Source organism: Thunnus thynnus, chromosome 13, assembly GCF_963924715.1.
Source record: "Thunnus thynnus chromosome 13, fThuThy2.1, whole genome shotgun sequence".
Taxonomy (NCBI): Eukaryota; Metazoa; Chordata; class Actinopteri; order Scombriformes; family Scombridae; genus Thunnus; species Thunnus thynnus.
Window position 1 is genome coordinate 17,313,456 of NC_089529.1, and position 71,767 is coordinate 17,385,222.

The window sequence follows — 71,767 nt, forward strand, 5'->3', positions numbered from 1 at the left end:
ACTTTCAGTGGTTCCCAACCATTTTTGCATGTGACCCCTTAATACAAAGCAGAATAACAACATTTTTTGAACCAGAATTTATATTTTTCTTCTTTCCTACCCCCGAAATCATCGATATCATCTATCATCAATCCATCTTGTGACACCTTGTGGGGTTCCAGAACCACAGGTTGGGAACCACTGCTTTATTTTTACTTATTAGCTTTTTGTGCACTGAATAGTTTTGTAAGATCGTGGTGTTTTTTTTTTTCTTCTAATAATGGATATGAAAAACATGACATCATAAAATACAAATGTCATGAACATGTGTTTGGAATGTTTTGGTTTTTTTAAACATATATAAAGAATAAAAAAAGAAGCTTAGTGATAAAACCCACTGTAGTCTCCAGTCTTGCATAAATAAATCATGTGAGGAGAGAATAAAAGAGATGGAATGAGTGACATTTTCACTTGTAGTGTATAATGCCACCTAGTTCTGTTGACTGTTACTGCATTTATCCATTCCCTTATCTGTATATAATAGCAAACTGCTGCTGCTAATCACAAGCCCACATATAAATACACACACGCACAGCTGCAGAGTGGGCTGTTTCCTGTACACAGTTCTCAGTGTGTCGACGTTACTGTTCCATCTGCACAGGCATTTCCTGTACGACCTTGAAATCAGGCCCTCACCCACCGCCATACACACCCTGTTTCCCCACATGCACTGTGCATTCTGAAGAAAAGACATCCTTTTTTTTTGTTTTGCGTAACATACACACAAACATTCTCATAACACCCGATTTTGTTCACTGACAAATAAAATAAATAAAAAGGGGACTTGGCAAACACAATCACCAGCAAAGATAAACATGCCTCACACCTGTAATTATCAGTTGTGAAAACAGGGGGAAAATCATGGCATTGTTTTCATGACGAGGAGCTAAAATGCAGCGCAGAGTTCAACTTTATGAGTGCTCGGAGTTACTCTAATCTGCCACTTTCACACCGGGGAGCCGTGATGTCATCAATCAGTAACCCAGCGTAGGAATGGCAGCCAGCCTTCCCCAAACCAGCCACATGTGTTTTTATTCAGCAGGAAAGTTATAGCAGAAAAGGTTAGGTCACAGATAGTTTACAATAATATTATTCATGTAAAGGAAAGTGGAAACGATCCCTGCATGTGACTTCACTCTGTTTACACAAGCATGCCCTGAATACATTGATATCACCAGCCAGTAAAACTCGCCACATACACACACACAGAGAACACTCTACACATTAATTGCATGAACTGGATTTCATAAGGTGATGGAAAGGAACCAAGCCAAAGTCCGACAATTAGCAAAGATTTAAAATAACAACCGAGGGCCTGAGGCGTAGTGTTAAAGCAGAGGAGACATAATGAGAGTCAGAGTTATGATTCCAGCTCACGGGAGAAACAGAGACACCGTTGTAGTGTTCAAATGTCCAGGGCCAAATGGTTGCGGCTCTTGGATTGACTATCTGGTTGCATTTAATATTGACTTGATGAGGAAAATATTGATTAAAATATGGTCCATTAAATTTGGTGAACACTCATTTTATAAATTAATGCCGTTGTCAAGTTTTAAGACCAGCTGCAAGAGAGAAAAACTTTAAACTACAATCCAGAGGAAAACTATGGCTAGTTTTGCTTCACAAAACTGTCTTTCCCAAGTTATAGTCTGTGCTTACGTGTTTACATTATGTAAACATGTGTCTGGGATGTATATGATTGTATACATATCACTCACGTTGTGGGGACATGACTATCAGACTAATAGTCAAATTATGAAGACTCTCCAGCAATTTGGGGACAAAAAGCCAGTTCCCACAAGGTAAACAAACATTTAGTCTCTAAGGGAATTAATGTAATGCAATGTCCTCTGAAGTGATAAAAACATGTTTATATGTGTCTGTACAGTCATACTTTCCGTGTAAAAAAGAGAACACATCATCAGACACACAGGATACAGCACCACATTTCCCATGGGAGAATACAGAAGATAGAAAAAAGAAGGAGAGAGAGATGTGGTCCTGACATATTCACATGGCTGTTGTCTTGGCTGAAACATATAGCACATTCACAAAAAAATCATCCCAGCATCAGCCATATTTGAGTTGTAGCTTCATTTTCATGCCTGCTGCCTTCTTAATTGTGTGACATAGTTTTTACATGCATTCCTCATCATTAAACGTATTTTAATCAGTTTTGCATACATCTATATGGCCGGTTCACTCCCAGCAGTTGTGCAGAGCTTTCTTGCATCTTTCGGCTCATTGTTTTAGTTTTCTCTCCTGCAGTTTTACTGTTTTGGTTCATTCTCACAGCTCTCATCAGTCTTGTTTCCTGTTTGCAGTTGATTTTAGCGAAAAAGCTCTAAAAACTGACTGTATGTTACCTGCCCTACATCAAATGGCAGACAAAGTTAGCGACTATCTGATGAATATAGCGGAGCATTTAACAGCTAAAGCCAGAAACACGACTTAAAATGAGTGCTTATGTTTTTGGTGTATGTTTTTTGTATCATATATTTGCTCTTTATGCAACCCCTCAGTTCAGCCTCTGTCTGACACAGGCCTCTTTAAGGCTGCCCTCCCGATGAGCCCAATCTGTTCTGATAGGTCAACTTCCGGATGCTCAGGAGGCTACGTAAACAAACAGAAGTAGTAGGATTCTGCTTCTTCTTTTTGTTCTTTACTTGGAATGGAAACTTATCAAACACATCCTTATATGTTCAAGCCTGAAATATGCAAACAGCCCATAGTAAAAATGGTAAATGGCTGCATTTATATAGCGCTTTTATCCAACTCACCTCACAATGTTTTTCTACTGCTCACTCACCCATTCACATACACACACACACTGATGGCAGCAAGCTGCCATGCAAGGTGCTGGCACAACCATCGGGAGCAATTTGGGGTTTAGTATCTTGCCCAAGGACACTTCGACATGTGGACGACATGCGAACCGCTGACATTTTGATTAGTGTACGACCTGCTCTACCACCTGAGCCACAGCCGCCCCTGGAACCTCTCATTGAACAACCTTAGCAACAAGGGCTACCAACGTCATTACGAGAAGGAAGTAGAGGTAACATTGTAAACGGTAAACATTCAGAGCAGGTTCCCAGACAACAAAATTGCTGTGGCCCAGATCCGGCCCACGCCCGACACTTTCGGCACTTTCATCCGGCCCACATACTGCGTGGAATGATGGCACTTGGGTGGTCCGCCCCTGTTTCCCAGATCTGAGTCACAAGCAAGCCATAACAATGCTGTACGTCAACCAAGAACAAACCAGATTAACCAGAACTGGCCCACATCCAGTGAGAACACCGCATCTTTACCAGAAAAGGCCCACATTTGATTTGAGATATTTGGGCGTATTTGCTATTTTACATGTGGGCCATTTCAGGCTCACATCCATTTTGTTCGGGCCAGAAGAAGGCCAGCAGCGCGGCATCATTACCTGAAGTGGCCCACCTCTGTATGCTATCTGGGATGAAGCTCTGGCTTTTTACTTTCAGGAAACATTTTTACATAAGTTCACCTCAAGTTTTGGAACTTTGACCATGTTTAACAAAAACATCTGACATCACAACACTAGAAAAACAACAGAAAATCACAGAAAGCAAAATATGTCCCATTTAACATTTTGAAAGAGGGTCAGGTTGCAGTCATGATAATAATGCTTTATTTGCAATCAAAATAAAGCATTCAACCAATATGCTATCATGTTCTAGAGCTGTTTAAACAAAGTCTTAGTTTTAAAAACCAAACAGAAAATAAAGGGTGATTTTACATAAATTGATTGACATTGATCCAATCTTCTCTGCCATGATTGCATTCGACAAGACCAAAACAATAATGAGGATGAAGAGACAACACTGCCTTGCTCAAGGGCCTCACAGTGGCAGTTATTGAGGGTAAAAGGAGTTTATAACTTCATCTGTTCTTCCATATCCTTTTTTTGTTTTGTTTCGTCCCTGGAAAAATCTAAACCACAACGTGATTGCAGCCTCAATTCTGTAACCATTAAGCTACTGCTGGCCCCTTCAGCTGGTCAAACTTTGTTCTAAACATGGGAGACAATGCCTTTTTTCACAAACCCACACAGCAATATAAACACACCCATTTCCATAAAAGATCATCCTTATGTCATTTTCCCAGTAGACTGAAGCATCTGCAGCAAATCAGCCTCGCTCTCCCTTCACCTCCCTCTTTTCTCTCCCTCTGTTTCCCACTCACCCCCCCCCCCCCCCCCCCCCCCCCTTCCTCTACTTTTCCCTCTTTGCATTTTTCTGTTATTAGAAACAAGTGTAACTGGCCAAAACGTCCTTTCTCTCGCTCTCTAACACACAAATGCACAAAGATACACATATTTTAGCTCCTAATGCATGTTTGCTGTCATGCACAGGTGCTTGTCTTCAGCCTGCCCTGCGTCCTCAGTCACACTGCTGCCCTGAGAATCCAAAAGGAAAGGAAGAGCTGGTTCATTCCTTTCCCTTGTCCTCTTTAAGAGGTTTACTCTTTTAATTCCATCATAATGTGGCATTGCTCTGATCCATGCCACCCACTGTTTATGTACGTGTGCACAGTTGTGTGTTTTACTTGATAGTAGCAAGTATATTTGTCTTTTGTGTCCTTGAGACATGTTTGTCCTCCTTGATGCAAACTACACAGGTGTTGACTTATTTTCTCTGTGTTCCATTAAACAGTTAATTGAATTTAGCCATTAAAAACAGATGTTTTTGGGTTTGTTGCGCAGGAGCAGTGAAAGTGTGTTATTTATGTGTGAGAGGGAAAACAAAGAGAGACAGATTGGTCAGCAGCAGTATTGGCCTGTGATCGCTCAGTATCAGAACAGTATCAAACAGAGTACATGAGGTTTTTGGCACCTCATTGCTCAAGTTCCTAGTTCACACAGTGTGGAAGTCCCCCCCCCCTTGTGCACGCAGTTAATGGAGCAGACCTGTCTATGCTGCACAGCGGACATATCTACTCGCTGGAATTTCCCATGGCTTGATCATCATCACACGGTCACGGACGCCTTCCACCCCCGCCATCTCGCCCATTCCCCATCGCAACGCAACAAAGAGGGAAAACAAATCAAACAATTCACAAGTTTCCCATTATTCTCTCTGTCTGTCAGCATATGGTTCCAATCAGCAGTGTGTGTGTGTGTGTGTGTGTGTGTGTGTATTTGTGTGTGTGTGTGTGTGTGTGTGTGACACCATGTGAATGTTTTTATTTTCCATACATTTTCTCCTCAGATACAAAGCTCTTTGTCCACACTCTTTCTCCATCTCTTTGGCTCCTCCTTCCTCTCACGCCCTCTCCATCTTCCATCTCTCTCTCTCTCCATGCCCACGTCTTTGATTCTCAGGTTTAAAGTCTCTCTCTCTCTCTCTCTCTCTCTCTCTCTCTCTGTCTCTCTCACTATTTTAGTCTTGCTTTTCTTGGCTGTAAGTCAGACCTCAGGCAGACCTAGAGGTCTTTTTCCCAAGCGATCTCCAGGGTGGACTCCAGGGAACAGAGTACACACACACACACACACACACACACACACACACACACACACACACACGCACACACACACACACACACACAAAGACCCTCCCTTCACATGCTCTGTCCATTTCCTCCTCTGCCTCTGCTCCTATCCCATATCTTTCTGTCTGCACCTCCTTGTTGACTCACACAATGTCACTGCATTACTTTTAAACTGTGTTACTTTATTAGAAAACAGAGAACATAGTGTTCAAGTGTTGTTTTCTTGGTCCAGCTGAACTCTCTGTACCACGTACACCCTATTTGTACATTACATGCTTTGTGGGTGTTGTAAGGCTTTATTTATCCAGGTTAGTCCCACAGGGATTAAGGATCTCATTTACAAGGGAGACCTGGTCAAGACTGCAGCAGCACATTTAGTTACACCAGCAAATGCAAACTGCATCCACAAGGTCGATGGAGTGCTATAGCTTCTCAGTGAATATGAAAATGAGTAACATTGAAGGACATTAATAAGATTTGTGAAAGATCCTTTACTCCACCCTGCAAAAAAAAGGTGTTTGCAGAAGAAATGACATGAGTTAATCAACCACTGCATTAAAGGTGGCAAGATTCACTTGAAATGGCGACATTACAAGCAATATTTAGTGTTTATGCTTCAACCTTTATTCTTTCAGGTGTAAATAACAGTAACAATGATTTTACTGCAGCAAAAAAAGTGAGTAAAACAGCACGTTTCTATCGAGTTTGAAACAGTGAAAATAATGTTTTTCCAAGGCCCCACAGCCATTGCTTAAATTTTTAGTCCTGAAGTGACGCGACTGTGACATCTGTATGTCACTGTATAAGTGAGATCACATTTTAACCAGCAATAGAAGCAACAGTAGAATTACAGTGCTGTCTAGTGGCGAGTCAGCATACATTGCAGACGTCGACAGATTTTGTCAGCAGCAATGTTCTCTAAAAATCAATGTACTACTGCCATGAATACTTGGACTGTGAGGTTAATGTTTGGAGTGTAGATATCTTTCAGGATGACACGGTGGTGGAAGAGAAATTCTGATCCTTTCTGTTGATCAGTGTAAAACCTACACAGTGAATTAATTTTGTAAAGCAATTAAAACAAGTCAAAACAGAATAGAGAACTTTTTATAGGCACTAAGAACAACATTCAGAGGCCAGTAATGACAGCTCTTTCACTGAAGATAAAGCATTCTTGTTGGTGTGGCCAATTTGAACATAACTTTTGCGCAATCACTTCAACCAAATTATTAACATGTGCACATACCGACGTACAGCAGAAGGAGGAATTTAAATGGCCATATCTCAGTGGTGTCTTGACTGACTTGACATCTAAATTAGTTAAATATTTTTGATGTAGATCCAGATGCAAGATTTTAAACTATTTTTCAGTTGTTTAATTGCAAAATTAGTGGATTGTGGAGAGTTTTCATCATTCAGGTTCATGTATCACAACAGTTTATTGGACTTAAAGTTAAAATCTACAATCTTCACTCAAGATCTTTGTCAAGTTTCTTCAAGCCCATATCCTCTCCTTGATGAGTCCAACACTTTGATGCAGTACTAAACTTTAATCACTGGAGGGTGGTATTGAGTTTCAATATGTCATAGTACACTGAAACTGTGAAACTTTCTGTAGTTCACTTAAAGGGGACAAATTATGCACATTCTGAGGACTATATTTTAATCTGGAATATTTTAACATGATTTTCAGTTCAAAAAACTCCTTATCTTGCTTATACGGGCCCTTTTTGCAGCCCCTCAGTTCAGCCTCTGTCTTAAACAGGCCATTTTAGCTCCTGATCTTGTCTTGTTAAAAATAAAAATATAAATATAAATAAAATGCATATTTAATGATAAAATCTTTTAATGCTTCTAATTTCTTAAAACTACTATTTTCTTGCTCTGATTCGCTTTAAGTATCCATAATTTTTGCCATGCTGTACATGTAATTTTCTACTGTAATTATATTGATTTAAAAGTCTAATTTTAACAACTACTACTAATAATAATGATAATAATAACCATAATAACACTGATTACCACCTCACAAATGTCTACAAAACTGCTATGCTACTGTACTATTAAATGTACATAGAATAACATAATATACAGTAAATCCAAGCATTAAAAAGCTGAGTCCAGAGTGGATGGTTCATTTTATTTCTGACATTCAATTTTTGTAAAATAACCAAGGCAATGCCAGGCGTAAAGTCCAAAACCGTGGAGCATTTTAACAGAACACAACTGGCATTCAGAGTCAGGTTTTTACAGATCAGGTCCTAACTTTGTGTGTGGAAAAAAAAAACTAATGAGACAAAAGAAAAAGATAATTGATAAGAGAAACAAAATGATCAGGCTTTCTGAGGTAAATCTCAACACATCTGTCAAGTCGGAGGCAACGGTTTTAGACAGCAGTGCTAACTGTTCTTTTACAAAAATGCTCATTAAAAATGCATCCAGAAAATAAATATGTGGCCTGAGTGCACTGTGTCAGCTTTAGATTCCATTCCCATATTTGCTTAACATTTTCAACATTATAGAATCATGATTTTGCAAAGTATTCTGATAAATTGAGTGTCAGAAAGGAGTGTCTTGCACTGTAACATCTGGATTTCAGATGTGAGATTGATTTCAGGGACAGTTAATATACAGGCAATAGGTATCCATATTTCTCCTGGTTTTTTGGAGATCATTTTGAATTAAAATATAATGTATAAGAAAATGCACACATGACATTGAGAGCACAGTGGCTTGTTTCTGTGGCGTTAATTCAGAAGCAAGTCAATCGAGAGCAATAATAAAAAAATAACTGATGTTAATTGAGATGCAGTGCATGGATTGATGGCAAAAGGAGCAACAATAAGGATTTATGCATTTGGTTGGCACATTAGCTCACAGACAAATAGCCTAACCTGTCACCGATTTTACATGTAGTCAATCCCACAGCTGAAATCTCAGATGTACTTGAATGCAAATAATGCATTTAAACGTTGAAAATACTGAATGTCCCTAAACCTTTTTTTTAATTATCAGATTAATAGGTTATGTAGTCAGAATATTAAGTATATGAGCATAGAATACCTTAACACATTTGATGTTAAACTGTCCCAGACAGTATGAAAATACTTGTCACAGTTCATAGCCTGGAGAGTGACTGCAACACCTGCAATTTCTCCAACATGGAGTATAAACTGAGCAAATACATCTGGAATCAATAGCTGACGGGCATCTCTGCCAGTTATTTATTGTTTAATACTGCAATGCAAATTCACATACAGTTGCAAATGACTGTCATCACCCTGTGGTGGCATTTGACTTTTTTTTTTTTTTTTTTTTTTAATCTTGCAGGTGATCTCTCTCTTGCAATGACACAACTCAAGTGCTCCACGATGAAAACCAAATGTGTGTATGAAACTGATTGAATCTTTGTAACCATTTCAAGTGCTTCGTTTGAAATCGACGTCGACAGAATGGAGCTGATAATAAAATGAGAAGTCATTCAAGAATATATGTTCACCTTTCTGAAGAACATGTGCAAAATACATCAAACTCTACATTTCATCTCTTTAAAAAAAAAAAAAACAAACAGAAAAAAAAAAACACAGTTAAACAGCGTTTGGCCAGGTGTGATCCTACATTGATCATGTATTCATTCTCAGCCCTGCAGCCAACGCTTCCCAATGTCGAGAATAAAGTCATTCATCGTAATAAGACCTTAAGTAATAGTGGTAGTAAGTAATACTGTTGAGAGTTAACTAGTGCATCTCCTGTCCGTCTGCGTCATGCTGATCCCACTCCTAACAGTAGAGGGCACTGGAGTGATCACACCAGCTTGAGGACGCGTCATACAGAGTGGAGACGCAGTAACACTGGCTGGTCTCACAGATCAGACGGCTTGGTTTCCCCAAAAAAGCTTCTTAGCCAAAACTTTGTCTTTGTTCACAGGCATGTAATGTAACAAAGGACACTGACCCACTAGGAAGCTTTGGAGAAATCAAAGCCCTGATCTTATTTATATATCAACACTCCTCTGGTTTAATATAGATGCCATACAGAGCAACATTTATATACATTACACATAAACAGATTGGGCTGTTTCCTCGTACACAAACACATCAGAGGGTATTTGGTTGCCGACAGCCACAGAACAGCTTTGGAGCGTTGCTAGTATAAATGACATTAGTGCAAATGCAACCCAAAAAATAAAATTAAAATAAAATTTAAAAAATGGCAGAAAAAACATAGTTGGTCGCAAGGTTAGAGCACACTGGGGACAAACAAATAGATGCTATGGTAACAGTGGCAGCGTGCAAGCTGTACGTATAAGCGTGCATCAGCATTATCAAGTTTGGAAGTCTTTCAAACACTCAGACTTCTCCGCACACACACTTCTTCCTCCCCATTCTGCCCCATCTTCTGGGTGGGTGTGTGTGTGTTTGTGTGTGTGTGTGTGTGTGTGTGTGTGTGTGCTAGCATGCGTGGGGGGGGGGGGGGGACAACAAAAAAAAAAAAGATGCTTTCCTATCAAATGGCTCAATTTGCTGGTAGTAACATTTCATGGAGTGAAGTGATTGAGCAGCAGGAGGATAATGATCGTCTTTGAAAACACTTTGATGTGACCGGTTTAAGAAGGAGTTGGATGGAGCAGAGTGATTGGCTACTGCCATGGAAGAGCTTCAACGATCCCTGGATCGATGGCGAACTTGGGATGGATTGGTTGAATGTATTTACGAGTCAGCTGAGCTCAGGAGGATGAGTACCATGAATGAAGTAAAACCAACTGAGCTCCTTGCCACCTCTGTTACACTCCACATTCTGACAACGCTGAAGGATCAAAATACGACTGCAAATGCAACTGTGGCCTCTGTTGCATGTCACCCACTCCCTCTCTCTTTCTACACCTCGTTTTCAGCCCATTTGCGTGCTGTCCAATAAAGCAGTAATGTAAAAATGATCTTAAAAATAACATTTCTTTAACAGTGATACAAAAGTTTGGCGATGAGGAGTGAACTGTTTTTTTTTGCTGGGACCAGCCAAACAACTTTGATTCAGATATTGAAGCAGTGTAATAGAGACAGCTTCACTGCAACACTCGACTACGACCACACCATGTATCCTCTGCTTAGCGCCAGGCTTTAGGTCATGTGATGGCCTCGAGAAACAACATTCAGTCTCTGTTAATGCGTAGTACTCACAAATATGCCTAACTACTGTCATCCAAAAGTGAAAACAAGAATCTTTATCAAGAACTGGTGGAGATCTTTGTAGACTTATTGAAATGTTAAGACTTTGTCACTGTTCTAAAATGCAACCCTCAGTGATCAACAGTCTATAAAGGCTCCCTAAACACCCCACCCATTCCTCGTTAAATCATGGCACACACGGGACAACAGAGAAAACCCAAACACTATGAAATGTACAGTGATGAGAGTGAAGCTGCACAAACAAAGGCAGGATGGGAGCAACCATCACATGAAATGTCTGGGATTGAAATGAGAAGGACATAAGCATTATTTCACAAATGTCATTATGTGTCCAGGAAACAGCAGTAATGAGTGATGCCGTACTTCAGTTTCTTCCAGGATTTCACATTTCTTGGACTTGATGTTGAACTCCCAATTATTTCTGAGATGAGATTACTGCTTTCCCTTTTGCGTTTTCTTATCACATCCCTGGATATCATATGTGGTTGTAAAGTTTGAACTAAATTAAAATTAAAAAAAAATATGCCTACCCTGATAAAATCATTAGTGGCATAAATGTTGTCATGGGAACACATTTAGATAAGCTTTTCCAGGACAATTCCCTAAAAAATTGGCAATATTTAGCAATTTTTTTTTAATGCAAAGAGATGAATATCTGTTTGTTTTTCTCTCAGAATGGGGTTGGGGGTTGAATTTCTGTAATGATGAGACAGCAAAACCCCTGGACAAGTAGAATATAGGCAGATAATTGGCAGATGGAGTATTTAGATTGTGTTTTTATATGTGCATGCATGTACGTTGTGTGTGTTACGATGGGGCTCAACTCATGGAGGAGGAGACTGTTCCTCCGAAGATGGAGAGGTCTGGTCCGGCTGTGATGATGGACCAGTTGATGACCCCTTGCTGTCCGGTGGGGAGTCTGGGTTTTGCTGAGGCGTGGGCTCAGGCTCAGGTTCAGCAGGTGTCGTGTCTGACTGGGCCAGTAGCTGTGAGGTTGAGTGCTGAGATATGGAGGGAGATGGAGGAGAGGGGAGCATGTCCAATGTGTCAGAGGAAGAGGGAGAAGACAAAGACGTTGGATCTGAGGGCGACTGGTTCTGCGGAGACTCAGTCACAAGTGGGGAAGAAGGAGAAGAAGACGATGAGGGAGCCTTGTCAAGGTGCTGCGGAGTACAGGAGGAGGAGGAAGATTCTCCAGCTGACATGGCAGGTCCATTATCTCCCTCCTGCGTTCCTGTTCCCTCCTCCTTCCTGTCGTCAGGAAGAACGCCCTCTTCTTTTTGCTTCTTGTTGGCTGGTGCTTCTTCCTGGCCTGCAGGGCTCTGATTGGCTGCAGGAGTGTCTTGGTTGGGGACAGTGTTAGCTGGTGATTGGCTCTTAAGTTGTGAGTGACAAAGAGGGCATGTCTCCTGGACATAAAGCCATTTCTTCAGACAGCCAGCGTGGAAGAAATGACTGCATGGAGTGATCACAGCACTGGTCATGTCCTGGAAGGAATGAGCACAAAAGAAAAAAAACAAACAAAACACACAGGTTGTGTTGTTAAGTTTCCTTTGACATTTAATTTGTTTCAAAACCACTTTGGTCGATGTTTAAGCAAATTTCGCATTAGCATAGCTTTAAATTGAAGCCTGTAATTTATCCTTCCTGCATACTCTCTAGATAAACAAATGCACACAGAACCGGCCTCTACCTGGTAGCAGATAGCGCAGATGTCATTGTACTGCTCCAGCTGTGTGTTGCTCGCTGTGGGGAGGCTTTTGATCTTGTTTACAGCGTCTCTCCTGAGCAGGAAGCTTTGCCAGCCAAGCTGGGCTCTGAGCCAGACGTTGTAGTACGAGTGGACCAGGATGATGGTGCTGCCCATAACACTCCACTCCCCGAACACCGTCTCTGACACGCCGTAGCACACCACACACACTGCAACCTGACAGAGGAGGACAGCAGTGACAGTGAGGCCGTATCGTATGACAATGCTTTTGTTACATGCTGCCTTCTCGTTTGTGCTCCCTGAGGATACTGTGTACTGTCAGCTTGTGTTGGTACAACACTCACCAGGAACTCCAGTAGTCGGTAGGTGCCATTGACACAGTAGATAACTTCATCCATGTTCTCGACTGGAGCCTTACGAAACTCCTCGACCATGAAGAGAACGTAGATCAGCAGAGTGCCGAGGACCTGAGGGTGACGAGAGAAAGCAATTTGATGTTATCCAATCCAATAATTAATCTCAGACTATGAACACTAAAGGATCCACAGGCAGTGGATGGCATTTTATTATGTTATCTCTGACTATTTGAGTCAAATTAATTGAATAATTCATTGTGATTTTATGTTCTAAAATCTTCAAACACAAAAAAGGCAGTCAAACACCTCTGTGCTCTATGTGTGTGTGTGTGTGTGTGTCTGATCTGCTGTCCGCGTCCTTGTTACCTGCAGTGAGGTGAGGATGGAGGAGGAGATGATGATGAGAAGCCAGAAGTCCATGTGGAAGAACTGACAGATCATATAGGCCATGTAGGCTGGAAAGATCAGCAGGAACAAACACAGAGACACTGCTCGGAAGTGCTTCCACAAACTCCTAAAGGACAGACAGAGGAGGGCGCAAAAGAGATGATGATCAGCTCCATCTGTCCCAACATGGGCATTTTACTTAAACACAGTCACGCTCAGGGTACCATTGTTTGTCCAAAGTAATGTCTGCCGTTTGAGGTAATAAACAAATATGCTGGTTTTCATCTTTTACTGTATTGTCCACAATTGACATTTGTTTAAGATTCAAGAATATAATTGGTAAAGAAAAAATATGCAATTAAAAAACAAACATAAAAAATGTTTTTGTTAATAAAAAACAAGATGTATGTTAGTTATCTTACTTGTCTCTGGATGCTCCCAGGGCCAGGACTATGGGGTCTGCTATCTCCAGCATGGACTGCAGAATGGAGGCAACAACAATGAAGAGGATGATGGAAAGGAGGAAGGCTCGGTGGATGACCTGCAGCTCAATGAGGCCAGTCTGGACAGCGAGGATCAGCAGGGTGATGCCTTCTGTCATCCCTCTAAAACAGACAGATGAGAAACAAACACAGCAAGTGATTAAAAGTATGTAGAAACATACCAACAGACACCCTCACTGTGTGCACGCACACAAACACACACACACACACAAACACACACACACGCTGACTGACCTGTGCATGGTGTTGTCATTCATAAAGGCTCTGTAGCCTTGCAGGTAGAACTTGCAGAGTGTGAGAACTCCCAGAGCAATGAAAGAGACGGTAAAAACCAAACCCAGTAGGGAGTACGGTGTACTACAACATTCTGCAATACTGGGGACAGGAAGGATGGAGAAAGAGAGTAAAGAATAATTACAAGACAAGGCAAATAAACAACAAACAAAAACAGAAAACTATTTACCATACCATGAACTCTACCATTACCTATTAGCAGTTTTAAATTTTTTGATCAAGCTGTTGTATTAATGGGTAATAAATAACAAGGAATTACAAAGTTTCCTGATTTCCATGAAAGTTGTACAAAGCATAGTGAAAGTATATTTTACCATTGTTTGTACAAACATGTACAATGTGTAGTTTGTCTTATATGGTGTTTACTTTCATACACAATACTGGTTTCTACATCCTAGTTCAGGTAGTTTAGTACATCATATTTATGCCATGCGTTCTATAAGGCATGTGTCATACAAACATATGGGGTAACACATACTATGTGGGACTAAATTTGTGAAGTTCTGGCAAAACGGCACTCTACACCTTTGAGCTTCTGATGTATAATGTGTGATGTTTCATAGTTTTATAGTGATGCTATGCTCCTACCTGGTAAGAAAGAGGAAAAGGAGCCTCTCTCTTGAGGTAGGCTGGTCTCTGGTGCTAAAGTACGAGTAGATCTGCAGAGCGAACAGTAGCAGCCAGAAACACATGAAGAGAACTGGGAGGACCAGCTGGTTCCACAGAGACATACCCAAAGCTAGCAGCCCGTACACTTCCACCACCTGGGGAACAGAGAGAGAGACACAGAGATGGAGAAAATAAGAGACAGAGCAACATTAACTTCATATATGAGAACATAATAGTACAAAAATGAAAAAGCTTGTGAAATTAGGCTAAAGCGACCCAGTTAACTGCTGTATTACCTGAGCCAGCTCCCTGTAGGCAGTCTTGGCCAGGTTATATGGTACCAGTAAGTTAGAAGCCAGGAAGTAAATGACCTCCAGGCCTGTGAAGATCATGGAAAACTTATTGATGAAGACGATGGTCTCCAGTGGGACCAGACACAGTCTGGCCACCAGAGGGAGGAGGTGAGCAGAGAAAAGCCATATCCTCTTGGTCTGCATCACGCAGGAACATAGCGTGCACACTACCAGCTGACCTGAAAGAGGTGCATAGACACACATACACAAAGATGTGCACACATGAATATCCACATTGTTATCACTATAATTTCCATCTCAAACAGCTTTTGTTGATGTGTTTGTTATTTTTGTGGAATTAAGAGCTTAAAATGAATTTTAAAAAAAAACCTCGTGTGAGAGTATTTATATCTGTATCAATGTCAGGTAGAAAACACAAAAAAAATTTCAAAAAGAAAAGAAACCATTTAGTGAGGCCGCTTTTGTATTAAGTAGCTTTAATCCACCCCCCACCCATCTCTCTCTCTCTCTCTAGCAGTATATCTTTATCACTAAGACCATGTTATTTTCGCTTTCACAGGCTTTCACTGTGCAGTGAAATCAGCACTCAGTATGTCCTATTTATAGCACAGGAGACTCCATCTCTACTCTCCAGTAAGAAGAAAACAGGTCCTATAGACCCAGGAAAACAACAGCTATAATATTTCTAGTTGGGGTAGAGGTTCGTGTTCAGTGCGGTTTGTACAAAAAGTGGCTAAGTAATATTACCATATTACCTTAAAGAGGGGGGGTGTCTTTTTTACATAGCCGAGAAATTTTAATCTTTTTTAACTGTCCTTTCTACAGAAAGGTTGAAGCACCAACAAGTTAAAGACCAGTAATTCTGGAGCTGTTAAGGGTTCAGTGTCTTCCTCATGGAGAATGGATGCTGGCTGTCACAGCCTGAGACTTGAGCCTGGAAGCTCAAGTTGAGGTTATGTCTCTCCCTCCCTATGCAATTCATTGTCCATATATTATTCCAGATGCGTGGGCTACCATAAAGGAGGAAAGAATGAGAGGTTGGACTATCCCATTAGATAAGAAAGGAGCTACTGAACTGCATCCTCCTGCCTGTGTTTGGGTTTGTGCATGGTGCAGTCATTCCTCCTCATGGATACATGTGTCTTCATGTAATATCATACCTATGAGTGCGGTGGTGAATCGGTTCATGGAGAGGGGTTCCAGGTAGACAGGTCCTTCATAGCCAGACTCCAGTTCACTGCGGACATAATCCCTGAAACAGAGAGGTCAAAATGCTCAATTTACAGGGAAATTCATTATGACTTATTGTATACCACTGCCCTACAGTACAGCTCAACCCCAAAAATTTCTAGCACTTGCCATCAAACTGATACAGTACATTTTACTGTGCAGTGACTAAAGGCTATCTAAGAACGATAACATGCCATTGTAATGACACTATGGTATAAATTAATTTTTCTAAATTAATCTGCTGCAAGTCTGCTTCAGATTTGTAAATAGCACTATGGTCACCAGGTGCCATAGTGTTATTTAATCTGTACTGCACTTTTCATTCGCAGTGAATCTCAAAGTGCTACAGTGTTAAAAACATATAACATACAGCATAAAGAAAATAACAAACGTTAAGATGAAAAAGCCTTCCTGAATAAAAAGGTTTTTACACCTGTTTTAAAAGAGTCTAGGGTCATGACTGCCCTCAGATGGTTAGGAAGGCTGCTCCTTGTATTGTAAGTAGTGTGTGTGTGTGTGTGTGTGTGTGTGTGTGTGTGTGTGTGTGTGTGTGTGTGTGTGCAGTGTATTTGTACCTTGAGACTTGATGACCAGCAAACAGCAGCAGGGCCGTAAGGACGTACAGGTACAGTTTAACCAGGTGCTGACGAGGCAGGGTCAGCAGCACCAAGCTAAGGATGTAACCTGTACCGTAGTCACATACGCAGACACACACAAACAGACACACACGCAACAGATACAGTATGAGACAGTAAGCAAAAGTAAAAAGTGAAAATATATCCATTACAAATGCATCTCTAATGCTTCCTGTGTGAGGACCATATTATGACAATCACAGAAGTGGTGTACTGAATGTGTCTGTGACAGATGTTTTTATTATGCAATTGTAGGGAACTGTTTTTGATGTTTGCTGTGGATCGAACAGTCACTGCTGCCAATAGGCTTATTGTACAACAGTCAACTAACTAAAACCACGTCAAAAAAAACTCCACCGCAGTTAGCAACAGTTACTTTGGTTTTACTGCCTCTCTCTCCCTTTTTTCTGTCTGTCCACCCGCAGCGCTCATCAGCACATACCAAGCCTATTGGCTCATTTACCAACTGCAGCCAACTCTGACAGCACACACAGACATGCACAAATACACAAAGAAAACTCAACACTGTGTTTGTCGGTCTTCTTTTAGCTTGCTCAAATCACAGTCTGACCATCAGACTTTGCTGTGTCAACTTCACCCTCACATTGCTGTTACTTTCTTTCAGTGCTTCTGTGACACTGGAAATACATCTGGCCTGCTCCAACTATGCCTCACTAGCTCCCAGTGTCTATGCTGCAAAGACCTTGTTTTATCTCTCCATGATTGGCTCTGCGGTAATATGAGTCAAGGATCTTTTATGAAGCCTATTTTACTGTGTTCAGGGAGGTTGCTGACCTTTTGTGAATGAACAACACCTGTTAAAATGGTGTGTCATTATTTGGATTACATAGTTAACCGCAGAGATAGACTAACAATAGATGTAAACATTCTGGCAAATATAAACACATTTGCTAATCGACATTTAAGTGGAAATGACTTATCACACAACTGGCAACCACTCAGTTACAGTTCAACCCAGGGACACAGCCAGGAGGAATGTTTTAGAGCCACGTTTCACTGCACTGAGGGAATGTTCATCACTTTGCTACCTTCATCATCGAGGTTATGTTTTTACCAGCTTGTCTGTCTGACTGTCAACAGGAGATGCCAATCAGTTATGGATTTTGGTGAAATCTGATGGATGAATGCACTTTGACATGGTAGAATTGTGGTGGTGATCCACCACTACAAGGTTTGTGTATTTTAACTGTTACGCTAAGAGATACAGACTTGATCCAACCATTATTTTAGAAATCAATTTCCCTTTCATTTAAGTGAATACAAGCCACACTATCACAATCACAGATCAAATTCCCAGCATACAACTCCAGACGTGGGGTTTCTGCTTTGGGCAGATGCCCCTGCAAACAATTGTTAGTGTAGGTAGGTGGAAAGCCAGTGAGGTCATGTTCTTGTCACTGCACTAGCAATTACTAGATGGCGTGAGCCCCTACTCACATTGTTCTCTCCTTGTGTAGCTTTCCACTGGCAGGTGAGAATGAACTAAAGTGTACAGGGACGTGGCCAACCCAAAACTGAGGGAAAAGTTGGATAACAGTTCAATGTTGACGGAGGTTGATCTCTCTCAGAAAGCCTTTTTTTTTGTTCTTGTTCCAGCCAAATCTTTGACTGCTGTTTGGCAGAGCTACCTACACACTTGACACTGGTATCACATTAATTCTCACTGGCAAAGCTGACTCACACTGCCAGAATACCACTGCTCGGGCCAGAACCGCACAGCTGGAGGAGGAAAACTGGGTTCAGGCAGCATCCATCTTTTTTATTTTACCGTCAGCTAAATCAGATGGTTTTGGTCACACTCCACTTGTCGTCATGCCAGACAATCCCTCTTGACTGTCCTGAGATCACTACAAAGCACAGCCTCATGGCTAACTGCCTACCACCATGTGTGAGCATTTTGAAAATGACAAAGTTAGGTACAGAAGACTGACATAGCTGAATGAAGAAAAAAAAAACAAAACATGCAAATCAAACCAAGAGAGGCCAAATTGTGACTGTTGGAAGCTACTGATAAAGCCAGCAGAACATGAGCCACTTTAGCTGATAACCCAGTCAAATAGTCCAAACAAAACACCTACACTGCGGGTTATGATAACTTCACTGATAACACTGACATACCAAAGGCTACAGCCTATTATAAACGTGTCACCTTATCCAAATGTGTAAAATGCTAATCCCAATCTTCTAAGAAGTGTTAATACAGAGAGGAATGTATTTATACTGGAACAGGATATGTGTGTGCGTGTGTGTGTGTGTGTGTGTGTGTGTGTGTGACACCAGTACTGACCTACGTAGTGCAGGTAGAGCGCCAGGTATTTGTACTGGAACAGGGGGTTGTTGGAGAGGCTGGAGCGCTGGATCTTCTGGAAGAAGGAGCTGACATCCCAGCGGTACAAGACATCCAGCAGCATAATGCTGGGAACACGCAGACCCACATTGAGCACCGCCTCTACACGGTCCTTCACTGCCATGGCCTCAGCTTAACCTCTGATCGGCAGGCAGAACTGACCACTAAGACGGGAAGTTAACAGTGGGTGCGCTGCAGAGAAAATGGGGACAAGGCAAAGAAAGAAGGTGGAAATTTAATAGGTTGCAAGGGAGAACAGACTGTAGTTACAGAGGAGGAAAGGCAACCGGTAGCAAAGGAGGAGGAATGGGGTGGGAGTGAAGGGAGGTCACAGGAAGGTTGAGAGAGACAGACTGAGGAAGCACAGAGGGAAGCAGAAGATACAAACACTCAAAAAGAAGCAATACTGCTATCAGCAACTGGTTAGCTAACAGCTAACTATTTTACAACCCAAAATTACTTTTTTTCTTAATAGTAAATTTCTTGGTGGCTGGCAGTATAGATCAATAAACCAACCAGCAAAAGCCAAGGTTTCAGCATTTCACGGGTGGGTGGTGCTAAATTACCACTTTGGATAACAACTGTTATGCATCCAATTCCATAAGTCTATTCGCATTTTAGGGTTCGGGTTAGCAAAACAAATGCGTACATCTACTCAAAACATCTGCCAAAACATGGGAGAATAACGCTATAATTTATATAAATTGACACTTATTTAGTTCAGTGCACTGATGGGTAAATGTTTGAGAGAGCCAAACTACTACTTGGAGCCTATAAAACTACTATCTAACCATTTAGATTATTAAAACAACACTTGGAAAAATACATACTTGTTGGAGCTCAGTGAACATAAGTTACATCATCATCCTCAAAAAAGGCAGTGCTTGCAAGTATTTTTTGATTTAATGACTAAATAATTACCTTTGTGAGATGAATGTGAAGCATATTGGTCATTTTCTACACTGTCAACCAGAGACCAACATTAGTGGAGCAGCCATCATCAGTAACAAATGAGACCAGCTGACCAACACAAACTGCAGCATTAAACAATTATAACCAACTCTGAGGTGAAGAAAAGAACTTGGTGCTCAGTCTGTTTCACCTCAAAAACCCTGTGTCTGTTCAGCGTCTTTGACAGTGATGACTTTCCCTGGAGCTAACAGTGCAGCAGAGAAGCTGCTCTCCACTGCTGGAGACAAAGCGGAGTCTCCGTCTCCCCCTCATTTTGATATTTTCATACAGGCAGGAGACTGTAAGATGCTGTCAACTTTTTAAAATAGGGCCGCGGACCACCGTGTTTCCCACAGAATTAGAATTAGTCTAATCTATCTGCAAATATTTCAATTTCCAAGTCATTTGTGACAAATAAGTAACTGAATTAAAGAGTTATGTTGCAAATGTATTGTCATTTTATGTAAAGCATTGTGTTATCCTTTTTTTCCAACTCCCGTCCCAAAATCGTCACAAAATGAATTCAACATTATACCCTCCCTGTGCCGACGGGAGGTCCACTTGAGCCCTGCATACTTACTAATAACTTATTTGAAGAGACTCCAAGATGTCATTTGAATGGTCAGCTGATCTGTCAGCTGTTGTAGAAACAGCTTTAATGTAGTAATATTAATATATGTGACTGTAATACAGCAGATCAGGAAAACTATCTGTGGAATGACGGTACCAACAGCAGCTTTTCATATACATAAAATAAAAATTACTGAATCATGAATCAATAACAAAAAACACAACTTTTTTTCTTCATAAGCCAAAGGCTTCTTTTCTTCTTTTCCGTTTCAAGAACGTCTCAGTTCCTTCAGGAAAATATGACGCCGCACAGCTGCGTGTCTCCTGTAAAAATCATCCTCAGCCTGAAAAGAATGTCAGACTATCACAAGCTAAATAAGTTACATATTCTGCAGGCTACAACTGTTTTTATTGCTTCTTTACGTCTGTTCTATTCTTTCACTTATTAACGGATTTAAATGGTCTATTTGTGTCTTATTCTGTAACAGCCAGACACTGTTATGGATCTATAATCAAATAATAAAACATTGGAGCAGTTATCAGGTGTGTTAATTAATTGTAATTAATTGTACATGAATGTTAAGTTTTAACTTTTACCTAATAATTTCTACATATTGATAGCTGAATTATATTTGACATTTAAGGTGCTGTACGTCTTGAGTAGTTGTCGTCTCCTCAAAATGACGCTGGAGTGAGCGAGGACGTCCTGTTTGATTAATTAAATTCCTCCGTCCTCACGTCTCTTCCTCACATCTCTCTCTTACATCTTCGCTGAGAGGGGCTGAGACGCAAGGAAGAGACGCAAGGAAGGGAAGCGAGGAGACACGTCCTCCTCTTTTTCTCTGGTTTTACTGGTGGACTACAAACCAACGTTAAAGGTGCATGCCGCCACCTAGTGTATCGGAGTGTGTAACATCATGCTATTCACAGACAGGTCCATTGTCATGTGTTTGTGAGAGACAGAAAGAGAGGAGGAGAGAGACAGAGTGGGAGAGAGAGATAGAGATAGAGAGAGAGAGAGAGAGAGAGAGAGAGAGAGAGAGAGAGAGAGAGAGAGAGAGAGAGAGAGAGAGAGAGAGAGAGAGAGAGAGAGAGAGAGAGAGAGAGAGAGAGAGAGAGAGAGAGAGAGAGAGAGAGAGAGAGAGAGAGAGAGGAGAGAGAGAGAAAGAGCAGGGTGCGCAGCTCCAACAACAGAAAATCAATATGTGGCGGGCAATGTTGATATTGTGGCGGTCTGCCACAAACAAATGAATGTATGGGAAACCATGGACCATTTATCTTATCTGCGAGTTATGTTTCATATTGTATTTTAGTGGACTGAGGACACCAGTGAATGGTTTTGCACAAAGTCTACCTGAACAAGAGCCTGAAAATTGTGTCCCTTTTCTATTCATTCAATCGAGAATCGGTTTTGAATCGAGAACCAAATCTGCATTGAATAGGACACACAAGAATCTGAATCAAATCGAATCATGAGATTCCCATAGATTCACACCACTACCTAACACTACTGCCAGATACAACTCTCCTCCTCCCCACACTTAAGTGTGTCATGATCCTCTCTGCTGCTCATACAGGAATGCAGGAAACATGACCCTGGGTAAACAGCTAGTCTGGAATAGGACATTAAGCAGAGTTCACAGGAATGCTGCACAGTTGTTCCAGTTCTAAAAGTTAGATTATATACAGTACAATATCCAAAGACTAGTTTGTACAAGTAGTGGCTACGTGGCTACTGAACGATTCACCCACAACTATGATTTACTTAGTCAAATCTATCGGTCAATAATCAATCTAGACTTGCAAATGCATCCAGGCCTTTGTGTTTGCTGCCACACACCAACCGCTTGCACAGAACTTAACATGAGTGCTGCATGAGCAACTGTCAAAAACCTCTATGTTACACTACCAGGTGTTTTCATGCAGGTGCAACTCTACATCAGACTTGACAAATTAGGCATACAAGCAGAATCTGCTTATTCACGTACAGTATATGCCTCCTCAGTTTTTTCACAAACTGTTCTGTTTACATTTATATAATCATAGCAGTTACACTTCTTCACTGGTTTACACTTTTACTAGACTGTCAATGTGGGCTAAAATTTTTATATGGAAATATTAATATAATTTGGATAATGAAAAATATCTGAAATTCAATTTGGAAATCTTTTATTTGCAAAACAACCAGATGGGAATGTCTTTCAAATAAATATCTGAAAAAATCTGTACTGGAGGTACTTCAATATATTGATGAAAAAATCCAATATTGTCATAAAGCTGTCCTGCTCTCTGATTTGCAACACTGCCTTGCCGCAATAGCCTAACACAATCCAAGATATTAAAAAGGGATACATATAGTACTTCTGTATGTATATGGTATGGCAAACTCTGATGGCTGACATTTCTATCTCCTTGCATATTGTCATGTCACCAAACATGCAAACACTCATGACATGTTCCATACTTATCTACTTTAAGAATAAATACTAATTGAGACACCTGAGTGCCACCTGTATATAACATCAGATACGTTACTTCCCACTTTTATATTTCTAAAGCTAAAGATTTGTATTTATATTCTATTTAAATTACTGCTGCAAGACCATATTCCCTATCTAGAATTAAATGCATCAAAACAAATAATCAATGAAACTGATTCACTAGACCTTTATGTAAATCGAACACTCCTAATGTAATCACTGTGTCAGAATCTAATTTAACCCTTCAAGTGATGAGAAACTTCCCATGGTCATCGACTTCAAGACAATCTGAATATATTGCTTCTGTCAGGTTAAGTGATCCTGCTGTAAATCTATCCATGACACACCTACATCTGTCTGCTTTTTGGAAGACTTAAAGACCTCTGATAAATCAATCACTGATAGCCATGCTCTCACCCAGCAGCATTGAGCCTGTTATGAATTCACAGTGCGCAAAAGGGTAATTTCAGAGAGCAACATGTTGCCCTTTTTCTCTAAAAACTAACAGGGATAGGAGGACATTGACTACAAAGCTCCTGTTGGCTTTTCCCAGATCTTTTGTTTACAACCCAGCAATTTAGGTACTGCAAAAGGCTGTATCTTGCTTCAGGCGTACTTTATGGGAAAACACACCAGGGGTGCTACTTTTCAAATAAAAAACAGCTTGAAGCTGTCCTCCGTTGGTCAACACGCATTATTTCACAGAAGAATAAAGTTTGATCGCTCAGTCTCGCACTTTTGAAAGCAAGTCTCCAGCCTGTTTCCAAAGCCTGAGACTTCCTCAAGGTTGCTAATAGCAGAGTTTCCATCCATTAATATCCCTGCAGCCCTGGACAGGATCCTAATAACTTACATAACTGTGAATTCACTACGACTATCACTGGCTAGAGAGAGATCACTTCGCCGAATCCAATCTTATATAACACAGCCGTCTACCACTCTACTTTTATCTGTCATAATCCATTAACAGCTACAGGACATGGTGTGGTAGGACTTAGTCTAAATGAGTGTATTTATATTATTACTCGCTTAACTGAAACACTGGTACTACAAACGTCATGGATGAGTGAGTGCTGCATCGATTATGGTACGTGATGAACTCTAGTAACCCTGCTGTCTCGACGGGAGAGAGAGGAAAAAAAACTATCCCCTCTCTGCGCCGCAAAACACTGCAACACTTTGCTAACTAGGCTGGTTTGTATGTTGCAGGGCAATAGAGCACAAACAAAGGAAATAAACGACCTCGGTGTCTCTACACGTGATGTGTCAAGTTAGACATACGAAGAGACACACAGATAGCTATAACCATGTTCGTGCTGTGAAGGGATGATGAGCTGCATCGAGCAGGCAGCAGGCACAGCGCCAACAATTCAAGCTAACGCACTCAGCTAGCTTCACTGTGAAGTTAGCTACTGTCAACAAACGAGCCCATTTAAACACAACGGGGAATAAAAACAAAGACGACACTATAGCTAGACTCCAACAGCCACCACAAATATTCACGTAAAGGAAGATAGCTCAAACCATTTGAAGATTAGCGTTAGCACAAAGTGCCCCCCCCTCTACTAACGTTAGCCACTAAGTACTTCTGTAGCCTAGCTAGCAAGCAGACTGGCGCCCAGCCAAAACTAATAAGAAAAAGAGACAACTTACATTTGAAGGACGATGTTTGCAATATGTACAACGGTTTCGGGATGCGTTTCGGGTCGGATATCGACCATTTTAACTCGGCACCGCCCGAGTTAACGGTCCTCTCGATGGAAGTGCCTCACACTCAAAGGATGCGGCCCGTCCGCTCATCTCACCCAGCAGCCATTACCCTAAGTACCGATGAGGATGTACTGGGCATGCGCAGTATGGCCCATGGTGGTTAAACCAACCCATACTGGAAAATTGTAACTAGTTTGATCCCTTGTTGTTGCTCAGTACTTTAATCTTGATGAGGAATTATGGACCCTACTTAGCCTGGGTATTTAGCTATAGTCTTAAAGGGCTGGTTCAAAAATTTTCAAGTCTGTCTTAAGACAACAGCCAGGTGCCCAAATGAACATTGAAACAGGTTTTTCTGGCCATAATCATTCCTCCTGTTCATACTGATCATTAATTAGAAGATCCCTTCATAATGCACTATGTCAGTGATGGGGGCCAAAATTCACAAGCCTCCCTCTGTGCAAAAATGAATTTTAAAGTTTACCTGAAGCTAATATGAAGCTCCAGTCATCTAAATTAGTCAAATCAAGTAGATATCCATACTTCCACTGCAGCTCAACAGGGAAACACTGTCCGAGGAAACACAAAGAGGGAATTTGATGCTAAAAAGACTGTAAATGTGGCAGATATGCACTTAATATAATAATAATAATAATAATAATAATAATAAAATAATACATTTCATTTGTACTGCACTTTTCATTTGTAGTGAATCTCAAAGTGTTACAGCATTAAAACATACAACACACAACATAAAGAAACTAATAAGAGTTAAGATGAAAAAGCCTTCTTGAATAGAAAGGTTTTTAGGCCTTTTTACTAACTCAAACTGCTGAAGCCTCACATAAGCTTCAGATAAACTTTAAATAGCTGTGTGGACACTCTTTGGATTTTGGCCCCCTTCACTTACATTGAAAGGGGATCTTTTAACAGCCAGTATGAACAGGAGGAATGATTACAGTGAGGAAAACCTCTTTCAGTGTTCATATGGACACCTGAATGTTGTTTTAAGACACACTTGAAAAATTGTGAACCTGTCCTTTAACATCTGTGCATTGAGATTGTGATCAGAATTAGAGTTGGGATAAGGTTTAGAGTGTAGGTCAGTCACTGAGCTGTAGTGTTGTTAAAATTTAGAAGTTTGGGGCATATTGTAATTTTTTTTTTTTTTTTTTTTTTTTTTACAAATTACTTATGTAGTGTAAGTGTAAATATTTGTTGATTATACTGTATATTTTAATTGGAACTGTAATTTTTGCTGAGGTAACAAATAATGGATCCAAATAAACAATTAACAACAAGTGATTAGAAATGAATGTAGTCAAAGTTCAGTTTTCAGAAGCAGTTGAAATGATATTAATATTCTTCTTTAATATAGATGAATTTTAATAAGAACGGATGACATGCCAGGCAAATCAGTTTGCAGGTAAAATATGACCCCATCTCATGCACTGGACCAGAGTTGATATCTTTAAGTGCACAGACACAAAATACTTCATTTCACCAGGATAATGCACTCAATACCACTGCTACTTTACAGGGAGTCCAGAGAGTATATTAAAAATAAACCATTAAACATACCAAACAGTAGTTACAGACTGTGCAGCCTGTAAATCAAATGTACTGATTTGTAGTACAGTGGTATTTATCTAGTGGTCAACAGTGAACAAAGTTTTCCTGTAAAAGAATAGGGTGTGCACATTATTTGCCCTGAATTCACTGATTGAATTGCAGAGTGTTAACATCTGTTACAGTCAACATCTACATTATCATTATTCAAAAAACATCTAAAAGGAACTCTAATTAGCAAAGATTTATAATGCTTCATGAATTTCACTGTATCGTAACTTGTAAACCAGCTTCTTGATAAATTGTGCATTTCTATCAATTTTGTATTATTGCTTAGTCCTGAAACTTTGATGATGATGCAATCATTGTTTTTGTCATTATTTCCCCCTTTTTAAGTAAGACTATTGCTATTTATACAGAGGAGGTATCTTCACAAGCCATTTTGGCTTCCAACTTCTCCTGCACAATGTTCAAACTTTTTTAAATTCGTATTGTCTTTTATAGATAGATAGATAGATAGATAGATAGATAGATAGATAGATAGATAGATAGATAGATAGATAGATAGATAGATAGATAGATAGATATATGAAAATAAATTAAACAAACTAAGTAAACAAAGACTACAGGATCTCTGTTGTTTCTAGTGTTTCACATGCGTGATTAATGATAGAAAATGTATAAAACATAAAATAGGCTACACCTAATGTTTTAGTGATCAAAAGCTTTTCTTTTCTTTTTTTGGCTTCATTAGATGTCATTTTCAGGATTAAGTAAGCAGAAACTATCATAAATTACTATTATTATTCAGGAGCGCTTTTTCATTTGAACTCTTTTAACTATTTTCTTTAAGTTGTGTGTTGTATGTTTTTAACGCTGTAGCACTTTGAAATTCACCACGAATGAAAACTGCAGTGCGAATTAAATACATTATTATATTTATTGTAATTATAAAACGATTTTATTTCAAGCTAGAGCTTATAGCGTGGTCACTATGGTAACGAAGCTTTGCTCCTACGTCACTACCGGCAGATTTCAGGACGCAAGGAAGAACACAGTGTGCGTCCCTCGATGAATGAAACTGAACGGCAAACTTAATTCATTCATTCAACTTTTCGACGAAAACTGAGTGTTTGCCAAGCATTACATGTTAGCTTGCTATATCAGGTAAGGATACCCAAACCGTGTAGTTTAGTCAGCTAATGTTAGCTGGTTGGCTGATTGCCTTACATTGCTGCTAGTCCGTGTTAGCCATCTCATGCTAAAAATATCAACACCAGAGACTGTCAGACTATCTTCTCTGATTAGGTGACATTTTGGCCGTTGTGTCTTAAATTAGCCAGCCAAAACAACACACGCTTAATAGACGTGATGTCAAGTTTTGCTCTCTGTGTTTCATTATTAGTTACTTTCTGTGTTTTTGCTCAAGCTACAACCAGTTAAAGTGTGGTAACTACACCCTGACATCTCTCCTGTTACTCTGCCTGTTCTCCTCTCTTTTGCAAGGTGTGCATGTTTGTTACTGTAGCTGCCGGAAATATTTGCTTGAAAGTGTGTGCACTTGTCTGTGCGCCAGCTGCAGCAGAGTGTGTGTGAGTGTATATGTGTGTGTGTGAAGAGCCCTTGTGAGCCATGTCAGTGTCAGTGATCATAAAGTGGGGAGGTCAGGAGTACTCCATAAGTTCTCTGTCTGAGGAGGACACAGTGATGGACCTGAAACAGTCCATTAAGAGCTTGACTGGGGTGCTGCCAGAGAGACAGAAACTACTGGGACTCAAGGTTAAAGGTGAGAGGGCATCAGTGATCGCAGGTGCGTTATACTTGGGGGAGCTAGTGTAAATAATGCCATATGATATCCAGAATGGGCTGACAAGATATCAGGACTTTATTCACCTTCGTACTCGTGCATTATTGTTAACTAAAGTATATGTAAGAAACTCCTCTCCTGAGTGAAATAAACTTTTGATCAAATAAATTCACCCTTACATTTCCCCAGGCTTTGGCTACATTAATCCATAGTCATGATCAGTCAGTGTTTTATTTGTACAAACATGCCCATTTCTCAACATGCTTGAGTGTCTATTTTCTGCACCTGTCTGTAGTCTGTAAATCATTTATATTTTACTTAAGCTTTGGTGGGGTTTTTTTATTGCTAAATTAATCTCCCTTTTCTCCTTCTGCTCCTTGTTTCTTTGATTCCTGCCTCCAGGTAAACCTGCAGAAGATGAGGTGAAACTGGGCTCTCTGAAGCTGAAGCCTAACACTAAAATCATGATGATGGGTACCAGAGAGGAGAGCCTGGTAAGTGGTATGGTGACAGACGATATTAACTGACTATAAAGATATCTGGTTGGGACTATGACTGGCGAACCAGTTAACTGGCAAAGTGCCTGATTTGAAAGAGTAACCTGAAAAGCATCACATTTTATTTCTGACTGGTTATTTTAGAAATTGGATCACCAGCTAGCTCTGATCGACTGGTCAGTAAGTGGTTGGTTAGGTGATGATCATGCTAGCTGTTAACTACAGTTTTGTCATTTTTGTGGGCTCACATGTTGATTAACCAGTCAACTGGATGGTTTGCTCTCTTATGTTGTTGTGTTAATGGTTCCAGGGGGCTTACTGGTACAATTAAACTGTGCATGTGTTTTCTTTTGTTTTGTGAAGGAAGAGGTTTTAGCCCCTCCCCCAGAGAATGACGATGTGGTCAATGATTTTGACATCGAGGAGGAGGTCATTGAAGTCGAGAACAGGTCAGATATTTTTATGTGTCTGTAAAGAAGCAAGGTCGAATTTGTGGAAAGGAAAGGAAATATATTTGTGTGTGTCTGAGAAAAAATGTTGATCCTTCTCTCTAGAGAGGAGAACCTGGCTAAAATAGCCCGCAGAGTGAAAGACTATAAGGTGGAGGAGCTGAACCCTCCCAGAGAAGGCAAAAGGCTTCTGGTGCTGGATGTGGACTACACACTGTTTGGTGAGTTACAGTGACACACATCTAACTGGGGCACCACTGACTGTACAGCTTATTAAAGCATAGCATGCTTCTGTAAACACTGTACATTCAATGTAACTTTACATCACACAACATTTCCGCCTGTTTCTTCTTTCCACATGTACTCATGCAAGAGTACCAGATATAGATAGAAAATATCATGACAGATAGAAAATATTGCCAGATTGATATAAATTCTGTATTTTTTCTGACTGTTGCTATACTCAGGATTACAGGATGCTTTGCAACATAGAAATATATCACATTCATCCCCTCACATGGACACTGTGCATTGATGCTTGCCTCCTATGTGTGTTTAGATCACAAGTCATGTGCAGAAACGGGTCAGGAGCTGATGAGGCCGTTCCTTCATGAGTTTCTGACATCAGCCTACGAGGACTATGACATCGTGATCTGGTGTATGTATCTTCTCTTCTTCTTAATATAGTCTAAATTGGGAAAAATTGCATCCATTACAGAAGATGAGTATGAGAGAGTGGTTGTTAAAATATTTATCACTGCATTTCTTTGAAAGTGCAACATTTACAGTGTAGATACAAACAGTAGATATGGGGAGAGAGAGTGGGGTATGACTTGTAACAAAGGTCCTGGGCTGGAATTGAACCGGGCATGTTGCAGTTAGATTGTATGTGTCTTAACCATTAGGTTACAGGACGCCTCCAGTGCAACTAATTTTTTTGTTTTTTGTTCATGTACTAAATGCATATCTTGTAACCATTAGTTGCTTTTTACTTCCTCTGTGTGCTGATACCCAGCAATCAATCTGCTTATGGAATATACATCTCATACGTGTGTGTTCTCTCCTTAGCTGCTACAAGTATGAAGTGGATTGATGCCAAAATGAAGGTACGTATTCTATTCCTCTTGCTGTGTTTTTTTTTTTGTGTCGTCTACAAAGATCAAAGTATCACCTGGTGTCACTGGTCTGTTACTGTTACTGTACTGTACCCGTTTTTGTCAAAAGGTGGCAGTGTTAATCAGTTTAACCTACAGTATTTGGGTTCAGAGGGGAACGGAAGATAACATTACGTGTGTGTGTGTGTGTGTGTGTGTGTGTGTGTGTGTGTGTGTGTGTGTGTGTGTGTGTGTGTGTGTGTGTGTGTCTAGGAGTTGGGAGTGACAGACAACCCTAACTACAAGATAACGTTCATGCTGGACAGTGCAGCCATGATCACGGTACACACCCCTAAGAGAGGGGTTGTGGAGGTTGGTACACACACAGTTCCTTATAAATGAAAATATTGGCCTGTTTCACTGCTGTGATTATATATGGCATACATTACTGATGGAAACAAACCTTTCACAGCAGAGGAAAGCATTTATATTTAATTTTAGGGTTTGTCTAGTTTGGTGGGGCTTTACCTTTGGACTATGTATTATGCCTTTATTTGTGCTACACTTTACTCTGCACTTTTACTATGGCTTTATAGAAAATCATGGAATGTGTAGCGAGGTTAAAACTCTACAAAAGGGGAAAATGTCTCTTTGTCCTTAAATTCACTTAATATACAGCAACAGCATGGCAAGCATGGTGTCTAACTGTCAAACAGTGAGGGCTATTTTTCCCGTATAAAGTGGAGAATGATATGTGCATCACATACTTTACCTGTTTATTTATGTTCTGGAGAGCCCTCCACTTCTGCGGGTGTGACTTCATGTGGAGGGACACTGGAGTGCTAGTGATGACAGATCAGTTTGAGAAAGGGCCATACAAAAACACAGAAACACACAGGAATAACATGTCTCTACGTGAAGTTTTCGGCCGAGATTTGTTGCTGTGTGAGAAGATGATATCACTGATTCAGCATGTTTGATGGCATGTACACCTCCAGGTGAAGCCCTTGGGTGTGATATGGGGGAAGTATGAAGAATTTTACAACAGGAAAAACACCATTATGTTTGATGACATCGGACGAAACTTCCTCATGAATCCACAGAACGGACTAAAGGTAGGCTGCCAGCAGCGTTGTTGCTTCTCCTATTCCTCATCATAATTGTCAGCATTATGCACATGTTGTGCTGAAACTCATTTTGTGTATACGCTTGTATGTATTAGATCCGCCCCTTCATGAAGGCCCATCTGAACAGGGAGAAGGACAGGGAGCTGTATAAACTGGCTCAGTACCTAAAAGAAATTGCAAAACTTGAGGAATTCACTGGACTCAACCACAAACACTGGGAGAGGTAAGCTCACATACTGTATGCTAAACTGTACATTAAATATGCCAATATAATGCAAATATTACATATATATCTATATACTGTATATCCAAGAACACATTTTTTTCAAATCTTTATTAATTTACCAGAATATGTGTGAAATATGAAACATGTACATCAGTATTATATGTATGGAATGTGTGCCTGTGCGTGTAGGTACCTATCTAAGAGGCAGCATCACTGAGGAGGGACTGCATCCTTGGCAATAACGTGGGCTGGACGCTACCATCCCATCATCCAGTTCTCACACACAGATACACATTAAGTCGGCAAATTACAAGTCCTTCATTCCAAACCGTAATACATATCCTACATTAACCCTGCAGCTACCACTGAGAAGCTCAGGACTGAGATGGGCTTCCCAATTTATGTATTTGCATGTTCTCTGTCCCTCCCGAGCCTCTCATATTTTTTCCAAGTATTGTTTCTGTTTACATTAACAACGGCAGTTACTACCAGTCTAAGTTATAGATTGTATGCCTGTGTGGAGTAAAAAAGAAAAAAACTACACACCACAGGCCACCATGACCCACAAACTCCTACATACCTACTTCAGTCAGGTTTGTAAGATGCATCAAGTGCACAGTTAAACTGTCTGGAAATATTCAAGATCTTGTAAACCTGCTCGGTTTTCCAGATGGGTGGGCTTTACAGCATCTGTACATTAGCAAGTAAAAACAGATTATAAATATGCATACTAAAATTAAATTTGAACGTGTTGAGAGTAATGGTCTAAATCAAAGATAAATCTAAGCCCTTGAGCATCATACAGATGCCTGCAATCTACACAACTTGACATGTAATAATATGCAAATAATCCTGAAAGGTAATGTGAGTTTAAACGTTGATAACATTGAGACTGGTTGTAGCTAAAATACTTTCATCAAAACAATTGACTGTCGTGCATGTTTTGATGGTAAACTTCCGTTATTTGTTGTTACTTGTATGCAGGGGTCACTGGACACAGGCCAGTGGGTCGGAGGATGTTGCACATTTACATACTGTACGCACATAGATGGTCAGGTTTGGGTGTGTGTGCAAATTTGCAGAGAAATGTATTTGTGTTTTTCTGTGCATTGAATTGTTACATTTACCGCACACACACTCAAGACACGTGGACGCACACACTCAAGACACGTGTAGGATTACTTGGGTTTTTTGTTTTTTTATATGGAACTCAATAGATTCTGTAGTTTTGTTAAATTCAAATTTTAATGAACAAAGTGAGGATGATGGATAATGACGGTATTGCAAGAAACTGACAGAACAACATGTGTATTTTATGTTTTTTTTTTTTGGTAGCTCCTGAAACTAATGTGTCTGCACTTATTGTCAATGTTTATTTTAAGTTATGGATGAAGAAGGGGAAGTGTTGGGGGAAGGGGAAGGTGGTGAACACCAAGTAGCACCTGAAGCTCTTAGAAATATCAGGGATGTGATTTCTCAGATTTTGTCAGGTTTACAGCTCTCTTAGAATTTCAAGTCCTTTTCATTTCTTGAGACCTGCCTGTTTGTGTTTTCCTCATCACATCCCTGACATCCTGGCTGTAAATACGACAATAAACCTTTTTTTGTACCTAAGTTGCCTGTGGAGTTCATTGTTCCATAGGTTGTTTAAACTGAGTAATCTTTGCTATATTTAAACATTTTATTACCAAAATGAATTACCACTGTATTTGAAATATATTCTTGGTTTTTATGTAACTAACTATGAAGGTATTTGAAGTAATACTCAAAATCACAATATCAAATATAAGTTTATTATATAAATGTCAACATTTTACCAAGAAATCTGCATGTCAAAGGATATCTATAAATAAATTACAAGGGGTATAAATGAATGAGTATTTCAACTCAATCATTACATTTGTTTCAAAAATATACTGTAATTCAATCCAGACTACTTAAATGAATGAAGGAATAAATACTGTACAGGTATACATTGACTCCCAAAGTACAACGTTTTGTAAATTGCTTAAAAAAAAGTGAGTGACTAGATATATTTCATATGTCACTACGATACATAATCAGGTAATTCTTAGAAAAATTTTGCTTCCATCCTTGTTTTCTTCCTTCCTTTATGGCTGCAGTCCAGTGAAAGAAGTTAGCATTTCACATTTTGTTTATTCACTCTGTGGAGAGGACAGGATGGAGCGAAACAGTATGGATCAGATGGAATATTGGTGGCATGACTTATCTGGATTACTGGGATATATCTTTAATAGTCCAAATTATATACTTACAGGCATTGAGTCCAGTGGCTCCATGGCCCGCCGGTGTGCTTGTCCTGAGCCCGCACACAGAAGACATACCTCTTGGTTTTGACATTCACCACATACTTAGTTTCCTCAGTGGTCTTGTGCTACACAAGAGAAGAGGGGACACATCAAAGACAAAGAAGTGTGTCTAAAAATAAATCAGCAAATACATTTTGACAATAGCTAATCTGATAAAAACATCATGCATGTATTCATTACCATTATGTACTCTTCACTGTTACAGGAATGTCCGTTTTGGACCACCTTGACCTGGAACTGCAGGCTAAAGTAGCTGCAGGGCTTCTCCCAGGTGTCAGGGTAGTTCCAGCTGAACACCTTCCCATCACTGGACTGCAGGTTAGGGAGTTTTGCCGGCGTCACTAAACAGGATGAGGAGGGAGAGGCATTAAGGTAGAGAAGTCAGAGCAGGGATACAGGACAGCGTTCATTCATAATGAAATCATGAACTCTTTTTGACTCAGACATTAAAACACTACGACTTACCAATGTCTCTCAGGTAGAACACCTTTGTGTACGCCTCTAGCCGAGAGTAGCTGTGTATGTAAACTTTGAGGGATATGCGGTGTTGTTCCTCCTCGTGTGGGCAGTTGACATCCTGGCAGTGAACCCCTGATCCATCAGCATCCAGCTCACAAGGTATCTTTTCTAAATTACTGTATTAAACAGAAACTGGTTGGGACAATACACTCTAGAGCAGGATACAGTATAATCCTTTGCCTCCTGATTAACTTTAGTAGGATGTGTGAGAAATCATTTTTTGTCCTCACCGTTCTGCCTTCACCAGGAGCACAGCAGCGCTGGATCTGGACTCTGTTCTTGTCCAGGTGCAGTGGAAGGAGCCTCTATAGTTCGGTGCTGAACAGTGGATGTGACCTGAATGAGAAGAAACACTGTTATCACTCTGAGTCTCTCCCTCTTTTTGTGTTCAATACTCTTATGAGCAACTTATGTCTATCTTTTGTGTCTGAGCTCTTTCCCTTGAAGTTTCCAGCACTTACAGGTCATCAGTACATCACTGAAAGATTAATTTCAAGTATTTAATATAAGTACTGTGAACAACTACAGAGAAGATAACCGGCTTCACACCAGCCACTTCACTATATTTTATATTTTGCTCCATCAAATAAGGCACAAAAAAATACTGCCTTTCACAGCTTTCACAGATTCGTGTAATGTGTGAAAGTTGACAAAAGGCCTATGAAAACACTGTTGTTAAGAAGCAACAGGTTTGATGTGTTTTTGAGAACTGCCAGCTTTAACAATATGATGATGGGTGTGACATAATTCCTCCCCATTGTGTCAGCCTCGCTGTGGTTTGTGCTACAGTAATTATGTAAGTCATCTGGGTATTACCATAAATATAACAAAGACCACATGCTTTCCTTCTTTGCCTTCTCCTCATTTTGAATGTTCCTTTCTTTTTCATTCATTTTGGTCCCTTCATTGCAATTGTTGTGTCTCTGTGTCTCTTTTTTCCCTCTTTCTGTGTCTTCCCTTTGCTTACATCACTCTACCTCTGGTCCTCCTTTTATCTCATTTCTTTTTACACATGCCCTTCATCTTATCTTTTGAGTGTTGTCTGGTTTTGGATCACATCCCACTACCTCTGTCTGCCCCCCCCCATCTTATCTCCCTCTTCCACCAATCTTTCTTATCTCATCTATTCAGTGACATCTCTTCTGTCTTTTCCAGTGAAATACCTCATGCCAGATCCAATTACACAACAAATCTTTATCTTTCTCTATTTTTTTTTCTCCATGTGTGCCTTCTTTGTTCTTTCCCTCCTTCCGCACTTCTCTCTCTTATGGCACTCTTTCCATCCCCTCCCTCTATCTCTCTCTATCTTACCGTCTTCAGGGGATTTTTCTTTCAGTATGACAGTCCTGTTGTCCGGGTCTAGTTGGATCAGGATCATAGTGTGGTTGAGGTATGATCCGTCTGAACCGTGGTGACAAGTGTAGTTTCCACCATCCATCTCTTCCACCAGTATGTTGACCTGGTTCCCCTGCAGAGGTGGATTAAGGTCCATGCCTGAGACAGACAGACATGGGTCAAGTCATTTTTTTAATTGTCCTTGTCAACCTATAAATCAGAGGAAAAAATATGATTTATATTTAAGATTTATTAGTATTAGTATCATAATGTACTGGTGTTTATGGTTGCGTATATGTACTGTATATTACATATTTTTGTATATATGTGTTTTCATCTTTATCCAGATGTGAATGTTCATGAGTCTCATGTACATGCTTTGTTTTTTTTTTACTTTTATTCTGTTTAAATTGCTCCATATGTAGTTTATCTCACTTCTATGTGTTTTTATATACTTTGCTAATGCTGCTCATTACTGTTTTTATTATATGTATTGTATGTGTCAAATATTCTGTTTATAATGCTTTATATATAATTTGTCTCACTACATTTTTATATATTCTGCTAATGCTGCTCATTACTGTTTTTATTTTATGTACAGCCCTTTGAGGCATACTTTGTGATATTGGGCTATAATACATTTTTTGACTTGATTTGGTAGTAGATGTAGTATCAGTAGTAGTAACAGCTGTATTACCGTTCTTCTTCCAAAACACAGGTTGGTTTTGATAATCTTCTAAGCAGGTCAGAGGAACGTTCACCCTGGTACCCAGACTATGAGGAACCCTCAGGACCAGAACTGGTTTAATCATAGACAAAACACACACACACACACATTTGAATCAATATTTCTGTGAGGTGAGGAGACCAGTGGAAAGGAAGCATGATATTCAGTAAAGAGAGAGGTCGAGTTACTAACCATTATCCATTAGAGTCTCAATGTTTTCTTGGTGGCTGTTTGTGGTGGCGCAGCACAGTGCAGCATGCAGGACTATAAGGAGCAACGCATGCATCTGGAGGGAAAGATGATGAGTTAGTGTGGCTTTCTCAATAACACTAATTAATCAAGTTGTGCAGTAATAAAGCATTTTACCTGTTGTGTGGTAGTAAAAGTTTACTGCTGAGATAGAACTGTAACCAAACTTAGATGATTCATTTATAACCAGGCTTTAATTTAGGACTTGGAAACAGATTAAGTATTAAAAGTAACTAGTAATTACAGGAAAAAAAAAATTCTGTTTAGTATTGTGGAGAAAAAAACTATTTAGCTATTCAAGTAAAGCATGTATATAAGTAATTTCAGTACTTATTTTTACTTGCCACTTCTAAAGAAACTATAAGAAAATCCATTTATGTTGGATGAGAAAAATATCTTAAAATTCAAACACATTTGACTCACTACTTGTAGATATCACCTGGATGATCAATGATTTTTTCATACTAATAATCAGTCAATTTCTCTCAGTGAACTTAAGAGGCTACTGTTAAAAACAGATGTTAACCTCAATACATTTAAATAATAGACTGAACAAAGTGCTGGAGAAGAAAAAGAAAAACACAAGAGAGAGAAGAAAATGAGCATGAGTATAGTTGATCTTACCTTGACAACTGGACTTGATCTAAAATTTTCACAGCTGAAAGTTGACCTGATGAGATCAGAGAGGTGAGAGATATGAGAGCTCAGAGTGTGTGTTCAGGATGTCTGTATTTGAACTCACACACCATTATTTATTTGTGACAGAAGCAGAAGCAGAAGGAGGAGAAAAAAGTCCCAACTTCAAAGGAACTTAATCGTGTGTGTGTGTGTGTGTGTGTGAGCTATAGATTAGCTATATAGAGAATATACATCATTACATCATCATCAACTCCAACAGATCAACATTATCCGTCACAATGATGATAAATTTTCAGTAAACCTGATTCCTGATCATCTTTTGTTAACTCAGTTATGAGGAAGATAATAGGAATAAAGTATTGTTCATATTATACTCCACGTCCATGATTGCGCAGCTACACTGACCAACAGAGAAAGAAACCTGTGATAGAAAATAGGGAACTGGACATGACAATGCAACAGGTACCATGGAAAATCATGAAAAGTTCTCAGGAACAAGAAAGCTGTCATCAGCGATGACTCCATAGAAGTGAAAAGGGAAATGGAGTCCCTGGACTGAAATAAAAGAAAAAAAAGGCCAGATCAATTGAAAAAATCACAATTAGTAATGTGAATCCCATATATCATGTAAAAAAGACGCACCTTTATAAATGACACATTTGGGAAGTTACCTGTGGAGAGTACTATGATTTATCAGTTTTCATTATTAGTTTTTCTCCTACTAACCTTTAACTATGCCAATGGATCTGAAATGACAGCCAGTACCATTTCCTATAAGTAAACATCTAACCTAATTATAGTCATAGAGGTTCTTTCAATTCAACATTGCAATGTGTTGCGGTTTCACACAAACTCATATTTGTATTGAATCATATTTTCACTTGTACATTGCTCAGAAAGGGGGTACTATTTCCAATGCTTCTTTGCCACCACCATGAACACTTTCCAGCAAAGAAAACTTTAACACAACTTTAATACATCACATGATGCTGTCATACTAAAAAGACGTGACATTTTCTCGCTGGTGTGCGTGTCTCAGAACACAGAAAATGAAATTTTTATTGTAACCTGGGGCAGGTGTCACACGCAGAGTTATTTCCCGATAAAAGCCACTAACCTGTTTCAGATTGCAAGGTAATTGAGGATCGGATGCTGTCACACTGACCATATCTTATATCCACTTCCCTTCTGTGACACTCATGTGCAGTTTGACCTTTCACGTTTAGAAGCGAAGTGGCCATTGTGAGTGAGTAGAGATTTAGAAGAAGGAAGTTGGAAAAACAGCAAGGAGGAAATCAATGGAAAAGGGAAGCTGTTCTGCTATGGGGCTAAATCAGCTGTGATATTGTTATGATATTAGCTTAATTTTTATATATCGGCATCAACAAGCAAGAAGTTATTAGACATTGCAGTTAAGAAATGCCAAAGATATTTTTGGAGAAATAGTGTTGCCATTACATAGTTTGTCCACCAGTGAGCACTGACAAGAAGTCCCTGCTCCTTTCCTGTTATGTCTTTATATTAAAAAAATATCAACCAATATATTGATGTCAGATTCTGTAAAGGAACATTTACTCACTTTCTTGCCAAGAGTGAGAGAAGATCGATATCAGTCTCATGCCTGAAAACATCCAACCAGCATCTTTAAAGCTAACATTATGTGTTGGAACTGTTTCTTGGTCAGTCCAGTGACTTTCTTGAGTCTCTGCTAGTTGACTGTTGATAACAAGACTCCAGGAAATAGTTCCAGCACAAAACACATCCATCAAGCCATAACTTATCATTTTAACAATTTAGTTTGTGTATGAATTGAACCAACAACAAGATATAAAATATTAATTAGTGAGCTTTAGAGGTGCTAATAGGTGTACAGAGATTGGTATTGATCTTCTCATCTAAGTCCCCCCCCCCCCCCCCCCCCCCTCAAATGTCAAACTATTCCTTTAAACTCTCAACTATTGATACTGACCTCAAAAATACAGTCATGACTCTAATTAGAGCTCATGTCTTTCAGTCTCTCCTGCTCTGATCTGTTGTTTGAACCTGTCCACAATATGGATGGAAATCATGGTGTGAATAACAGTATGATATTGTTATAACACAATGAAAATTGTGATTTTGGAATGTGTGACATATTGCGAGAAAGTCACCTTAATACATCTTGATATTTGTAAATATCTCCTAAAATGGGCCAACTGCCTTAGTCCCTTCTTTATAGAGACCAGATGTTAAACAACTGAATAGTTTTAGCCTTTTTAACAATGATTATCACCCATTGATTCAACTGCCATGAAAACCAGTAAGAAAAGGTATCGCAATTTTATCCCAAGACAACATATTGCCATGATTTTTTCCCACCTCTACTTCATGACATGAAAACATTCAAACAATTAGACAGAGATCAAGGAATAGAAACAATGATCAATTTTAATTAAAAACATTCTATTTTTAATCAAAATATGCAACTGTGTTTCTGATGCCCAGCCATTTGCCACATGAATAAGTGTGGTTGTGTCTTGATCATATATATATATATATATATATATATATATGAACATCCACTCACGCACACACACACTTAGTCACACACACTCGCACACATAGGCTGACTACTTAATGTTTATTAAATGATTGCTCTGATTGTTCTGTGAAGCAGAGTGAAATAAAGTGTCTAATCCAGCGACATCCAGTCATGTGCCCTGACTGCAAACTCTTGACAGGAGGGAGGACACATCTGTTTGCTAACTAGAAATACCAACCTTTCTTTACAGCTGTTGGCATACTGACTTAATCCACAAGTGATGAGGGGTTTTTGATTTGATTCATTCACATATAATTAAAGACAACTGCCTGAAAAACTGTCATTAGAGTGTTAAAGGTGCAGTGTGTAAGATTTAATGGCATCTAGCGGGACAGACTTGGCAGAAATGGAATAAAATATTCAGAAGTCTGTTTTAATTTGTGTATAATCCAATGAAAATAAGAATCGTGGCGTTTTTGTTAGCTTAGAATGAACCCTCTATAGGGCCTTTCACGAGTTTCGTGGCCACCATAAGTTCTCCTACATGCTTGGAAGTCGAGGGGAAGGGGAGGGGTACTCAGTTGGTTATCTGAAACCTCACCGCTTGATGCCACTAAATCTTACACGCTGGTCCTTTTAACTATCTTTATTCATTTCTATCTGAATTGTCAGAGTGGAAAATGTTTGTAATGAAAATGTAAATATATATATATATATATATATATATATATATACACACACACATACATATATATATATATATATATATATATACACATATATATATAACCCTGTAGCCTTACAAACAGATTTCTGCTGACCCAACGTTGCCAGAGAGCAGAACCTGAAAATGGAAACTGAAACACAGAAACATTCGAACAGCAGTGTTGCAAAGAAAAACCTTTAAGCCGTCCGACAAAGTTCTCGTTTTGTTGTTTGGTTTCCATAGGAACAGTTAAAAAGACTTCAAAAAGGTCAAAATTTCAACGTGTAAAACCAAAGGGAAGAGTCTTTTCTCAATTCACGAGTCCTTTTTCTCTGGCAGAACAAGCCAACCCCTGCCCAAACAAAGCCCTTCAAAAAAACAACTGAGAAGAGAAGAGAACAAACCAAAAGAGAAAAGACAGAATCAACTTTCATTCTTTTTTTCTCCCTTGTTATCGTCCTTCTTTTATACTGCCAGCCCACTGGTATGCCCACCTCCAGGCTGCCAGGTTGGGGGCGCAGTTAATTCTCCACCGGTGTGGGCTCTTGCGGCAGTGCAGCCACTCCTTCCACTGCAACTGGCCCAAAGGCCTCTGGTGTATGTCCTGGTGTAGATACCGGCTCTGGCGGTGGCAGCTGGCTGAGGATGACTTGCACTACATAGTCCCTGGAGATGTTGAGTTGGTCCAAGCGCAGCCTGTCTGTCAGTGGCCGACCTGAGAAAAACCAGCGTTGGGTTGCGGCAGGCACGCCCTCCTGACTTTGCAGACGACGCTTCATCATACCCACTGTGTCTGTGGAACGGACCGCCAGCCGGAGGTCACGACCCGTGGAGAGCCGCAGCCGAAGCTGGCACTCCCCTCCTGAGCCAGGGTCGCAGCCGCTGCCTGTGGACGGGTCTGCGGCCCCGGAGTCTGGATCTGAACCGTCAGGCTCATCAGAGCGCTCTTCAATCATGTTGACGGGAGGAGAGAGGCAGTAGACTGGCAGCTGGTATCGATTCCCCAGTTCATCGTAACATTCAGTCAGAGCTCCTGGAGGAAAAGGACAAAGGGTCGACTTACATTATTATTATAATTTTTCTTCTTTTTACAACAGTTTGTTTTCACAAATTGGGCCATCATTCCTATCAGTGGGTCTACTGGTGCCACAGAACATTAGCCTCAGTGAAACAACTCAGGTTACTTAAGGATTCAACTTCAACAGGAATGATTGAATCTAATGTTCTTACTGTAGCGATAATTCTTTTTAAATACTTCTTTTGTACTACACTACTTTCTCACCAAAGCCCCGGGAAATGCAATTTCATCATATGTAGAATTGAACTGAAAAGTATAAATGTAACTGTGCTGAGATGATAATAAAAGTCCTTGTTTCCTTGTATACTGCACACACTGTTTTTAAAATTTATTATTTATTATATATAGTCTCCATGTCATATTTTTAAAAAATGTGTTCCCTATTATATTTTCATTATCGCTTTCATAAACTGAAAGTCACATTTTGACATCAAACATAACCAAAACCTAAACCATAACTCATGATGCTGTAGTACGATAGAATGGAGAAATGAGAGTCAGTCCTAACAGAGGACAAAGACTGATGAACAATCAGACTGAAAACGGGAGAAAAGGAAATACCGTTTGTTTGTTGGAGTAACACATTAGAGGACATTATGTCACTGCTGACCAACTGAGAGTAAAGAGCTGAGAGGGAAATAAGATGTAGAGAAGAGGTCATGGTATTCTGTAAACAGAAACTCAATACCTCAGTATTGGCTGGGGGGACCCCAGGGGTCCTCAAGGGGATTTCAGAAAGGTCCCCCCTCACAATACTTTAATGTTACTACTTGTCATACCTAAAAATACCAGGTAATTTTATTGTGGCAAATCACAAGGTTTGCTTGCCTCAGTTGTTTACCCTTCAAAATACTATATAATCCAAAAATCTTCCTAAGTGTTTGTCCTATGCATTGTTTTGTAAAATCAGTAATGACGGTGCCCTTCGGACATTCAGAACAAAATCATTAAAGACAAGGGTCAAAAATCCCCACAATAGCATGGGATGCTCCAAACTACATTCATTTTGTATAAACAATGATTAAAGAAGGTCACTGCACTGCTCTTGTGTTGTTTTATGACTTAAAATGAGACACGAGCCGCTTTAGAGAGACACTGAGTTTTGCGGTAAGCAAAACTGAGATGAGTCAGCAGACGCCCACAGGATGTTGCTCTACTCTCTAGATGATGGCTGCTGTGGTCAAGGTGAGGACACCGAGACAACACTAGGTCTCACGACACGTTCTGCTATGGTTCCACCAGAGTCAATGTGTGAGTGAGAGAGTGAGTTAAAGACAGAAAGCTTGACTTACTTTGTTTCTAAAACTAAAATACGTAGTAATGTGGATAACAAGTGTACAGCAACTTTTAACAGTACTCACCAAAAGCCATTTGGTGTGAAAAGAACTCTAATTGATTCAACTCCAACAACATACTTCATCCATATTGTGAAAAAACTTTTCACAATATGTAGACAAACTCTTTCTACTTATGCAACCAAATAATGTGCTGGCATACCAACATAGTGAGATAACTGGTATGTTTTTAAGGCGTTAAAACTCTCAGATTTTCTCTGGGACGCAGCCGAAATGTCGTCATGTGCAAATAAATCTGAGGATTCAGATTGTCCTCAGATATTTCAGCACACCTAACTGTATTCAAGGGTGTTAAACTGCTTTTAGAACAGTCAAATGACAAATTTCACTTTTCATTTAACAATAAGATACCAGCAGAGACAGCTGAATATGTGGAAGCTTAACCTAACGTCACAAAAGACTAATATGTTAAACATGGTTCATTGACGATGTATAAACAGGATCTGGATATGAATCTCTGTGTCTGTATATCTCATTTGGTTATTACTTCTCCATTTGGCTCTAATATAGTGTTTATGTTTCAGCTGCAGAATGCTAATGGATTGCAGGTGGTGCTAATGCCTTTGGTTGTGTGATTTCATTAAAAACTTCAGATAGATAAAAAGCCTTGAAAGGAGGGATAAGCCCAGTACTAAAGTAAAGAGATTTAATGTTAGAATTAGACAAAGCAAGAAAACATTTGTTTATATGTATTTTTACACCCAAAATGTTGTTTGACTTGTTATGGTGGAAAACATAAGGCCTTGTAATGCCTAACAGTGAACAGGATGTTTTCATTTGTTAACCAACAGCTGATGCAAATGGCTCCCATTCTCTGCCTCAGAACAATCAAATGGAAAGCTGGAATACTGAGAAGAAAAACATGGCAACAAAAAACTAAAGAACAGGGAGACCAACCTTTACCTTAGCTCTAGTCTTAAATGCAACAGGGGTGTAGTATACAGCTGTTAGTGTTGAAAATATTAAAGCGATCTGGCTGTTTTTTGTACTGGAGTGCTGGATGAGTGAAACGGTGACATCAGGTCTGGGGAATCCACAGCTGCAGCTCAGCGGGATCTGATCTGACCTGGCCAAACTACTAAGAGGAAAGAAGCAGGACAAGACACCAACTAAGTTCACAAAAAGCCTGTTCTTTTGGTAACTGCTATGCTCAAATCTCATTTAGGTAAAGCTGTTTTGCATCTTTGACACCTTCAGATTTAGTTTCCCTATTGGCCCATTCATGGGATCATTCTGTCCACCTCTGGTTTCCTGCCCACCATTACAGCGGAGTAGTTCACCTGTAAACATGAATTGAAAGGTGCAGGCTACCATCTAGCCCCTCAGAGATAAGTACCCTGTGATAAACTGGAAATAAATGATAATCCAGAGTGAAGTTACCAGTGTTTTATTTATTGACTTAAAATAAACATGATACTGTGCCAGTGTGGTAAGGAATAACAGGTACATGATCCTAATATAAACATGCTTGCTGAGAAAAAGTATTTAACTGGCACATTTAAACCACATTATCATATTTATTTTCACTGATACATAAAAAGCACACTTCTACACTGCCACCATCAGGACAAAACATATCAACGGATCCTGCTCAACCTCTGAAACTCACAAAACCTACATTTAACAGGAAAAGCGACGACCTTTTCTCTCCTCAACTGGGTCACGTGACTCCGAAGTGATATGAATTAGGTATGAAAGAGAATGACGCACATTCACGAATAGAAAGCCTGCTCAAGCAGTTAATAAGTATTGTGTGGGCTTCTTGAACTGGAGACATGTCAATTTTATTGATTTGTTCTATGTGAGTGTTCTCATGTGTTTCTGAAGATGCACTATCTTTGGTATACTTACGTGAGTGATTATGACGTTAAATCCTACTTTCAGAAAACCAAGGATATGCCCCTTTCCATTTATTATTTATTGATTCCTTCTGCAGGATATACCTCCTAATAGATAAAGTCGAAACTCTAAAATGCTGTCATTGAGATTCACTTAGAGGTTCAGCATCTTTAACCCCTTTAACCCCCCTCTATACTCTACTACATTTGTGGTTTACTTCCTGTTAATGAAACCTCAGCAGATACTTAAAACTACACAGGATGTATAAGACATTTCCTGGGGAAGCTTTATTACATCCTCTAGCTTCTAAACTCTTACTCTATTAATGTGACCTATTAATATTTGAGAGGTGACCCCCAGTGGTAAAGGCTGTTTTCTGGTGGCAAGAATGTATGTCATCACTCAGCACGGCCATTTCACAATTTTTGCTTTGCGCATTGAGGTCTTTCAGGGCCATAAATTAATTAGCTAGAGAGACATGGGGGATGTTGTGAAAATATCAACCAAAACCGGTCTGAAAAAATTTGAAGCGAGAATTTGGCTGCTTTGAGGCAACGAAATGTCTGTGCGGTTGCGGCGTCACACTTCATACTCTACATATCCACAACACGTACAGTAATGTCCGAAAGTCTGAGACCACCTTCCCATTGAGGTGAAAAGGGAAGTGGTCTCAGACTTTTGGACCCTATTGTACATCTAAGAGTTTTGACTGGAAATTGTTATGAACATACTGTACACAAACTACAGAAACTCCCAAGGTGGTTGGGTAGCAAAAACAGAGCTCAGAGATGCGGTCTGTCTGTGCAGGGCTTATGCACACTACTAGCTTTGTACATTTTAATATTATTGGTTGCTCATATGCATATCATAAGTTTCAGGCCTTTGCTTGATGTTTCTGAAAGTGCAATCGTGTCTCTTCCTGGATTTTTATTAACTCATCACGAAACAACCCTTTCCAAAATTTAAAATGAAAACTAAAAGTCTATAAAAATGAAAACAAACATAAAAACAGAACTGCAACCTCCAGTAGATTCAAATTCCAAAGAAATTCAACTCAAACAGTTGAGTTCCTGAGTTCAGTTTCTCTCAAGAGCATGGGAACAGGGAGTTGAAATTCCTAAGTTTGGTAATCACCAATTGCAATGTCCTACATAAAGTCCCCAGAGCTGATATTTCATGGAGAGGGAAACCCCCCCCCCCCCAAAAAACTATCTGCTAACTCTACCACTGTGAACATTGAGATGTGTGTTACCGTGCGGCAGTGTGATGCTGGCCCCGTCGAGGATGGCCTGAGCCAGCAGGTGGTCATTGCTCTCAAAGGCACTGGCCGCAGCCCGCAGCGCATCCCAGATCTCCTTCCGGCCCTCAAATGCTGGCGCTGTATCCCAGAACTCATCTCTCTTGCTGCGCAGCTGGCCTTCAGTCATCGGGTAGTCACTTTTCCATTTAGGCCGCTCTCTCTTCAGGGGCTGGTTACGCCCTAGAGCCACTGGGAAGGAGGATGAGAGAGAGGAAAGTAGAGATGGAGAGAAAAGAAAGATAGAGGAAGACAGGAAGGAGGGAGGGCAGATGAAGAAGAGAGAATCAGAAGTCAGGCAGTGGAAGGGAAATGGAGGGAGGTGAGAAAATAAAAATGAAAATTTTTAGAGGAACAGAGTAGGGGTTTGAAGGAGAAGAAGTGTAGGGAAGAGAAAGTACACAGACATGGAGGAGGAATAACCAGAGGATAAAAAGAGAAGTAAGGATAAAGAGAAAATGAGAAAGAAGGAATGAGAAGTTAGGATCAGCAATCTTTTAAGATTGCTGATGTAAACAAAAAAGCTCAGATGACAGTTGAAACATTATATAATAAAACAATATAAGACTGAGCAGAACTGACAGAAACGCTTCATCACTAAAACCAGTTAAAAGGTTATAGCTGTAGCATCTGACAGTGCTCCATCTGCAGCAGAATGGCTGATGAATAACACCATCTGGATCGCAATGGAAGGGGACGACAGGTACAGGACAGTGTGTGCACAAGTGTGTGTGTGTTTGTGTGTGCAACACAGAGACAGAGGAGAGGAGGATGACGGATCAAGGTATTGAGTTACACCTGCTGCTGGTACACATGTACTCTGGTGATCACACAGCACAGTCTGATAACACCAACCTTCAACTGACTGTTTGTAGTAAATAAGACCTCTAACTGGCTGACTGTTTATACTTGACTTTTACTTTATTTTGTAATGTATACAATGATATAATTTACCTGTTATACCAAGAGTTGCACAATTAAAAACGGATGATAAAGACATCAGACTATGGTACTTAGTCAGTAAGACATAAGACAGGATATGTACATTGACAGTCATAGTGATCTGCCAGGAAGTCCTGCTTGAATTGCTGTGTATTTACCGTCAATGTGATTGCTGGGCTGTATTCATACTTCTACATTAGCCTACTTTCTAGCTCATCTGTCTGCCCATAATTTACCTTTAAACGCCATAGCCCAGTTGGCTGTCTTTCAGTAATTCCCCAGAAATCCTTAGGGATGTACGTATGTGGGCCAGTTTGTGCAAAAAGACAGTTTTACACTAAAATATCATTATGCTTGAACCAGTTAAACCTAAGTTAAGACACCTGCTTTAGTGAAAACAGAGATGAATTCACATGTTTTCTGGTCTAATGGCCTCTGTCATCATGATCAAGCAAGGTGTCAAGTAACAGCTGCATCTGTTTTATCCGCAAAGCCTCTTGTTACTACACATGCTTTTTCACAAGGAGGGCATACAGTACAGGAAACCAGGCTATATCTCAGCATCTCTACTGTTAAGTGCTCAGTCTCTAACACCCCCCCCCCCCCCCCCCCCCACCAACTCAGCTCTATCTCTCAATCTGTTATTAAAATAACTCACTGGCCAGTGGCAGAACCCTTTTTCAGACCAGACAACTGCGAAACTACAGATCACAGTCGTCTACAGCACCTCAGATTGATAAAGATCCCGACAGAGCGGGCGTCCTGGTGGCCTTGGATAATAGTTAGAGAAAGATGCACACAATCTGGGACAGCCTGGGATGTTTTTGCATGACATAGCCCCCTCTCTTCCCACCCCCCTGTTTCCTGTCAGTGTTCCCATGTAATAAACAGCAAAATTATGCCAGTTTGTATACCAGTTAGGGCTTCAACTAACTATTATCTTAATTACTGATTAATCTGCTGATTATTTTCTAGATTAACCGATTAGTTGTTCGGTCTATCAAATGTCAGAAAATGGTGAGAAACGCCATTTCCCAAAGCCCAAGATGCAACCTAAAATGTCTTGTTTTGTCCTAAACAAAAGTCGACAACCCAAAGATATCCAGTTTGCTATTACTGAGGACTAAAAAAAAAAAGAAAATATTTACATTTGAGAAGTCGGAACTAGAGAATGTGGGCATTTCGATTTAAAAAAAAAAGAAAGAAAAAGACTAGATTATCAAAATAGTTTCACTTGATCTTGCAATCCAAGCTATTTTCAAAAGTTATTTAAAATAACTGATGTTCTCTAATAAAATAACCTTCTTTTAGCATTTTTCATTTCACAAAGCCACACTTTAAAGTGTCCCAGCTTCAGTTTCGATACCCCACAACGTTTGGCATCGCATGAAATTCTGTTTATAGCTCAATAAATAAACCTGATCTGCTTTTCTGTTCTCCGTTCCTGTTTTGCTCTGTTAACAGTCAATGGACAGGATGGTGCAGAAATATAACCGCAATCTAAGTTGCACTGTTAGAAAAAACACACACTTCCCTTTATCATAAAGCTGAACAACCCTTTAAGTTTTGACACCTCCTCCTCTCTCCCCTGCACTTTGCAGCACTTCAAAAGCTCCACCACTTCGCTTATGCAAACAGTCAATAAAAAAACACGACATGCATTAGTAACATTAAGCGCAGCGTGTCGTAAACTAGCGTTAACTTGTTAAGTAGAGTCAGGACATCATTTAAATCAGACTGTATGACTCCTGCGCGTCCACTTGCATGCCATCGCCGTCTGTGACCCATATTTGTTATGCAGAAAAGCTAGCAAGCTAACTAGGCTACGTTTTAGCCGGCTAGCTCAGTCAACAGCAAAGAACAAAGGGAGGCAGCGACGCACAGACAATATTTCCCACTTTGTAAAGTAGCGAGCAGACGAGGCGTCATTTCTCGCTTCGAGGCCCGCTGTGAGCAGGGGGGGAGACCGGGGCGGGCTGCGGTGTATGTCCCTGGCTCTGTCTGGCTCGGAAATAAAAGGGAAGGGAAGCAGACCTCCAGCCAGGACAACATGCAGAGAGCCCAGAGGAAGCCCCCCTCCCCCTTCCACCCCCCAAAAAGCCAACCTTGTAGGCACTAAAAGACGTTAATAAGCCCCGTAAGTTACCTCCAGTTCCGTCCGAGTTCTCGTTTAAGCTGCCCGAGGAGTCGTGGTGGCTCCCGACACAGCCACCCATGGATGTTTCGGCAGAGCAGCCCGGGCTGGGTAGCTCACCCCCCGGCCCACAGCTAGAGCTACATCTACTAGCCCCCTCTCTCTCTCTTTTCGTCTCTCCCCTCCCCTTCCCTTCTTTCTTTCCTTCCCTCCCGTCCTTTCCTTCCTCCTCGTTTCCTCCCTTTCTCCCTTCCTTTCCTCCTTCCTTGCTTCCTCCTCACTCGCGGGGCGCCGCCGGCATCATCATCTTTATCTGGTGAGGAAGGCGGAGAGAGAGAGAAAGAGAAAAAAAAGACAGCGAGGCTCACGTCGTTACAAGGTGACCGAAAGAGGAATTAAAGGGAGAAAGAGAGAGAGAGAGAGAAAAAAAAAAGGGGGGGGGGGGTTTACAAAGGAGTACACTGTAAAAAAAAAAAAAAAAAAAAAAAAAGAAAGAAAAGAAAAAAGGATGCTGTCTCCTTTGGGTTCAGTTTGCTTTGGACTGTGTTGATGATAATGTGTTTTGACACGTGCCATCATGTTTTGTGAGAAGCTGTTTCCTGTCCTGAAGAAGACATCACATCACTTATCCTCCTATCCTTGAATGACAAGGAAGCCCAGATTTAACAACATAGAGTGAAATGTAGTTATTATTTCTATTGGTGTTCTATTTGTTTCTACTCCATACTTAAACCTCAGGATTTCAGTGGTTAGACTATCAGTAGTTTTATTGGTTCAAACAAACAGGCTTTAAATTTATTGAAGCTAAAGATCAGATTTTACAGCAAGGTAGTGAAGGGTAGTTATTGTGCTATTCTAATCTATTCTATTCTATTCTAGTCTAGTCTAGTCTAGTCTAGTCTAGTCTAGTCTAGTCTCTTTTGCATAGAAGGCTTTCATCGATGGGGCAATATTTTTAGGTTGGTTTTAGGTTGATCTGATTTTGAAAAATAGAGTTAAATGTGAAGTTATTCTATTCTATTCTATTCTATTCTATTTCAGTCTCTTGCATTCAGTGGTTAGACTATCAGTAGTTTTATTGGTTCAAACAAACAGGCTTTAAATGTATTGAAGCTAAAGATCAGATTTTACAACAAGGTAGCGAAAGGTAGTTATTGTGCTATTCTATTCTATTCTATTCTATTCTATTCTATTCTATTCTATTCTGTTCTATTCTATTCTATTCTGTTCGGTTCTGTTCTATTCTGTTCTATTGTAGTCTCTCTTAGAAGGCCTTCATTAATTGGATTATTTTTTAGGTTTTAACACACGCAAAATCGGTTGATTAGATTTTGAAACAGAGAGAAATTAAATTATTATTCTATTCTACTCTATTCTATTTGATTATTTTCTATTCTGTTCCAGGATTTCAGTGGTTCGACCAGTACTGGTTCAAACAAACACATTCTTTGAATTTATTGCACATAAACATCAGATTTTATGACACTGAATATACTGTAGTTGTAGTTATTGTGTTTTCTATTCTATTCTATTCTATTCTATTCTATTCTATCCTCTTCACTTCTAGTATGTTATGTTCCACACAACGTTGTGCTGTAATCTTATCTTCTCTTTCTGTCTCAGCAGTTCTACTCGCTGCATGTCTGCATTTGAATGCCGCAATGTTACACCAGATGAACACACTCCTGCTTGGTCACTATCTTTAGGACTGTCCTAAAGAGACTTGAGTGTAATTTGACACACTAACACACACCCACATTCACACACAGAGTCACTCACATGTCCCAAGTACACACGCACACACACAACAGCAATGGGATAGCGAGGGTAATTTTACAACAAAGCTGTCTGGAATTACAACCATTTCCTATTACTAGGAACTGAAAGAAGACATGTTTATGCAAGGGAGAGCTTACTTGGAAATCCATTTTCTGATTGACTGCATGATGCAATATGATGTACACGCCACTGAGAATACACTTGACATGTCATAACATGCTCTTCAATCAAGGTCACCGCAGGACATTCAGCAAACTCTCTGTACAGTATCCTATAGGCATACACTCCTGTCCAGGATGCAAATGATGAAATATCGCCTTTTATATCGGTGACCTGAGGAAAGTGACTTTATTCGGGATCAAAGAGTGATTTTATATTGACATAAGTGACGATGTGAAACTTTACACTTTGCAAAACCCACATTGGGCCCCATGCAAGAACCACCCGTATGAACAGATTCGTTCTTAAGATGCACGTACCAGTGATTTATGAACGTTTCATTTATCACCTTTCTCATACTTGGAATTTACTCTGAGGTACAAACGAAATTCATGAGTGGTCAAGACCTGTCGTACAAGTCATAATAGATCACCTCAGCCTTTCTTTACTGGGGAGAAACACTTGTTTGATTTACATTTATAATGCCCTAATCTGAATTAATTTTGAGTTTAAAATGATACTGAAAATAACAAAAAATGAAAATAAAACTAAAACAAATTTAATGCAAAATTAATATTCTGTTAACTATATTTTCATCATCATGGCTGCCAATTTACTGAAAGGTTGTTTTTTTGTTTTTTTTTTAGATTTTATGGTTTTTATTGGCATATTTTGGCACAGCAACTTTTACATTTCAGTAGTTGTTGGAAACTTCTCTCACTCCGACAGCTGCCTAAGTGTCTCTCTGCAGGTCTTTGTCCAGCATCATGTTGTGTTGCAGCTGACAGTGCAACATCACCTGTAGCCTATAATATTCTCTCTGTGACTGTCACATCCTTTGACCACCTCCTATCATGGAGCACTTTGCTGTAGAAAGATGTTATTTATCTAACAAAGCATTCCCTCTTTACTTCTGTCACAGTGCAGAGCTGCTCTGTTGACATGTTGTTGGCAGCTGGATTCATATTTTCTAATTGCTTTAGATCTCCGACTACTGACACTCTGAAACTGTTACATTTTTGTCTGCTAAGCAGGACTTGATGCTACAGAGTGTTTTTATTCTTTGGGAACTGTTTTGTGAACGAAACTTGCCAACAAATGGAGCAGAACATGAAGCCTTATATGGCAGTTTTAGGGGCATTGGATTATACTAATGTCATATCTCACAAACGCACATCTAATCATGAACAGGTGTCATTCATATATAGATAGATAGATAGATAGATAGATAGATAGATAGATAGATAGATAGAAGGCTAAAGTATATAGGCTACAATAACAAAATAACTATAAGAAAAATAGAATAAATAAAAATAGAATAGAGTCTAGAGATATAACCATAATACTATTGCTGAGTATACACTTTTCAATGATGTTAATATGCTAGATTACACTATACATTAGTGCAAGTCAGGTGGATATTGCTAAGGTAGGAAGGTGCATCAATATCCATGGATGGTAGAATTAAATGTACATTGATACTTGAACAATTTACATAATTTATAGACATATTTAACAGTATATACAGACAGTACTTTAAAGATGATCAAAATATGAATCTGAAATATAACAGATATGATGGATAATGTAATAATTTGTCAGGATGAAACGAGCGATTTACTACAAGTTCAGGCAGTTAAGAGAGATTGTTGCATCCGACTTGGAACACACATATGAGCAAACCTCAGAAAAAGGTAAGAGTTTTAAGATAAAAATACAAAAATGCTCTTGCATGAGGCCCATTGTTACAGACATGTAATGAAAAGGTTAAAAGGTAGCTTTGAATGTGTAAAAACATGTGGTTGTATTGTTCCAAATCAAGACCTGGCCTTTTTTGTTGTTGTAGCATTGTCAGAAGCCACAGTAAGCTGTGAAATATTACCCACACTGACTGTTCAAGGCCAGAATAGGCTCTTGACTAAACACACACACACAAACTGTGACAAGTTGATTTCTGAGAACTATAGTGACTTCTAACTTTAAATTCAGACTGAAGAAGCTTTGATGAGAATCAAGAGTCAATCAAGAATCTAAAGCAAGTCCAGCAACCTTTGACTCAATCTTTCTGGATATGCTATGACCTGGACGACTGAGATTCTTAATAGATATAGTGACCTCTAGTGCCTTTGTTTTATCTAACAAGAGAATTAAATTACAAACAGATTCAAACGACAGAATTGACTCGAAGTGTAGTTAAAGCCTACAGCCAGCATATTTTACTTGTTTCAAATTAATCATACAGGTTGAAGCCATTAGATCCCTTAATTTGAAAGCACACCATCTGCTACAGTCAAGGTATACACTATAATGACACTAATCTAGGATAGTATTCTTGCAGGTACCACCCATTTCCCTGCCTTGTAATTCAATTGGAAAGTTCCTTTGCCTGATGCAACATTTAGTTTTGAAGTACAGTATGAGGTGTCACTGATGAATATTTGCAGTAATAAGAGGAAAATGTATAGTCTTGTGCTGCTACATGGCTTAGTCAGTAGGTGGTGCTGCAGAGTTTGAACTGCAGACTGAGGTATGCTGTTGAAACCAAATTTATGTGCTAAATGTGTGACAGACAGGCAGAATGAGAAAATGACAGAGAGACACTGACAAGGCTTTTACCATCACATACTTTTTAGTGTGTGATGGGGGCTAAAAGGTCTGGATGAAGCATGTTCTAAAGACTTACAGTAATTAAAGACCCTCAGTGGTTTTTGAACAGAATCTCTGTAATTTAAAAAAAAAATTGTGCGTCAATAAAACACATTATTCCTGCTATAATGTAAGTACATTAAAGCCTATGAGCATATTTTTGCTGGTCCAGCTGTCTGACCTCGACCATCTACTGTAACAATTCTGTTGGTATGTTTGGTAGCACTCGCATATGCTTACAAAAAATAAAGAAAGAAAAATGACTTGCAGGCTGAAAACAAGAGAGCAGAAAATTGCAAATAGCCACACTCATTCTAGCCACTGAGGCAGTAATTGGCCAGCTGCCTGTCTCCTCTCCAGGCACCAAACCATACACACAGCTCCTGTTTTCAAGCTGGAAAAAAGACAGAATTTAAAAAAGACAAGGAGTTTTTCAGATGTTGACCAGCAGTCTTTGCTTTTCAGAGACTTTTGAAGTTGACTCCTCTTTATCTGGCATTTGTCTTTAATCTTTATCTCTGTTGCTTCTTTCTCAGCTCTTTCTTCTCCTATTTGTCTTCTGCTTCAGCAGCCTCTCTTCCTTCCAACTCTTTCATCTAGCCAGCAGAGCAGCTGACACAGGGGTTAATAGGCTTGTCATTGATTTATTCTTAACTGCCCGGTCCTCGCATTGGCCCAAAGTCTGCAGCCTCACATCTGCCCTATTATCTATCTGATGCTGCTGTTCCAATTGTCTGACCATTTGAGGATGTTCAAATGCCCCATCTGTGTGGGAGATAGGGCTTTCTAGTAGATCCATTGATTTACATTTATCTGTCAAGCACCCCCCCGCCCGCCCCCCCTACCTAGAACTATAACTGCAGAATGTATTTGATGATGACTGGAGGAACTGGGCTGTTTGGACCTTTTAAACTCATTCACATCCAGCTGTGTGTGAGGGAGGCTGACAGACGGTGCACAGTTGATTGTCCTTTCATTGATTTACTATTACCTGCTTTGTCGGAGCTAAATGCAACACCCCCCCCCCCCCCCCCCCCCCCCCTCAAACACACACACACTGATGCCCTTCTCTGTCACACTTCCCTGATAACAAAAAGAGAGAGATGGGGACAGGACACAGAATAAGAGAGGGAAGAAGAGGATGAAAAGGATGGAAGTCTAAAATTTAGAACAAGTGGGAGAGAAGCAGAATGAAGACAGAATGACCCTGAGGATAAAAGTGGCATCAAGCCATCAAGACGTTTTTGTTTGTTTTTTACCCTAGACATCTACTGGTGTGTGGTCATTATTATGTGCTAAAAAATAACATACTGAGACCCTCAATTCAGAATTTTCTATTTGTACAGATGTCTGAAAACTGACATTTTTTCACTGACAGCATTTGTGTTATTGCGTGTATTACATAAAAACCAAAATATGTAAAATGCAGAAACATATGCATGAGAGTTGGGTAACAAAAAATGGCTTCTTTTTGGCACTTTCCGTAGATGTGCTTTGGCCATATTGGTGAAAGGCCATGCAAGTTTACATGTGAAACACTTTGAGAGCATGAGGAAAAAATGTGGTGGTCTCTTTAAAAATTCAACGCTATGCGTAGCTGAAAATGATCCTCTAATACCATCCTGTCTGTGATGCATGGAGTCAGCATCATGTTGTGGGATTTGGCTCTTAAGGTGCGGAGACAAGGAGACTTTTAAGGGTACGGGGCTAACAATGACTGAAGCCAAATGCAGGACGGTTCTTAATGCGAACCTGCTCATGAAAGCCAAAGACTTAAAACTGCAGGAAGAATTTATGTTCTAGCAGATCAATGACCTTAACATCCAATAAATTCAACACTGCACTGGCTTTTGAACAAGAATGTAAAAGTCCTTGAGTCCAAGCCCAGACTTGAGTCCCTTTGAAAATCTATGGACTGACTACTTACAGGGATGCAGGAGCTGTTCACGGACACTCCCCTTGAAATTTTGACCGAGCTGGGACAAATCAGTAAGGAATAATGGGAGTATTCTGAAATGCAGATGTGAATAATCTGACACAGATGAATCAAAGCTGTATTCATTGCTAAAACAAAAGAGCTTTCTGTAAAGTATTGGCAATTCTTATAACATTGTAATGGATGTCTTTTATGTGTATAAATTGCTTTAAACTCAGGGTGCAGCACTACAAAAGGCAAAGGAGCTCAACACTTTCCTGTATTCTTACTGTAGGTGCTATGATATAATGTAATGGATGTTCATGAGCTCTACATTATCAGCATTAATATCAACAAGGACAATAGCCCTTAGTCATGAGACCATAACAGACGTCTGGTTTGGAGAACTAATACAGTACTAATACATCAACACAACCATAATTAAACCTTAGATTACAATAATTACAATAGCTGAAAGGGATATTTGACTCAGTTTTATGAGAGGGATAGAGAGAGAGACAGAGAGGGGGGAGAGAGAGAGAGAGAGAGAGATGGTGAGAGATGTTAGAACTAGAGCTGACATCCTCTTACTAATTTTGGGCATTACTGCTGCAGCACTGGTGGCTTCATATATCATATCATTCCAAAGTTTGTCTTGCTCTCTCTTGTTGTCTTTTTGTGTGTCTGTGTGTGTGTCTCACACATAGCAAAGCCCACACACAGACTTGACTTGTTATGGTAAAGCTCAGTCATACAGAGACTTGTCAGTCCGCTGGCTGTTTCTCACACCATCTGCTGTATATACTGCATATACTCTGTAGCTACAACTGATGTAAACTTTTACACTAATATATTACACTCCTGTTAGTGTAACCTCACAACTAGTGTATCACTGATGTCCAAGACAATCTTGGTTACATAACTTCACTGTTCTGGCTTGTGATTTAGGAGAGTGAAGTATTTAAAGTAGGGAGCTCAAAAATGAAATGCTGTCTGTTTTAAATGTTATTCACGTTTGATCCTTGTTTTTCTCCACAGTGTTGGTTTAATTGTCTGACCGTTGGTCAGCGCATCATTTCAGTCCAGACTGAAACATCTCAACAACTGTTGGATGGATTTCCATGAAATTTAGTTAAAACGTTTATGATCCTCAGAGGATGAAGCCCACTGACTTTTCCTCTTTTCCTCCACCAGCAGGTCAAAGTTTTCAGTTATCACGTGCAATCTAAACAGCGACTAGAAGGACTATTAAATTTTTGTACATACTTTCATGGTTCCCATACGATAAACCCTAATTACTTTGGTGATCTCCTGACTTTTCCCCTAGTGCCACAATGTATACTGCTGGTTTTTATTCTTTGCTTGGCATATGGAAGATGTGTCTCAAAGTGAAGAAAATCTGTAGTCATGTGACACTTTTAGGTAGAAGTCAAGTTGAAAAATTGTCTTAATAAGGTACGATATGTCATACAAGATCCTATTGGCTGGATGCTATGACAGATAGCATGAAAAGTCGTTCTCTTGGTGTACAGGAATTATACAACATCACCATGTGGAATGCAAAAATCTGTGAAATGAATGGCAGAGGCCTCTTTTCAAACAAACTTAAGTGCACTGACCAATCAAGCCTGTCTTCGTTTTCCAAAGAAAAATGACACAATAGGTCATAATGCCAGTCGCCAAAGACAACCTATAGTTACATTTGAATAACAGACGCCATCTATCAGCCGTAGTAATTATGACCTGGAGAAGTTCAGATGACGTCTAAATAAGGTGACAAATTTCCATATTTGGAGGTGGTGGGTTGACTGGCTGGTGGGATCCCATCTCGCATAAAGTGGACTTAGTGGACTTCTCTACAGGAGACAGCTGTTCGCTTCCCTCTTCCAACTGCAAGTTGGAACAATTTTTTTAAAACCGTAATTACAGTTGTTGGGGTGTTCACTGTTGCCATGATGACAAAGGCTGCCTAATTTTATGGAAGTAGTAACTTTAACCCACACCACATTTCAAGTAATCATTTAAACCCAAACCATGATCTTTCCCTAATCCCAAACATGTGTTTTTTTGTGCCTAAACTTAACCAGACCTTAACCACATCGCTGTCACATCATAAAACGTCATTATTTTTAACAATGATTTGACAAATTATGTTGTCCTGCCGACTACTGAATGTTTAGAAAATGCTCCCATAGTCGTGGTCTGCATGGTCTGGATTGCATGGTCAAACGACTTATGTGTCATTTAATTTGGAGGACTTGTTGGAGCAGTCAGATGTACCATTTTGCCTCTGCTGTAGAATTTATTTATTTAAAACTCTTTGGCACATTGAAGGCAAATGCAGCCAACACCTGACATCTCATTACCACTGCAGGAAATTTTTGAAGAAAAGCCTCAGTTTGAAGCAGTATTGCATGGTAACATTTGCAAGAATATTGACATTTATATAATAAGACATGGCCATTTACTGTAAATAAATGCATTTATTTATATAAAAGATTATGATCATATCTATGAAATGGATTATGGCCTGGATTTTCACAGTTTTAAGCTGTTTGTGTTCTTTCAGTTTGTCAGATAAAACGCTATGATCAACCTCGGAAGCCACAGTATGCACTTTAAATGTGGATCTAATAACCCATGTTGCAGAGATGAATCTGCTTCAGGGGGCAAATCAGATTTTACAAGGACACCTCTGTAGTCATAGTTTGGCTATTCACAGTCTTAAACAGACATTTACTTTAGTCAGTTGTTTGTGTGGTTGCTCAACTTGCGCAGCAATTACCCACATGACCAGAAGAGATTTCATCAAGATCAGCAGAGCTTCAGGCACTACCAGCAAGAAGACAAAGTGAAGGGTTGTATTTTATTTTCATATAATACATAATGAACACAAATAGTAATATTTCTTATCTTGATGACGTCTGAGAAGCCTCGAACGTTTCATAAATTTTGTTCTGCAATAGCAGCCTGGTTATCAAATGAAAATGCACTAATATGGACTGGAAAGAGCAGAGATAACTATCAACGCATTTGTGAATAAAGAATAAGGTGTTTTTAATATAGACAGTGGGAAAACCTTACAAAAACAAAACCATTTGGATAGGTAGATTTATGAAATGTCAGGGGTCAAGATGCAACCATCATCCTGCGCTTCCCTTCCTTAAGTGCAACATCACAACCTTTCAGCTAACGTGTTTGTACTCTGTCTCCACAAGTGCTCTCTGCAATAAGCAATGCAGTTTGGCTGTGGAAAAATCCAGCAGGGCTTGGCAGAGCTTAAAGGGCAATTAGCAACATAATGAAATAAACCAGTGGAGTCTCCTGTTTGACAGGGGGAGGATTAAATAGGTATTTTATCGGTAGCTTGGTACAAACTTCTGAAGACGGAGGCCCTGTACTTAAAATTCAATATACTTTCTTGAGATCTATTTCACATGACTCTCACCGATAATACATACATATCTAGACTACATCTCCCATGCATCTCCCTCTACTTATGTATCCACATTATTTCTCTCCATATATGTTTACATTGCCATTGTGTGTGTCACAGCTGGATTGCCTCCAGGCAGCACAGAATTGTGATCACAAAATGAGCCTGAGCCACCTCCATGTCTTGTTTGGATTATTCTGTAGCAGTGTGAGTCAAATTAGATTTTTCTAGCAGAGATGTCTCCTAATGTGTCCTGGCATGATTGGATAATAAAAGTCACAATGAAACAACAGGAGAAACGACAGCCTCAGACAGCCAGTGTGAATTAAAGTGGCTCAGTCTTGCCTCCTCTTTGTCGATGTGGTGTGTAGTGGCCTGTCTGGCTAAGAAGAAGGTGTCTAAGTGATGATCTAATCTTAATCTAATTAAATCTAATCTGGCCTGATGCAGGGTAATCCGATGCTGTTAACATGCCGTGATTGGATCTCTTAGGATGGTGACAGGAGACTTCTGAGTTGTACACACCAGCAGCATTTCAAACAAAGTGTATTGTACAATGAAAGCAAGGGTTTGGTGAGTATGGTGTTTACTTCCCCAGTGTGAGAAGTCTAATGAAAATGGGAACTAAAGCATTTATAGTTATGATTTGGTAGCTCTTATTTTCATGTCAAAATGCTCGATTCAGTGCTGGTGTCAAGAATTCTTAACCCTTAGGGTTAGGGTTAGGGTTAGGATTGGGTTTTTTGACATTTGAAAACAATAAAAACACCCCAGAGCCTCTTTAAGCCTGAAATTTTATGACCCAGAAAATTCAAAAATGGAAATATTTCGAAATAATTTATTTTTGGCACAGCTTGTATAACTTTTTGTGCACAGAGGGTGTTCTGGGTCGATTTGACCCATATATATTCAAAGGGATTTTAAAGTCACCAGAGGGGGTCAAATCAAGGTAAAGAGAGGTTATGGGGAATCTTGAAACAGTGAAACTATAGATTGGCATGTGTGTGTATTTCTGTCATTGGGACAGTGGGGACAAAGTTCAAGGGGGACCTTGACACTGTCACGCAAACTTCCTGTGTTGCCACCATATTGCTACATTTGCCAGGGTTCCCACCCAGGTGGGCATCTGCAACTGCAATGAGCCTAAACAAAATAACAAATCAAACCCCTCAATTGCCAGGCAACCAACATAGTGGCCTCCCTGTAGTGGAGGGCAGCTTTTGATTTTGGTGGATCTGTCATTCCAAGAAGAAAAACAGTGAATTGAAGCGGAGAACAAGATAGAGAAAATGGAGGAAAGGTCTTTGTGACTTCTCTCATGCAAAGGAAACACCACCTTCCCCACATGCCAGCCACTGCAGCCACAGTAATCTGAACTTTGCTCTGATCAGTCTGCAGTCCCACAGTCAGTTTCACAAGAGAAGGCGATGCAACTTCTGCACAGCAAGAAATTACTGCAAAAGTAATGTTTTTTGCAGTTTTGTTTGTTTGACATTTGCAAACCAGTTTGTTGTTATGTTTTATGACTAATACGCTCAATGCAGAATTTATTCTGTACAACTGACAGAAGAGGAAGGCATGTCGTTTGCAGGAAGTGTTGATTGGTGGTTTCAATAGTTATAATGAAACCTACCATTCAAAAATGCTTTTTCTTCACTCTTTCTTTCTTCATTCATAGAAATAATTGTGGCTGTTGTTCTCCTGTTTTAGCTAACATGAGATCATACTTGTTAAAGTATTTTCTTCATAAATAAAGACTATCAAACCTAAAGAAAACACTCTCTCTGCTCTCTGAAACATTAATGAAGGACTAATCACCCATTTATTCATGACTGATAAGATATATATGGATGCAAAATACATTTGTGGTTCAAAATTTGGTATAGAGACCAATTATAAAGGGATACTTGAGCCAGGTCAAAAATGACCTGTTCCATACTATGAAGGGTCAGGATATGAACAGTATGTAAGAGTTAAATTGATTATTACCATCAAATTCATGTCTTTGAATCAATTACTTCATATTGAGAGAAATTAAGTGAATCTTGAATGGGAGTTTAAGGAGATGGCACTGAACTCACAGTGTGATTAAATATTTGTTGAACAAAATATAATTACATGAATACTCTGAATAAAGTTCATTCTTTGGTTGCAGGTCAGATCTCTGTTGGATATTGGATGACACGCACGGCCAACAGTGCGTGCCAGATGGGATACAGACCGACAGCAGGTCAATCAGGAATATTTAACTTCCTGTGCTTCCCTGGAACTGTACCACAAACACACACACCGACTACATTGGGGCACATTGGGCACAACAATGCACACACACAGAATGGTTGCAAACATACACGTATAAATATACAAATATGGACAAACACATACACACGCAGCCATTGCCAGTGCTGCACAGTCAGCTGGTGTAACGCCATATGTCACAGCCTTGGCAAGCACCATAAGTGTTCAGTTGGGGAGCTACAAACCTTTTAGAGGCTACGAACCCACTCGGAAAAGGTGAGAGGGAGTGCCATGTGACAAAGCCATCAAAGGCCACAATCTAAACAGCATCCAAACATGTTCCGAGCTTTGAAACTCAGAGATCACAGAGCAGGATAATAACATTGGGTGCTGGTCAAGCGAGGGCCACGCGAGAAGAATTGAAAATAGAGAAAAATCTGGAGCAACTTAGAATTAATTGACATTTATTTGAATATTTTCTGCAAGTGGAAGAGCGAGCAACATGTTTTACGTCTGCTTTGTCAGACTTGCTTGTTGAGTTTATCATTATCATATCACTATTTAATAACAAAATATTCACTTCATAATACCTTTTCTAGAGTTGCTGTCTGAGTTTAAGTTATGAGATAAGATTAAATTATATAAAAATAGAACATTAATACAATTATAATATTAGCATGTTTAACACATTCTGTTTCTTGAGTTACTCATTAAGTAGAAATATGACATTAAACTAAACAATCACTTCTAACTGAACCATTTTTACATTCAGTTCATATCTGAAAACTATTACTCTGTTGGTGTTTTCCACCTGGATCACACAGACTGACAGCAGGTCAATCAGGAACATTTAATGAATGGTTGCAAACATACACAATTGAGTATACAAATATGGACAAACCAAGAAAGTCCCAAAAAAGGCTTCTTAAGTAATCATCTTTTGGGACTCTGAGGCCTCTGTACATTGTTCAATATGAGTACAACCCCAAAATCCGAAGCTATATAATCCAAATGCTGTGACAAGGTTTACTTTAAAACTCTCCTCACAGATCTAGTGCAGCTGGTTTGGGTCATCTGTCTCAGTAACATATGGATCTGTCATGTAAAATTATACAGAGGGAGGCTCAACACCCTAAGCTGAGGAGTGTTTGATTCTCAACTCCCCAAAATACCACCAAGACCCCAAATACCTCCACTCTAAAGTCCAAAGTGTCCTCTTAGTTTGATGATTGATGTTAAAGTTGTGCAGAACAGAGACTATTTGGGTTTAAAGACATTGTGTTCTGCTCCCCCCACTTGCACAAAAAACACAGCACCAGTAGTCAGGGTCATGATCCAAAACCAGATCAAGGATCTCATTTACAGTTAGTCCCTTTGTCAGTGTGTGTGCTGCCGCAGAATGACGTGTGAGCAAGATACAGAGGTGTTATTAATAGACCAAAGCTACCAGAAGTGATCGGTGTAGTGTTGAGTCATGTTGTGGTTGGATACTATGTTGTGTTGATTCCCATAACTAATATGTGCAGTTATTCAGTTGTAAGCGTTGGTTCTCACGGGTCGCAGAGTAGTGAGAGGAGGAATTATGCATGTTATAGTCTGAGACTGTTGCTGGATGTTGATTTTGTGAAATCATTTTTTTTCTTTTCGCCACAGCAGTCAGTATCCCCCCCCCGCTTATGATCCAATTTACGGTCTTGATTATTCTCACTTACGGTCATGAGCCTGATAGGAACAGCAATAACAAGGGAGGTGTGCTTCACATCTATGAGTCAATGTCCTAAGAGTCCTTGATGATTCTCAGACTGCCTGACATGGCTCCTGAAGAGTTTTTTTTTATACACTTGGTAAAGTTAGCATACCATAACAAAGGCACTTTCTCTGTGGCCACCCTTGCATCAACACTGCATCTGCCTGTTTTCTGTATTCTATGAAGTTGTATATTTTAAAATAGTCTAATGAAATTGATCATCTCTGTTCCCCAAAAGCTGACTTTGGATATTCAGAGAAGGTGAGCTGAGATGGGTCACTTTCTTTGTTACTCAACTTGGTACTAATGGACCTCATAGGTCGACTCACTGGGTTACCTCCCTGCTGTTCATCCCGCTGTTTGATAGCAGGTTAGCTAGTGTCGGCGGTACACTGGAATTGTTGTTTATAGCCACACAAGGAGGTGAAATTTTACTCAACTCTTTTACACATGGGTCCACAGTAGGTTACTTTTTTTTGGAAAAATGTTCTCAATATCCATTTTGTAAATTAACTTTCATACAGCAACTCGAGTAGCAGCACACGTCAAGTTCAATGGAAAACACTGCAAGCTAAATGTCAACTTTGCGTTTATATTTTTCTGCCATGTTTATTTTCTCAGATTCTGCATGTAGTTTGGAATTGCCATCCACTGGGTAGCTAAGCAGTATCAATGAATAATCTGAACTTTAAATGAGATATCCTGACAAAACAGAGATTGTATGATAAAACCATAACTTATTTGGAGAGAGAGAGAGACATTTGTTAGCAAGTATTATTTGCCATTTTACAGTAGTGCACAAGCGTTATCAATATAAGATACAGTCATAGGCCATATAATCGACTTTGGACATTTTTGAGAAGGCACAGCTTACCCTAGCCTAACAATGAATGGGTAGAATTCATAAGATGATTGGCCTCTATGTGTGTGTGGCTCTATTTCAATCATTTTCTCTGTAGTAATGGTATATACATTATGTTGTTCTTCATTCATTTTCTCAGGTCACAGCAGATGTGCAAAACCAAATGTTTGCTAAATATAGTGATTATTAACTTTGGATTTTAAGTGCTAAAGAAGTCATGGAACCTCATGGAACATGCAAACGTCAATTTTGACCAGAGGTTAAATGAATGAGTTTGTTCATACTTTATTTCTCTGTGTGGGTCTGCTTGCATCTCTCTTTCACTCTTCCTCTCTTGCTCTCTGTCAGTTTATTACCTCAGTTCGGGGAGGGCACTTGCGTCAAGTGACTCTCAGATGCTTCCACCCGAGTACTGAAGGAGAGACAAACATTATGTAATGTCTCTGAGCAAACAGCGGTCCACTGTAGAGCAACAGTCACCTGGGCCACTTGAACACACACTCATACACATACAGATGCATACAGGCAAGAAAGAGGAAATGGGAGGAAAGCCGCCTTAGAGATGTTCACACCATGCTATATTTAGTAGCGATGAAACTCTAGTGCTGTGTTTGATAGTGAGATGAGCTCAAACTTAACATTCTGTTCAACCTGTCTGTTCCCTTCTATCTGCAGCTCCTCGTTGTGACTGAGGAGACCCTCGCGTTGAAGACAGTCACATTTAGTGGTGTATCTATTGCAACTAGAGACGTGTAGGCTGTCAAACATTTGAGGAGGATTACTGTGTTTAGGTGTTGCAAGGCCACCTGTAGGTACACAGCACAGCTTTGGGGTTTCAAAAACACTTTCAGAAAAATGTGAATGTGTGTGATTCCAATAGACGGACAGATACACAGACAGGATATCTGTCTGTTCTCACTGTCTTTCTTGCTTTTTGGCAGGATATGCTGGGTCAGCTTTAGTTCAGGCAGCAACACAAGCTCACCTTCCATAAACTCTCTGTGATCATAAGATTCACTTGGCACATCTCTCCCTCTCTGTAAGTCAAACAGACACTCTGAGGACATTGAGTATCTATGCATGTATATTCTGCATAGCTAGAGTGGGTGTGCATGTGTGCATGGTAATGTGTACTTGCATGTGTTTGCACACATCGTGAGTGAGAATGTGTGCATGCATGCATATGTAACTTCATGCATTTGTGGATTGTGCGTTTTCACAGGTACGTATATGTGTTCAAGAGATAAAAGTGAGTGTATGTGTGTGGTTTGAGGGCACACCTCCAGCTATGTGCACAAAGGCCTGAGTCCAGAGGGTCTTTGTATTGATCTACAGAGATTAAACTGCATCTGCCTGTCAACAGGGGTGTGTGTATGTGTGCTCTTGTATGTGTGAGTCTGAGTATGAGGGAGTGATCGCACAGGATATATGTGGTAGTCCCTTGTCAGCTCCATAATGCCAGTTAACACCTTGTAACAGGATAAAATGCAAACACGCTCAGGCAAATGTTTGACGGGGAAGTGAGAGGGCAGACACTCACATGTGGAAAAGGAAGCTCACAGGATGTAGAATATTTAAAGCATGCCTCTTTCAATTAGTCATTTATCAACTGGCCTTATAATTCAAATTAGGCTGAAGGTTAAAAGATAGCAGAGTAGGAAACAGAGAAAATGTATTTGGAGAACAACTCGGCCATTAAAGTCACTACAAAGAACTTTCATTTTGTGTTGGTTTTAGTGGCCCCTGTGGACAAAAGCAGTGGTGCTTCCCTGGAATGAAGATCGCATTTCCCATGACGTGAGCGCTCTCAGTGTGCTCATGCTCTCTCTCTCTTTTTTTTCCCTTTTTAAAAATTAGTCGAGAAGCCGACAACAAGTCTAACTTTACTTTTAACATTACCAAATGTAGAGAAATGTCCTCCCCTCGTCCAAGTAACATCTTTGTACTTCTTAATGCTACAATGCTACATGTAGTATAAACATAGGCTCTTCCGGTCTGCATGCTGTAAATCATTTTGTCTGATTGTGCAGGGAATCCGACCCGATGGCAGCATTTAAAATAAGTATATAAAACAATCTTCTCGCTGATGGTCTCGTTTGCTTATGTAGGTCATATAGAGGCATTTGAGGCATCATGAGACTGTTTCATAACCAGTTAAAAGTTCCTCGTAGTAAATTAAAGTGTTTAAATCTGCCTTATCAATCTTATGAAAGACCAGTAAAACATTAGGCCATTACCACCAAAATTAAATTACAGGTTTCATTATGGTAAGAATTTGTTTTCAGAGGAAATGTTCCCTCAAATTAAATGCTCGCTGTTAAGAATAAACAATTTTGCATAATGAAACCATTTGAGGGCTGAGTGACTGGGGCTGTTATGGGTGTTTACTGAAACACTGAACACACATTTAAATTAGTATAATGAGATGAAAAGTTTGTTTTCATGGAACTCCAGTGGTAATGTAGAGATAAACTTGCGTAGTGTTAGGTACACGTGTGGGAACAGGTGCAACAGATTTGAAACTTTCAACCAGAAGAGATCATTAAAACAATGGTTTTCTGCATTTGTGTTAAGTGAATCTCTAGGTTCAGTTAACAGAAGTAAATTCTGTTTATAAAAGACATAAAAGAGGACAATCGATTGCATTTTTTATAAAAACATATGGTAACCAAGACATTTATAGATACAGCTAACGGAGGACACACAACCTAAAGACATGCATGTTAAATGCATTAACCTTAACATACCCAAAGTGGAAACATGTCCTATGGAAAAATGTCACATTCACACATACACACACATACACATACTGTACATACACTCTGTGTGCTTTCATGCTGAACTGTAAACCTGAGTGTGTGTGTGTGTGTGTGTATTGAGGCAATATAGCTGATTGTATTTCCTCTGCAGCAGCTGATACTGTAGCTGCTGTGACCAAGAGCACCTGTCACTGTTCCTCATGCTACACAGACACACACACACACACACAGACACACACACACACACACACACACACACACACACACACACACACACACTTTAGCTTGAATGCAAACAGGCAAGCCGAGTCTTCATGAATAACTGGATGGCTGAATAAGAACAATAAGCTCCTGTCCCATGGGCTTAGTTAAAGGAGGTTCAAGGTGCAGTGCGATGAGAATCATATTTCCAATTTTCATTTTATTTGTCGACAAAGCGCCTTTTGGTGCTAAATTTTTCTTAATTTGCTGGTGTTACAGTAATTTCTCATATGCCTTATGAGAAACTGTGGCTGCCTTTGTAATTTTTTTTTTTTGATGAATGCTCTGCTTGGTTAAAAGCATGCAGCTAATACTCTGTCAGACTGATTTTTAGCCAACTGGCTACTGCACTTGATAAATGAGCCAAAACTTCCATTATGGAGTGTCAGTGGGTGCCAATGCAAAGATGAAAACTTAGCAATGCTGTTGTTGGCACTGTAAAATGGACAAGAATGATTTTTGTAAGGGGCATCAAAACACTTGGAATTATTGGCAATTCAATGCTGAAGAAAAATGGATAATTTTATTATCAGAAAGTCAGGGGGAAATTACACATAATTGGCATATATATCCAGATAACTCAAGATGAATGTTTTCACCCAGGTTTTTCAAGATAATATTAAGATAATTTTAATCTTATTTGTCCGCTATTTTGTTTTCTGACTGCTTGTCCCCTGTGATCACACAGACACACACACACACACACACACACATACGTACAGTAGCTGCAACAAACTTAAAACCAATACAATTTCAAACTTCTTCCTTTTACTCACAAATACAACAGCTTATGAATAAATATTTACAGAGATGAGATGACATTCATGTGACTCTGATGGAGGTAGAAAATTCAATCCTTTCCTCTGGGTGAACGCTCAAAGTTTCAGATTTGTCTCAGTAACCAGATGACACACAAATGTAATATAAAATTAGTGTAAACGTGTTTCAGTGCTGCTCAAACTGTGTAATCCAATGTCCACATGTATTAACAGAAGCGATACAGAAGCGATCCACATAACGCAAGTCATAACATTTTGTTCTTTTGGAGAACCAGATAAATTACATGTATCACATGGAACAGTGCGATTAGTGCCAGCAAAATACATTCATCAGAAAGTATTTTAAACTCAGTTATTATAGTTTTTTCTTCATGCCAACTATTGAATTTGAATCATCCTGATGTAGTAAACATTACTCATCTAGTACAGCAAAAAGACAAAAAAACTACAAGTATTTTCCAAATGTTACTTAATCCATGTCCCATACATGTTACAGTAATGGTATGTTTCAAGCTTTAAAATGCACAAATAGCCACATACAAATCACATGACATGTACACAAAACATATATACAGGCAGACACATGTGTAGATCATATTTACAGTACACAATCGCCAATTATTGACCCTCAATAACTTGTGCAAGTTTAATTTTGAACATAAATGATCTATGCATGTAATAGCAATGCTGGGGAGGTTATTTTCAAAATGTAATTTGTCCACTTGGAATATAATGTAAAGTGATTCTGTGTAGTCTATTATATGTGAGACGCTTTATCATTGTTGCTTTGGATTTGGAAAATAATTATATAGAAACTAATCTAAACACACTTTGTAGTAATATAAAATATATATATATATGTATATATATATATATATATATATATATCTGTTATCTGAGTGCTATGTTTTTATAGTGAGTGCAACAAACATTGTTATGGAAACAGATCCCACTGCATGAAAATTATCTCCCCAGCTCTGACAGATTACAATGTTCTTACTACAAAAGAGCTGAAGCAGGCATGATAAAAGCAAAGAGTGGGTAGGTGGTGATGTTTGGAGAGAGAGAAAGGGAAAATTGTTTCAGCGAATACGTGATAAAAGGGAACGGACCCAGGCAGAAAAAGTTATGATAGTCACAAGTTTGGATCTCGGATGTTTATGGAAGATCCAAATATACACCAGTAAATGATTTTGGACCAGTGACGAGGTTTATCAGGAAGGAATGAAAACAGGCAGGCTGCTGATAATCTGGAGTTTTATAAGTGAGCCTCAAATGATGCCCTCTTGTTCAAGTAAGCCTCTTAGCCACAGGTCAAACAAATTTTATTTCTTTTTATCTCTGCTTCACCAAGATTTTGTCTGGATGTTCGGCTTTTCACTTTTTGCAGGGCAGGTGAGGTTATTAGAACTGCAAATGCAGTGCTAAATTCCCACTTGTGTTTCTTGCCTTGTGGGTTTATGCAGAAAATAATAACTGAGCTTGACCTGATGCGTATCACATGGCAGCAGTGTGTTTTTGACTTTAGAGGCTTCGGTAATGTGGCCGTGGCTACTGTCAAGTCACATGGCAGCTTGGCCATAGGTAGTCTTTGTCTTACTGAGGCATACTTCTATCTAATCTATCTAAATATTCATTAAAATTCAACTTAAAGGCCCTGAAATCTTCTCTTAATCAGCTTCTGATTGGATCCTGCAAGACCACAGTATTTTCATCCAAAGTTAGAACCGCGTTACTTATTTCACATGACAGATTTCTCTATTTAAAGGTTCCTTGAGGAGATTTTAACCTCTGGTAGCGCTACAGAGACATTTTTTCATGAGTGGGTCCCCGTTTTGTTTGCCTCATGTGCGCACACGAGTCCTACCAATCATTTTACAAAATTCCACTGATCCACAGGTGGCTGTGATGCACCAAAATACACAGCAATGTGCCAACAAAGTCAGAGAAGAAGGAGACTGCAAGCTAGTAGACATGGATGTCAATGATGCAGGATTTAAAGTACTTTACAGTTTACAGTTTTGCAAATGTTTTATGAGGAAGTAAATGGATTCAACATATTTGTTATATTACAAGGATGCACACAATGAGTTTTGGTGAGTAACAGTGAATGTAAACATAACTTTTGTTTGTTTACAAGAAAACTCCACAGGGCACCTTTAAGTTTTCGTCTGTGCTCTATTCACTGATTTTTAATGGGTGAGGCTCAGTTGGAAAAAAGGTTGTCACATCCGTCTGTGCAGCAATCAGAGCGTAGTCATATTTTAATCACAATCTGATGAAAGTTGGAGGGTTATTTCTGTCAGTCAAATCTAATCAACCACACCTACACAGTCCTGATGAAGTAAATTAGCTGTAAAACTTTTAATATATTAAAATCTTTTTTGTTTGTTTGATTGTTGGCCCTTTAGTCATGGATATTTTAGGCTGTATTCAAATTTGAAGATGAATTTCAGGTTTGCTTTAAAAAATGCAGAAGAACCTTTAGTCATGTGAATCTCAGTCATCCAAACTGGCCAATCAGGGATGCCAAAATACACAATGTTTAAAACACAAAACTGTTTTATTGTTTTTAACTGTCTAATCTTTTCTAAGCACAAACTCATTTTAAGCAAAACACTGCTACGCATTCACAACTGCTATGATACCTACTGTAGGTAGGTACAGTATGCAGTAGGTAGCCTACAGTACAGTAGATGCTGCTACAGTCTCTTGGGCTGCATGTTTTCCTCTTCCCAGTCTGTCAGTGTGCAGGAATTTGAACCAGCAACCTTCCTGCCAAAGCTAATTTCTTTGGATTTCTAAGCAAAGGCCACTTTTTGCTTTTCCTATTTGACTGCTGCCAGTAAAGAAACATCATCGAATGCATGAGAATGCATATTTTATTACTCTTTTTGGAATTTCATTATCCGGTAGTCAGCTTCTCACTTATTCTCTGCAGTACATGTAACAGCAGAATTGGATATTTGCTCCTATTTGTCCTTTATTTCAGTAGCATTTCATTTATATGCAGTCCATCATAACACCTATCTGTTATCCATTTGGTATTAACAGGAAGGTGGACAAAATAAGAAACATCTTCCAATACACCAGCCTTGTTGTAAGCATCAGTTTGGTGAAGCTCATAACGTTAGATTTCACTTTTTTGGTGCATTTTCGTGATTTTTGAAGCTGCACATTTTGCACACTTTTGCAGTGTTTGAGACTGATGCACCAGCAATGCAGGCATTAAGTAATTGGCCTCTTTTTACCTCAAAAAATTGCATTGTGATGCCTTGAAATTTCACTTAAAGGTATAAGTCCTCTTTTAAAGTTTCATTTGTGTAGCTGCCTTTGTAGTTGTGATCTACATTATGAAACTGGAATTATCAATCTGCAGCAGCAAAGAGGAACAGTGATTACAAGTAAAACCCAGTGACACTGACCGAAGCACACTCAATGGAATATTAGATAACCACAGCCTCATAAAACAGCAAAAGGTTGAGTCATTCTACAACCAAAAACGAACATTATAAGCTTCATCAAAGTGTTTACTGCACAGCTTTGTACAAACAATGTAAAGTACAATCTCTTAATTGGTCAAGCAGTAGAAGCCAGATTATCCTTATGGCTCCCAACTGCAGAACTATTAGTCTGCCAGTTTGTCAGGGAACCTGGAGCTACTTCTAAAACCTGCTCAGAGCAAGATGTTGCAGGAGCCAGAGTCAGTGAGCTGTCTCGAATGGAGCTCTCCAGACTGCCCTTCCACCCTGACCTCAGTTGAACATCCAACCCCCTAACGCCATTATGGTCCGAGTCCCCTGCTGTCCGACACGAGGGCTTTGAGTAACGATCTCTCTCTCTGCAACATCCCCATCCTCTCCTCCCTCCCCATTTTCCCCTC

General features: G+C 39.6%; 5 protein-coding genes across 7 annotated transcripts in view; 1 reads left to right on the forward strand and 4 right to left on the reverse strand.

The window, feature by feature from the left end:
• Positions 1 to 7,678: 7,678 nt before the first annotated feature.
• Positions 7,679 to 25,011, reverse strand: LOC137195786 (RING finger protein 145-like). Its single transcript, XM_067608404.1, has 12 exons — positions 24,807 to 25,011; positions 19,093 to 19,344; positions 16,725 to 16,833; positions 16,080 to 16,171; positions 14,902 to 15,137; positions 14,585 to 14,760; positions 13,937 to 14,077; positions 13,622 to 13,804; positions 13,179 to 13,326; positions 12,801 to 12,923; positions 12,439 to 12,672; positions 7,679 to 12,232 (listed from the first exon to the last, which is right to left on the reverse strand). The coding sequence occupies exons 2-12, from the start codon at positions 19,274 to 19,276 to the stop codon at positions 11,570 to 11,572; spliced, it is 2,289 nt and encodes a 762-aa protein (XP_067464505.1). The 5' UTR covers positions 19,277 to 19,344; positions 24,807 to 25,011; the 3' UTR covers positions 7,679 to 11,569.
• On the forward strand, positions 24,120 to 33,246 carry ublcp1 (ubiquitin-like domain containing CTD phosphatase 1). 2 transcript variants are annotated; one of them, XM_067608407.1, is made up of 11 exons: positions 24,120 to 24,240; positions 27,939 to 28,218; positions 28,642 to 28,733; positions 29,100 to 29,185; positions 29,291 to 29,406; positions 29,745 to 29,843; positions 30,254 to 30,291; positions 30,553 to 30,651; positions 31,278 to 31,394; positions 31,502 to 31,629; positions 31,822 to 33,246. In XM_067608407.1, exons 2-11 carry the CDS (start codon positions 28,065 to 28,067, stop codon positions 31,847 to 31,849), a joined length of 957 nt encoding a protein of 318 aa, XP_067464508.1. In that variant the 5' UTR covers positions 24,120 to 24,240; positions 27,939 to 28,064; the 3' UTR covers positions 31,850 to 33,246. The 2 variants fall into 2 exon arrangements, with proteins under 2 accessions (XP_067464508.1, XP_067464507.1); XM_067608406.1 differs by lacking the exon at positions 24,120 to 24,240 and adding an exon at positions 27,465 to 27,599.
• A 199-nt stretch (positions 33,247 to 33,445) lies between these two features.
• Positions 33,446 to 37,756, reverse strand: il12bb (interleukin 12B, b). The gene is made up of 9 exons (XM_067608405.1): positions 37,417 to 37,756; positions 36,736 to 36,829; positions 36,514 to 36,615; positions 35,793 to 35,975; positions 34,712 to 34,817; positions 34,428 to 34,597; positions 34,143 to 34,303; positions 33,909 to 34,027; positions 33,446 to 33,797 (listed from the first exon to the last, which is right to left on the reverse strand). The coding sequence occupies exons 2-9, from the start codon at positions 36,827 to 36,829 to the stop codon at positions 33,770 to 33,772; spliced, it is 963 nt and encodes a 320-aa protein (XP_067464506.1). The 5' UTR covers positions 37,417 to 37,756; the 3' UTR covers positions 33,446 to 33,769.
• Positions 37,757 to 39,832: 2,076 nt separating this feature from the next.
• Positions 39,833 to 49,484, reverse strand: ubtd2 (ubiquitin domain containing 2). 2 transcript variants are annotated; one of them, XM_067608409.1, is made up of 3 exons: positions 49,316 to 49,484; positions 46,183 to 46,419; positions 39,833 to 41,691 (listed from the first exon to the last, which is right to left on the reverse strand). In XM_067608409.1, the coding sequence occupies exons 1-3, from the start codon at positions 49,383 to 49,385 to the stop codon at positions 41,180 to 41,182; spliced, it is 819 nt and encodes a 272-aa protein (XP_067464510.1). In that variant the 5' UTR covers positions 49,386 to 49,484; the 3' UTR covers positions 39,833 to 41,179. The 2 variants fall into 2 exon arrangements, with proteins under 2 accessions (XP_067464510.1, XP_067464509.1); XM_067608408.1 differs by lacking the exon at positions 49,316 to 49,484 and adding an exon at positions 49,068 to 49,184.
• An 18,372-nt stretch (positions 49,485 to 67,856) lies between these two features.
• LOC137195790 (beta-2 adrenergic receptor-like) overlaps positions 67,857 to 71,767 on the reverse strand; it is a 9,631-nt gene continuing 5,720 nt past the window's right edge. The window contains exon 4 of the mRNA XM_067608410.1: positions 67,857 to 71,767. This exon is cut by the window's right edge and continues 744 nt beyond it. Within this exon, the coding sequence (XP_067464511.1) occupies positions 71,464 to 71,767 (304 nt within the window). The 3' untranslated portion in view covers positions 67,857 to 71,463.

Bases quoted from the DNA above. Each gene is read 5' to 3' on its own strand.
- ubtd2 (XM_067608409.1), bottom strand. From the start codon at position 49,385: ATGGGTGGCTGTGTCGGGAGCCACCACGACTCCTCGGGCAGCTTAAAC. The intron at 46,420-49,315 runs GTAACTTACGGG...CCTCCTTCCCAG, and splicing joins GAACTCGGACGGAACTGGAG to TGGCTCTAGGGCGTAACCAG. The intron at 41,692-46,182 runs GTAACACACATC...CTTTTCCTCCAG, and splicing joins CAGCATCACACTGCCGCACG to GAGCTCTGACTGAATGTTAC.
- LOC137195786 (XM_067608404.1), bottom strand. From the start codon at position 19,276: ATGGCAGTGAAGGACCGTGTAGAGGCGGTGCTCAATGTGGGTCTGCGT. The intron at 16,834-19,092 runs GTCAGTACTGGT...ACTACGGTACAG, and splicing joins GCTCTACCTGCACTACGTAG to GTTACATCCTTAGCTTGGTG. The intron at 12,233-12,438 runs GTAGAGGCCGGT...CATTCCTTCCAG, and splicing joins TCTGCGCTATCTGCTACCAG to GACATGACCAGTGCTGTGAT.
- ublcp1 (XM_067608407.1), top strand. From the start codon at position 28,065: ATGTCAGTGTCAGTGATCATAAAGTGGGGAGGTCAGGAGTACTCCATA. The intron at 29,186-29,290 runs GTCAGATATTTT...CCTTCTCTCTAG, and splicing joins GTCATTGAAGTCGAGAACAG to AGAGGAGAACCTGGCTAAAA. The intron at 31,395-31,501 runs GTAGGCTGCCAG...TGTATGTATTAG, and splicing joins ATCCACAGAACGGACTAAAG to ATCCGCCCCTTCATGAAGGC.
- il12bb (XM_067608405.1), bottom strand. From the start codon at position 36,829: ATGCATGCGTTGCTCCTTATAGTCCTGCATGCTGCACTGTGCTGCGCC. The intron at 35,976-36,513 runs GTAATACAGCTG...TGTCTGTCTCAG, and splicing joins TGTGTTTTGGAAGAAGAACG to GCATGGACCTTAATCCACCT. The intron at 34,818-35,792 runs GTAAGATAGAGA...CTTCTCATTCAG, and splicing joins AGAAAAATCCCCTGAAGACG to GTCACATCCACTGTTCAGCA.